Genomic DNA, 70,745 nt, shown 5'->3' with positions numbered 1-70,745 from the left:
GTCTCTTCCTAACAAAGGCAAAGGGCAGTCAGGCATATACAGAAATTGATGAGTCACTTTATGTCCTCCTACCGAGCAGGTCCACGGTAGGCAGAAAGCCTGCTTGGTGGAGACTCTTGTTGCTCTAATTATATCAATGGTCTTTTTAGATAAGGGGGCCACTGGAGTGGTTGCTACCAAGTGTTCAGCTCTGGTATCAACCAAAAACTTGATGTCCTTGCCCCCTATTGTTATCCTGACCATGGGCTCTTTGGGGGCATTTGAACCCGGTCCTCTTCAGTCTAGCAGCCTTTCAGCTAGATTGAACAAAGTTCCTTCATCTTTCTTTGAGGTCTTTTGTTCTGCATCACTCTGTTTTTCTCTTAGTTGGGGACATTTGCCTTTCTAATGATGTCCTGTTTCTTTACAATAGGCACATTGGTCACGTTGCAGACGTGAGTGATTGGACTGAGCATTCTTTCCGGAACCCCCTTTTCCCTTCCCTTTCTGGGGGATTCTTTTAATTGCCGCAGCCAGCAAATCAGCGTTTCGCCTGGCCTGGCATTCGCCCTCCTTATGGCTTTCTCGGCAGCTTGTTGCATCTTTATTTACAAATACTTGATTAGCTATTTCCAGTAACTGCGAGGTATTCATTCCTGCAAACCTAGCCTGTTTTTGCAGTTTTCTCCGGATATCTTCTGCGCTCTGACTAACTAAAGCCATATTAATCATACTCTGATTTTCAGGACTATCCAGATCAAAAGGAGTGTACATACGATAAGCTTCACACAGTCTTTCATAGAACTGGGCTGGGCTTTCTTCCTTTCCTTGGATGACTTCGGAAACATTATTTACATTGGTAACCTTTTGAGCCTCTTTTTTAAACTTTTCAATTAATGCCTCTCAGTACCATCTTAGCCTCTCCATATCTGGTCGTTCATTTGGGTCCTATTGAGGGTCCGTTTGTGGCAGCTGAATTTTTATATATTCCCGGGGATTTTGATAATCGGTTGGGATGTGCTCCTCTAGCCTTTAGCTGCCGCCTGCAGCACCCATCGCCTTTCATCTGTGTTAAAGAGGTGCATGAGTAGCTGGTGGCAATCAGCCTAAGTGGCATTATGAGTCTGGATAATTGTTTGGAGCAAGTCAATTAGAGCTTGAGGCTATTCAGTGCAAGATAGAGTGTTATTTTTCCAATTGAGGAGGTCAGCAGAGGTGAAAGGGTGATACACAAAGGCACGCCTTTCCACCATTTGTCCGTCCTTATCTACCCTAGTATATCGCTGCTCTCTTAGGGGCATTTGGATTCCAGTCTTGGGCCGTAAGCAGGCTGCCAAGGGAGGAGTTTTTCCTGCAGCTTCACTTTCTTTCTTGTCTACTCTGGGTGGTCTAGGGGCTTCAGGCTCAGGAGAAGGGGGCCTCCCTGCTTGATAAGGGGCGGGGGGTACTGTTGGTGCCATCTCCTGTCATGAGTCCTTGGGCTCTGGGTCAGATAGAACTTTAGGTGCCGGCTTCCCTTGTCTGATGGAGCGAGAACTTTCCTTAACTGTCCTTTTGCTAGTAGTACTTCTGCTGCCTGTCCCCTTCACCGCTGCGGGGGATCTAAAACTAGCTGTAACCAGGAATCTGTATATGGAAATTGATCTGGGTGTCTGGGCTTGCCTGTTACTTTGTGCCATACCTTTGAAACTACAGACCTGTGTAAGCTTCCTTCTGATGGCCAACCTACATCTAATGCTGGCCAGTCTATTTCACATAAAGTTCTAAGTTTTCCTGGAGTCATAGTGACTCCATAGTCTCTATTAAGTCTTTTCTTGAAATTTTTTAGCATAGTTCCTAAGGGGGTGGGCTTACTTTGCGCCTGACCTATGTTTTCCTAAGACAAAATACCACGCTTTCACCACACACACTCACTACAAAAACAAAGAACGGGTAAAGAAGGCACACACACTCTTTTATCGTTTATACTAAACTAAAATCAGAATACCATGAAATCCAAAATCCAAATACCAAGAAATTTAAGCCAAGTCAAAACCAAAACCAAAGTATCCAACAATTCAAGTCAAGTCAAAACCGGAACAAAAGTGCCAATACAGGCACACCATGGGTGATCAGGCCACACTTCCACTCAGATGGAGTGGGCAAGTTCTAAAGACTAGTCTTACCAAGTCAAGTCAAAACCAGAACAAAAGTGCCAATACAGGCACACCGTGCATGATCAGGCCACGCTTCCCCTCAAATGGAGTGGGGCAAGTTCCAAAGACTAGTCTTACTAAGTCAAGTCAAAACCAGAACAAAAGTGCCAATACAGGCACACCATGGGTGAGCAGACCACGCTTCCACTCAGATGGAGAGGGGCAAGTTCTAAAGACTAGTCTTACCAAGTTTCACATTTCCAGACTTCAAGTGCCAGTTCCTTCCCTGTGTTCAGCCACTGGGTTAATCCTCCGCCGGGGCCTGCTACGCGCTGCTCTGGTGAGGCGTTCCACCGGGGCAATTGCCTACCCGGGAGCGCTCTTTGGATCGCATCACTCAGGCTGGCCGGAGTCACCCCGCAGGGGGACTTAAGCTGCCTAAGCGGCTGCCTTGGCCATCCGTCAATTACCTCGCTTCCCGGTCAGGGAACCAAGAAATGTAGCAGGACAGGCCGCAGACAAAACCTCTCAGACACTGAGTTGTAGAAGGAAGGGCTTTATTCAGCTGGGAGCATCGGCAAGCTACCGTCTCAAAATCCGAGCTTCCCGAGTGCACAATTTCTGTCCCTTTTAAGGGCTCACAACACTAAAGATTTCACATGAAAGGGTCGTGATTGATTTGAGCAAGCAAGGGGTACATGACAGGGGCTGCATGCACCGGTGGTCAGAGAGAAACAGAACAGGGCCAGGAGTTTCACAATGTTCTTCTATACAATGTCAGGAACATTGGTTTCTAAGTCATGAGTTGATTTTTAACCACTGGGTTTAGGCCAGGCAGATCTGGGCCTGGTTCCGGGCCTGGCACTGGGCTGCCTATCTTTGGTTTTACTTCATTGTTCTTCTTCTTCTTTTTTTTTTTTTTCCTAAGAACAGGTACTGAGGATAAAACAATATAAAACAATGTGAGAGGGTCTTTCTCTTTCCTCAAAGTGATGCACCTGCCTTGGCCTCTCAAAGTGCTGGTAAGAAAGGAGACCACCTCTCATATTGTCTTATGCCCAATTTCTGCCTCCAAAAAAAGAAGAAGTAAAAACTAAAAGGCAGAAACGAAATCCACATGCAGACAGCCAGGTGCCACACCCTGGGCCTGGTAGTTAAACATAGACCCCTGACCTAATCGGTTATTTGCACATGAAAAGCACTGTGAAGATCCCTGTTCTATTGTTCTAATCACCGTTGTATGCAACCCTAAGTGAGGTACCGCTGCTTGCTCAATCGATCACGACCCTCTCACGTGGACCCCCTTAGAGTTGTGAGCCCTTAAAAGGGACAGGAATTGCTCACTTGGGAGCTCGGCTCTTGAGACAGGAGTCTTGCTGATGCTCCCGGCCGAATAAAGCCCTTCCTTCTTTAACTCGGTGTCTGAGGGGTTTTGTCTGCGGCTCTTCCTGCTACACTGGGATTACAGGCGTGAACCACCATGCTTGGCCAATCCTCCCTTTTTCTTTTTTTTTTTTTTTGAGACAGAGTCTCGCTCTGTCACCCAGGCTGGAGTGCAGTGGTCAGATCTCAGCTCACTGTAAGCTCCGCCTCCCGGGTTTATGCCATTCTCCTGCCTCAGCCTCCCAAGTAGCTGGGACTACAGGCGCCCGCCACCTCGCCTGGCTAGTTTTTTTGTATTTTTTAGTAGAGATGGGGTTTCACCATGTTAGCCAGGATGGTCTCGATCTCCTGACCTCGCGATCCGCCCGTCTCAGCCTCCCAAAGTGCTGGGATTACAGGCTTGAACCACCGCGCCCGGCCTAATCCTCCCTTTTTCTTAAGGAGGTGCAGCTATGGGTAAGTCTATAGCTGTCTTGAGATGACAGTTGCCTTGAGAGAGGTATTGTCCTGTCTTTCCCTGACAACACCCTGCAGTTTAATTTAATTAAATTAAGCAGCTGACTGCTCAAGAGTTTTCAACAAGGCCAGGCGCGGTGACTCATGCCTGTAATCCCAGCACTTTGGGAGGCCAAGGCAGGCGGATCATGAGGTCAAGAGATGGAGACCAGCCTGGCCCAACATGGCAAAACCCTCTCTCTACTAAAAATACAAAAATTAGCCAGGCGTGGTTGCGGGCACCTGTAGTCCCAGCTACTCGGGAGGCTGAGGCAGGAGAATCACTTGAACCCAGGAGGCGGAGGTTGCGGTGAGCAACCTGCATTCCATGCATTCCAGCCTGGTGACAGAGCAAGACTCTGTCTCAAAAAAAAAAAAAGAGTTTTCAACAATGCTGGGGGCGGGGTGGGGGGGGGTGCATAAATTGCTCTTCAAAGTAATCCAATCAAATGTGCTCCTTTGAAGGAATAGTTTCTGATCTCAGTGTTTTGCATTTGTGCTAACCCTAGGAGGCCTCTTCTCACCTGTCTTAGTCACCATTCCCTCTTATAAACTAGCGGTCTTCCAGTTCTGCCTTTCACTTTAATTTTCATTGTTTGCTCTCCATTGAGAGCACCCATGATCTTGCAAATGGGAGGAAGTTAGAAGCTACCTATTTTACTGCCTGCTTCTCTTCCCAGGCAAAATCTCGGAGAACAGGGTAAAGACAATGGCAAGTTCTTGCTGAGTGACACCTGGACTCTAAGACCTAATCTCTCAGTGGGTGGGGAAGTATGGGAGGAGCCAAATATCTCTCCACTGGCCTCTCTTGAAATGCAAAGTGCTGGGACAAGGGTGACCAGGGCTCCAGTCTCCTCAGTGCACTATGCCTAAGGTAGCACCTTCATCCTGCAAGTTGGGACTGAATAGCAGAAGAGAAACTCCTACTCTCAGCTGTGCTTGCCTACTATCTTAGATTAAACAACAGGTAGCTGGGGGCAGGATGAGAAACGCTGACCTTTCCCTCATCCCAAAGATAGAGCCTTCTTTTTTATTTTTATTTTTTAATTTTGAGACGGAGTCTCACTCTGTCACCCAGGCTGGAGTGCAGTGGCAACCTCCACCTTCCGGGTTCAAGTGATTCTTCTGCCTCAGCCTCCCGAGTAGCTGGGACTACAGGTGCGCACAACCATGCCCGGCTAATTTTTGTATTTTTAGAGACGGGGTTTCACCATATTGGCCAGGCTGGTCTCAAGCTCCTGACCTCGTGATCTGCCCGCCTTGGCCTCCCAAAGTGCTGGGATTACAGGCGTGAGCCACCACACCTGGCCAGATAAAGCTTTCTGACTAGGAGCTGCAGGGAGAGGGAGCCCTGTCTGGCAGCAGAAATCTGAGGCAGATTCTCTGCCTTGTTGATCTGATAGGGAGGAGAGTGGTGGCAGTTTTGGTTCACATACCTGAGACGCTTGCTTTTCCTGCAGAATATTCATAGATTTTGTTGAATATGTTTCTGCATTTTCCTGATGCCCTTATGACCATTTCTAGAGTTTTTGTTTGTTTTTGAGACAGGCTCTGCAGCCTTGACCTCCCAGGCTCAGGCAATCCTCTTGCCTCAGCCTCCTGAGTAGCTGGGACCACAGGTGCATGCTACCATGCCCAGTTATTTTTTAAATTATCTGTAGAGACAGGGTCTCCCTATATTGTCCTGGCTGGTCTCAAACTCCTCAGCTCAAGCAATTCTTCCACCTAAGCCTCCCAAAGTGGTGGGATTACAGGTATGAGCCACTGTGACCAGCCCATTTCTACAGGTTTTAAATAGTTGGGTCTTTAGAGTTTTCACAAATCTCACTGGAGAATGGGTCATGGAGCTCCTCATGCTTTCATGCTGGAATTTGGTATTCTATTTGTCTGCTTTTTTTTTTTTTTTTTTTTTTTGAGATGGAGTCTCACTCTGTTGCCCAGACTAGAGTGTAGTGGTACAATCTCAGCTCACTACACTCTCCGCCTCCCAGGTTCAAGCGATTCTCCTGCCTCAGTCTCCCAAGTAGCTGGAATTACAGGCATGTGCCACCATGCCCGGCTAATTTTTTGTATTTGTAGTAGAAATGGGGTTTCACCATGTTGCCCAGTCTGGTCTTCAATTCCTGACCTCAGGTGATCTACCTGCCTTGGCCTCCCAAAGTGCTGGGATTACAGGTGTGAGCCAATGCCTAGCACGTCAGTCTTTTTCTTAAAGTTCTGAAAACATGCATTTTTACCCTTTCTGCCAGTATTCTTAATGGCAGCATTACATCCAGCATTAATGGATGTAAACCAAAAATAAAATTCTAAGCCCCCCAGCCACCTGGATGGATTCCTCCTCTTGACCAAGGGCATTCAAAAATAAACCTGAAACATTATTTCAGACCATCATGGGAATGGGTGGTGGGACAGGCAGCATTATACCTTCCTCCTGTTGAAATTCAGGCACAGCTGACCAGCATTAACATTAAAACAGAGACTTTGAGACAGAGAGAGCAGACTCTGTAGCAATAAGATACCAACATGACAGATTGCAGTTGCAAAATAAATACAAATATTTTATCCCAAAATATATTGCTTTGACATATTTTGAAATGGGCCTGCAAAACTATCTCTTTAAGTCTGATAAAACTGTCTCTTTAAGTCTGATAAAAACATTTATAATCTATTCTCTTTGAAGCCTGCATAATAGAACCTCAATTTCATCTGCATAATAAGAACCCCTTATTTTAACCCCAGACACTCCCTTCTGTTGATTCCAAGGCTTTAGATAAACTCTCAACCAATAACCAATCAGAAAATCTTTGAATCCACCGATAACCTGGAAGCGCCCCCTCGTGCTTTGAGTCGTCCCAGCTTTCCAGATGGAACCAATGTACATCTTTTTTTTTTTTTTTGAGACGGAGTCTCGCCCTGTTGCCCAGGCTGGAGTACAATGGTGCGCTCTTGGCTCACTGCAACCTCTGCCTCCTGGGTTCAAATGATTCTCCTGCCTCAGCCTCCCAAGTAGCGGGGATTACAAGTGCCCACCATGATGCTCAGCTAATTTTTGTATTCTTAGTAGAGACAGGGTTTCACCGTGTTGGCCAGGCTGGTCTCGAACTCCTGACCTCGTGATCCACCCACTGCAACCTCCCAAAGTGTTGGGATTACAGGTGTGAGCCACCACGCCTGGCGGAACCAATGTACATCTTACATATATTGACTGATGTCTAAAATGTGTAAAACTGAGCTGTAGCCCTACCACCTTGGGCACAGGATCTCCTGTGACTGTGTCACAGGCCATGGCCAATCACATTTGACTCATATTTCAAATATTTTACAAAGTTTCGCACTTTTTGTTGACTTGGAGGAAATGATTTTTTAGAGGTCCTTACTTTCCCATTCCTACTGATATTGTCTTACCCACATAATATTTACAGAAATCTTTACCTTTCTTTTCATCTAGGATGTTTTCACTTTTTGGTATTATAGGCAACGCTTCTGCGAATATTTTTGTCTATGTAGCTGGGGGTACATGTGCTCACATTTCTCTAGGGTATATGTTTAGGAATGACATTGGTAGGCCATTGGGTTTGCATATCTTTAGCAGACTATTCCAAACTGTTCCTGAGTGATGATACCTATTTATTTCAGGGAATGAGAGTCCCTTTGATCCGCACCCTCAGCAACAGTTGGTATTATGAAACTAAAATTTTTGCCCATTGTGCAGAGATATTAACTTGTAAAAGGTTTGGCCAGGTGCGGTGGCTCACGCCTCTAATCCTGAAATTTTGGGAAGCTGGGGCAGATAGATCACCCGAGGTCAGGAGTTTGAGACCAGCCTGGCCAACATGGAGAAACCCCGTCTCTACTAAAAATACAAAAATTAGCCATGTGTGGTGGCAGGGGCCTGTATTCCCAGCTACTTGGGAGGCTGAGGCAGAAGAATTGCTTGAACTCAGGAGGTGGAGGCTGCTGTGAGCCGAGATCACACCACTGCACTCCAGGCTGGAAGATAGAGCGAGACTCTGCCTCCAAAAGAAAAGAAAAAGAAAAAGAAAAAGTTTTGCTAGCTGATGAGCATATACTGGTATCTTATTATGGTTTTAATATGCATTTCCCTAATTATTATTATTATTACTTTTGAGATAGTCTTGCCTTGTCACCCAGGTTGGAGTGCAGTGGCACCATCTCAGCTTACCACAACCTCCGCCTCCTGGGTTCAAGCAATTCTTGTGCCTCAGCCTCCCGAGTAGCTGGGATTACAGGCGCATGCCACCACACCTGGCTAATTTTTTTTTTTTTTTTTTTTTTTTTTTTTTGAGACGGAGTCTGGCTCTGTCGCCCTGGCTGGAGTGCAGTGGCCGGATCTCAGCTCACTGCAAGCTCCGCCTCCCGGGTTTACGCCATTCTCCTGCCTCAGCCTCCCGAGTAGCTGGGACTACAGGCGCCGCCACCACACCTGGCTAGTTTTTTGTATTTTTTAGTAGAGATGGGGTTTCACCGTGTTAGCCAGGATGGTCTCGATCTCCTGACCTCGTGATCCGCCCGTCTCGGCCTCCCAAAGTGCTGGGATTACAGGCTTGAGCCACCGTGCCCGGCCCACCTGGCTAATTTTTGTATTTTTTGTAGAGACAGGTTTTAACCATGTTGACCAGGCTGGTCTCAAACTCGTGACCTCGGGTGATCTACCTGCCTCAGCCTCTCAAGGTGTTGGAATTACAGACATGAGCCATCGCGCCTGGCCTGCATTTCCCTAATTACTAATGACATTATATGTACTGTAACCCCGCTGGCCATTTGTATACACTTCTTTTTTTTTTTTTTTTAATTTTTTGAGACGGAGTCTCACTCTGTCACCCAGGCTGGGGTGCAGTGGCGCAATCTTGGCTCACTGCAACATTGGCCACCCGGGTTCAAGCAATTCTCTGCCTCAGCATCCCAAGTAGCTGGGATTACAGGTGCCTGCTACTATGCCCAGCTAATTTTTTTTGTATTTTGGCTGGGCTGATCTTGAACTCCTGACCTTGTGATCCACCCGCCTTGGCCTCCTGGAGTGCTGGGATTACAGGCATGAGCCACCGCACCCCGCTGTATATTCTTCTTTTGGAAGTACAGCATCAATTCTTCTGCTCATTTTTCTATTATGTTATCTTTTTCTTAATAAGTTGTCTTTTTGTGTATATTTTGGGTATGAGTCTTCTGTCTGTTAGATGTATTTCAATTATCTTCTCCCATTCTGAAGCTTTATTTCTACTCTGTTAATGGTATCTTTTTCTCTAATTTTGAATTTCTGATATATAGGAGTTGAAAAAATAATAGAATTCTTGTCTGATCTAGGAGTGTCTGTGCAGCTGCCAATTTGTATCTGGCATCCTTCACACAGCATTCCGTTATGTGAACATCTTACAAAATAATAAAGAATTGGGTGGGCATCCATTTTTTTTTTTTTTTTTGAGATGGAGTTGCCACCTCTTCCTATCGGGTTCAAGCGATTCCCCTGCCTCAGCCTCCCGAGTAGCTGGAATTACAGGCATGCGCCACCACCCCCGGCTAATTTTGTATTTTTAGTAGAGACAAGCTTTCTCCATGTTGGTCAGGCTGGTCTGTAACTCCCGACCTCAGGTGATCTGCCTGCCTCGGGCCTCCCAAAATGTTGGCATTAGAGGGATTAGAGGCATAAGCGACAGCGACTGGCCCCCTTTGTTTTTTTTTTTTTTTTTTAAGATGGAATCTTGCTCTTGTCGCCTAGGCTGAAATACAATGGCACGATCTCGGCTCACTGCAACTAATGCCTCATGTTATCAGTGTCTGTGAAGGAGAAAGCAGGGAGAAGCAACAGGGAACTGATGGGCTTGAGAATAGCAGAACCCCAAAACACACAACCAGGATTCCCTAGAGAGCACGGCCAATGTGAGGAGTGGCTGAAACTCGGAGCACTCGTGCCCTGCCTAATGGTGAGTGAAATGGGCCTGTAGGAGGTCATGAGTCTGCAGCAGTCTGGCCCCTGAGAGCAGAACTCCCCTTCTGCCCTACAATGACAAGAAACTGCTCAACACAATCAAAATTGAGCATGATAGGGACAATGGAGCTCAAAAACCGAGCAGGGGGAAGTTCAGAAAGCAAGCCACATGTTTTCGCAGTATACTACCTGAAAACAGCAGAAATCTGGGAAGGTACAAAGGCCATCCTAAACCATCCCTCCTTCCGAAAGATCACATTAAAAATGATCAACAGAAAGTGGTTCATGCCTGTAATCTCAGCACTTTGGGAGGCAGAGGCGGGCAGATCACCTGAGCTCAGGAGTTCAAGACCAGCTTGACCAACATGGTGAAACCCCGTCTCTACAATAGTACAAACATTAGCTGGGCATGGTGGCATATGGCTGTAATCCCAGCTACTTGGGAGGCTGAGGTAGGAGAATCGCTGGAACCCGGGAAGCAGAGGTTGCAGTGAGCCAAGATCATGCCATTGCACTCCAGCCTGGGCAACCAGAGCGAAGCTCCGTCTCAAAAAAAAAAAAGGATCAACAGAAAAGAGTAAGGGTGTCCCTCACTGTTAGAATAAGTTATATAAGAAAAATGGGATGAAAACGAGAACATCTCTATAAGAAAATGAAAACATGCCAGCAAGATGCCCATAAAAACGAACCAGGAGACTGTTCCTGCTATTCCAAAACAAGCTAAAGTATTAAGAAAATGACACAAGTCATGCAAGAACAACATAAACAATAATTAGAAAAATTCAGAAAAAAGATAGAAATCAGGAAGAAATTTAGAAATAAAAGAAGCATTTTAGGAATTAAGGCTAAGCTAGATGGATTAGAGTGAATAACAACAAACAATAATGCTTTAAGATAAATAGAAGGTAAAACGAAGAAAAGCAACTTTAATTATTTTTCAGAGACTGGGTCTTGGTTTGTCACCCAGGCTAGAGGGCAGTAGCAAAATCAGGTCTCTGCAGCCAGGAACCCAACTTCCTGGGCTCCTGTTACTCCTGCTTCAGCCTCCTGAGTAGCTGAGACTACAGGTGTGAGTCAGATCATTTTTCACTTAAAAAATTTTTTTTGTAGAGACTTGTTTTCACCATATTGCCCAGGCTGGTCTCAAACTCCTGAGCTCAAGCAATCCTCCTGATTCAGCCTCCTAGAAATTTTTTTTTTTTTTTTTTTATCCTTTTGAGATGGAGTCTCGCTGTGTCGCCAGGCTGGAGTGCAGTGGCGCGATCTCGGCAAACTGCAACCTCTGCCTCCCGGGTTCAAGCGATTCTCCTGCCACAGCCTCTGGAGTAACTGGGATTACAGGCATGTGGCACCACGTCCAGCTAATTTTTGTACTTTTAGTAGAGACGGGGTTTCACCATGTTGGCCAGGATGGTCTCGATCTCCTGACCTCGTGATCTGCTTGCCTCGGCCTCCTAAAGTGCTGGGATTACAGGCATGAGCCACCACGCCCAGCCCAGAAAAGTTTTAAATGAAAAAATGGGACTGGCACAGTGGCTTACACCTATAATCCCAGCACTTTGAGCGGCTAAGGTGAGTGGATCACTTGAGGTCAGGAATTCAAAACCAGCCTGACCAATGTAGTAAAACCCCATCTCTACTAAAAATACAAAAATTAGCCAGGCATGTTGGTGGGTGCCTTTAGTCTTAGCTACTCAGGAGGCTGAGGCAGGAGAATCGCTTGAACCTGGGAGGCAAATGTTGCAGTGAGCCGAGATCATACCAGTGTACTCTAGCCTGGGCAATAAAGCAAGACTCTGTCTTACTAAAAAAATGAAAATAAATAAAAAAGAGGGCAGGCTCAGTGGCTCGCGCCTGTAATTCCAGCATTTTGGGAGGCTGCAGCGGGTGGATCACCTGAGATCAGGAGTTCAAGACCAGCCTAGCCAATATGGTGAAACCCTGTCTCTACTAAAAATACAGAAATAGCCGGGCATGGTGGTGGGCACCTGTAATCCCAGGTACTTGGCAGGCTGAGGCAGGAGAATCCCTTGAACCCGGGAGGCAGAGGTTGCAGTGAGTAGGGATCACGCCACTGCACTCCCGCCTGGCGACAGAGCGAGACTCCATTTCAAAAAAATAAAAAAATAAATAAAGAAAGAAAAGAGAAGGGGCTGGGTGCTGTGGCTCATCCCTGTAATTCCAGCACTTTGGGAGGCCGAGGCAGGTGGATCACGAGGTCAGGAGTTCGAGACCAGCCTGGCCAACATAGTAAAACCCCGTCTCTACTAAAAATACAAAAATTAGCTGGGTGTGGTGGCATGTGCCTGTAATCTCAGTTACTCAGGATGCTGAGGCAGGGGAATCGCTTCAACCTGGGAGGTGGAGGTTGCAGTGAACCGAGATCTCGCCACTGCACTCCAGCCTAGGCGACAGAGTGAGACATGGTGTCAAAAAAAAAAGATTCAAGACAAAGTCCAAAATATTGAAGATGGGCAAAACTCAACAGTAAAATAAGAGGAATCCCCAAAAAAGACGATTTTCAAAAAGGTTTGAAACTACAAGCTGAAAGAACATAATGCATGCCCAGAACTATCACTGCTAAGATATATTCTAATAAAACGTTAAGACTTTAGGCCGGGTGAGGTGGCTCACACCTTTAATCCCAGCACTTTGGGAGGCTGAGGCCAGCGGATCACCTGAGGTCAGGAGTTCGAGACCAGCTTGGCCAACATGGTGAAACTCCATCTCTACTAAAAATACAAAAATTAGCTGGGCGTGGTGGCGCATGCCTATAATCCCAGCTGCTCAGGAGGCTGAGGCACAACTGCTTGAACCCAGGAGGTGGATGTTGCAGTGAGCCAAGATTGCAACTCTGCACTCTAGCCTGGGCAACAGAGCGAGATGCCATCTCAAAAAAAACAAAAAACAAAAAAACACACAAAAAAAGTTATTTACAGAAATTTGTGACTTGCCTGCAGGTGGTAATTTGCAGACTCCTGCTCTGTAGGGAAGGAACATGCCCTCCTGCTTCCCTGCTTCTCTTTTCATTAGATGGTGCTCTGGTTTGCATGTTTTTGTACCCTCCAAAAATTCATATTGGAATTTATTCCCTAATGCCACAGAATTGGAAGGAGTGACCTTTGGGAGATGATTGAGTAATGAGGGCTTTGCTTTTGTGAATTGTGTTAAGTTCCCTTATAAAATGGCTTGATGGGAGGGAGTTCACTGCTTTTTTGCCCTTCTGCCATATGAACACCCAGCATTCCTTTCCCTGGAAGATGCAGCATCAAGCCACCCCCTTTTTTTTTTTTTTTTTTTTTGAGACAGAGTCTTGCTCTGTCACCCAGGCTGGAGTGCAGTGGTGCAAGCTCAGCTCACTGCAACCTCCGCCTCCCGAGTTCCAGCGATTTCCTGCCTCAGCCTGCCGAGTACCGGGATTACAGGCACCTACCACCACACCCTGCTAATTTTTTGTTTTTTTGTTTTTTTTTTTTTTTTGAGACGGAGTCTCGGTCTGTTGCCCAGGCTGGAGTGCAGTGGCCGGATCTCAGCTCACTGCAAGCTCTGCCTCCCGGGTTTACGCCATTCTCCTGCCTCAGCCTCCCGAGTAGCTGGGACTACAGGCGCCCGCCACCTCGCCCGGGTAGTTTTTTGTATTTTTTAGTAGAGACAGGGTTTCACCGTGTTAGCCAGGATGGTCTCGATCTCCTGACCTCGTGATCCGCCCGTCTCGGCCTCCCAAAGTGCTGGGATTACAGGCTTGAGCCACCGCGCCCGGCAATTTTTTGTATTTTTAGTAGAGACAGGGTTTCACTATGTTGGCCAGGCTGGTCTCGAACTCCTGACCTCAAGTAATCCACCAGTCTTGGCCTCCCAAAGTGCTGGGATTACAGGCGTGAGCCCAAGCCACCCTCTTAAAAGCAGAGAGCAGCCCTCACCAGACAGCCAGTCCTGCTGGTGTCTTTTTTTTTTTTTTTTTTTTTTTTTGAGACAGAGTTTCGCTCTGTCACCCAGGCTGGAGTGCAGTGGCACAATCTCGGCTCACTGCAACCTCTGCCTCCAGGGTTCAGGCGTTTCTCTTGCCTCAGCCTCCTGAGTAGCTGGGATTAGAGATGTACACCACTATGCCCAGCTAATTTTTTGTATTTTTAGTAGAGACTGGGTTTCACCATATTATTCAGGATGGTCTCGATCTCTTGACCTTGTGATCCACCTGCCTCAGCCTCCCAAGGTGCTGGGATTACAGGCGTGAGCCACTGTACCTGGCCGAGTTTTGACTAATACAGATAATAACAGAAATTTGGAGTGTGAAGGAACTGTTCTGAACATTCTTCCATGTGCATTTGGTGGGCTCAGTGTTTTTGTTTCCTGTGATATCTGGTTAGTTCTATCTTTCCAAAATTAGAGAATAAGGAGGTTTCGCTAATCTGCTGATGTGCAGTGTGGTACTTCTCATGTTTACTTGACTATGTGGAAACACTTTTCTACAACTTTTTATTGAGACTTGCAACACCCCAGTCACTCTGGAAGTCATCAATGGGGAAGAAATGGATGGAGCCTTGGTGTTCTCCTTTCCCACAAAGAAAATCAGGTGCACATACAACCTATGAGGAGACATGGAGATAAGAAGGATTAATACTTGAAGAATCAGTTATTTTGTAGAATTTTCTTCATTTTTGGTTTGTCTGATTTTATCTATTTTTTTTTTAAATTATTACTATTTTTTGAGATGGAGTCTTGCTCTGTCACCCAGGCTAGAGTGCAGTGGCATGATCTTGGCTCACTGCAACCTTGCCACCACACCTGGCTAATTTTTTGTATTTTTAGTAGACACAGGGTTTCACCATGTTGGCCGGGCTGGTCTCGAACTCCTGACCTCAGGTGATCTGCCTGCCACAGGCTCCCAAAGTTTTGGGATTACAGGTGTGAGCCACTGCACCCGACCTTCTTCTTCTTCTTTTTTTTTTTTGAGACAAAGTCTCACTTTGTCATCCAGGGTGGAGTGCAGTGTCATGATCACAGCTCACTGCAGCTACGACCTCCCAGGCCCAAGTGATCCTCCCACTTCAGCCTCTTGAGTAGCTGGGACTACAGGTGCATACCACCACACTAGGCTAATTTAAAATATTTTTTGTAAAGATGGAATGTCGCTATGTTGTCTAGACTGGTCTCAAACTCCTGGGGTCAAGCAATCCTCTTGCCTCGGCCTTCCAAAGTGCTATGGTTACAAGCGTGAGCCACCATGCCCAGCCTTGTTGGTTTTGTTTTTTTTGGTTTTTGAGACAGGGTCTTGCTCTGTCACCCAGGCTGGAGTGACATGAACATGGCTTACTGAAGCCAAGATCTGTTGCGCTCAAGTGATCCTGCTGCTTCAGCCTCTCAAGTAGCTGAGACTACAGGTGTTGGAGGCATGTGAACCACAACAACTCCATCCTGAATAGGAGCTGGGTAAAATGAGGCTGAAACCTATGAGCTGCATTCCCATACAGTTAAGGCATACTAAGTCACAGCATAAGATAGGAGGTTGGCACAAAATACTGGTCATAAAGACCTTGCTGATAAAACAGGTTGTAGTAAAGGAATCGGCCAAAACTCACCAAAACCAAAATGGCAATGTGTCCTCACTACTACACTCCCACCAGCGCTATGACAGTTTACAAATGCCATGGCAACGTCATGAAGTTACGCTATCTGGTCTAAAAAGGGGAGGCGTGAGTAATCCACCCCTTGTTCAGCATATCATCAAGAAATAACCATAAAGATAGGCAACCAGCAGTCCTTGGGCTGCTCTGTCTATGGAGTAGCCATTCTTTTATTCTTTTACTTTCTTAATAAACTTGCTGGCTGGGGGCGTTGGCTCATGCCTGTAATCCCAGCACTTTGGGAGGCTGAGGCAGGTGGATCACGAGGTCAGGAGTTCAAGACCAGCCTGGCCAAGATGTTTAAGCCCCATCTCTACTAAAAATACAAAAATTAGCCAGGTGTGGTGGTGGGCGCCAGTAATCCCAGCTACTGGGGAGGCTAAGGCAGAGAATTGCTTGAACCAGGGAGGCACAGGTTGCCATGAGCCAAGATTGCGCCACTGCACTCCACCCTGGGCAACAGAGTGAGACTCCATCTCAAAATAAAATAAATAAATAAATAAATAAATAAATAAAATAAAAAATAGTAAACTTGCTTTCACTTTGCATTACAGACTCACCCTGAATTCTTTCTTGTGTGAGATCCAGGAACCCTCTCTTGGGGTCAGGATCCAGACCTGGGATTGGTGGTATGAGCCACTGTGCCTGGCCTTGTCTATATTTATGACTAGATTGAGGTGATGGATTTTCTGTAATTTTGTGGCAATACCACAGAAGTGATGTGCCTTTCTCAAAGGATCCTATCAGTAGATACCTAATGTTACTATATTTTACACGTGGTGATGTTAACTTTGATCACGTGTTTAAAGTGGTGCCTGCCAGGATTCTCCACTGTAGACTATTTTTTCCTTTGTAATTACTAAACATTTTATTTTTATTTTATTTCTTTTTGAGAGGGAGTCTCGCTTAGTCGCCTAGGCTGGAGCGCAGTGGTATGATCTTGGCTCACTGCAACTTCCGCCTCCCGGGTTCAAACGATTCTCGTGCCTCAGCCTCCAGAGTAGCTGGGATTACAGGCGTGCGCCACCACGCCCGTCTAATTTTTTTTTTTTTTTTTTTTTTTTTTTTTTTTTTGAGACGGAGTCTTACCCTGTCACCTAGGCTGGAGTGCAATGGCGCTATCTTGGCTCACTGCAACCTACGCCTCCGGGGTTCAAGCGATTCTCCTGCCTCAGTCTCCCGAGTAGCTGGAATTACAGGTGCCCGCCATTACGCCCAGCTAATTTTTTGTATCTTCAGTATAGATGGGGTTTCACCATGTTGGCTAGGCTGGTCTTCAACTCATGACCTCAGGTGATCCGCCCGCCTTGGCCTCCTAAAGTACAGGAATTACAGGCGTGAGCCATAGTGCCCGGCCTAATTACTAAACATTTTAGTAGAGATGTTTTGAAACTTTGCATATATCCTGTTTCGGCTTCAAGTTCTGCCTACTAATGTTAGCATCCATCGGTGGATGAAGAAGGCCGACTTTTACTTTCTCAGTCTGAGCAAAATTTCACTGCTTTAAGGAGCAAAACGAGCAGAATTATTGGACAGGAAGAATGGTAGGAGAGAGTAGAGACCTAGGCAAGTGCCGCTCCTGTAAAAATTAGGTAAGTGAAATCTAATAATAATAAGTGCACTCGCACTACAAACAGAAGGATAGCCCGGGCAGCTCTGAGAGGGGTTTGCAATCAGGCGCCGGGTCGACTTCCCGGTTGCCCTGGAGACAGGGTCCTTCCTTGTTGGGCGCCTCCATCTTGTGTCAGCAGCCCTTGCCCAATGAGCGGCTGCTCAGTGGCGGGAGGGCGGGCTACCGCGGCGGGGCTCTGCCCGCCTTGGCCCTCTGCTTTTCTCGGTCATGGAGGCGCCAGTCGCCCGCTTGTTTCTGCTCCTGTTGCTCGGGTCCTGGACCCCGGCGTCAGGCAGTGCCTCCTCCGAGGCACCGCCGCTGATCAACGAGGACGTGAAGCGCACAGTGGACCTAAGCAGCCACCTGGCTAAGGTGACGGCCGAGGTGGTCCTGGCGCACCTGGGCGGCAGCTCCACGTCCCGAGCTACCTCTTTCCTTCTGGCTTTGGAGCCTGAGCTCGAGGCTCGGCTGGCGCACCTGGGCGTGCAGGTGAGTGCGGGCCACCCCTCGCCGCCGCTCCCGGGGCCCTTCCTGCCGGTCCCCCGACTCCGCCCGCGCCTCTCTAGGCCTCAGGAAATGCGGAGACCTAGGCGGCGGGCGGGGCGCAGGGGTCGGTGGGATTGCCTCGGGGCCCCGGCGCCTCCGCGGCCGATGCACGCCCACCCTCATGCCTGGGCCACGTCAGCACTGGCCTTCCCCCGCGCGGGTCGCTGCTCGCGTGGGCAGCTGCTGGGATTCGTGGCGGACCCGCCTCGGAGCTTGCCCTTGCTGGGGCCGTTCTCGGCACCGCTCGGGCGACCTCTGGCCAATAGAACGCATCTCCCTTTCGTAAGGCGAGCGCGGCAGCCGCTCGGCCCGGTGCCAGCGGGCGCCGGACTTCATTTCTCACGGCCTGACGCGGTGGCCCAAGTGGAGGACAAATAAATGAATTAAAATGAATTTCATTCTCTTAATTCAGTATCTGGTCCGCTGTAGGTGCTTCTTTCTAGACATAGAGAACCATCAGAAATGTAACAGGTTTGGCATCTTTAAGTCGGTAATCACTTGAAATCCCTATTAATGTGACGCATTTCTTAAGGTTGCTAATGAACACTTTCTAAATGTTAAAACTCTTCTTAAAGTTAATTTTGAAATTCCTGCACGTAATATAAGTTTTCTTATGCCGTACAGAAAAGGAAAGTCCAGTTTTCACCCGTCCCCCTACTGCTTCTCATTCTTAACCTCGGCAACAAATGGCTGTGTTTGGCTTAAGTGTTTCCAGGTATTTCAGTGATCACCAAAGAAAATGTTGGGTTTGGGAGTAGAGAGAATATACGTACACAGAGGTTTGTTTTTTATTACTATTGTTGTTAAACAATTTCATTAAATGATTACCTAATTATTTGTTGAGAGAATAGTCATTACAGTGTCACATTTCCCTCTAAGCAAGCTTCGTTCTCTGACTGAATATGGAGCTATAAAGCTGGGTTTATAGAGATTACGTTTTTGAAATGACTCCTATTTTCTTTCATGCCTTGTCCGTGATGAAATACAGTTTTACTCAAAGGCTTGTGGAAAGATAGATCAAAACTTCATGTAAATTTGCCTTGCCACCTTTGCATGTCTTGAATGTTAAATCCTATTCTTTATAGAAGCCAGTTGTGATCTAATGAGCTTGTTACAGTATAAGTGGACCACAGCAGAAGCTCGGCTATCCTGCCATCATGCCTGCGAGCTAGGTTAATGTGCTTATTTTGTCTTGTTTTTATTTTTCCTCCCAACTTTATTGAGGTATAATTGGTATACAAAAAACTGCCTATTGTTAATATATTCAAAATACATATACACTGGTGTTACCATTACCACCATCCGGGTAATAAACATATCTGTCACCTCCAGAAGTTTCCTTTTGTTCTTTGTTTTTGTGGTAAGGTACTTTCTTACTGGGACTTTACTTTGTGTCAGATATTACGGTGGGTATTTTAAATATATTTTAATTTAGCCCTCATAGCAACCATTTAAGGTATAAGTCCTCATATAGCAGGCAAGGAGGCTGTAGTCTGGCAGATTAAGTTATTTAGCCCCCTACATGTGGTCTTACAGTGCAGAGTAAGTCAGGGCTCCAGATTATTCCATAATTGTGTATTCTCACACTGTATAATGTTGCCTCTTCTGGCTTTGATGGCTGTGAGGTAGGGTTGTATTGGGTATAAGACCTGCAGTCACATCAACAGATTTATTTAAAATCATTTTAAATTTTGTAGTCCAAGACACTAGTTAAATGGATATATGTGCTATTTTGTACTCTTATCCCAGTGGGAAACAACTGGATGATGAACTTAACAAGGAGGTGCATATTTTCCAACAGTTGTGTTGGAAACTGATGAGGTTGTTGAAATGTTTTTCAGTGGGTTCTTTTCTTTCTTTCTTCTGTTTTTTTGTTTTGAGACGGAGTTTCACTCTTGTTGCCCAGGCTGGAGTGCAATGGCCCTATCTTGGCTCACTGCAACCTCTGCCTCCTGGGTTCAAGCGATTCTCCTGTCTCAGCCTCTGGAGTAACTGGCCCATGCCACCATGCCCGGCTAATTTTTTTTTTTTTTTTTTTTTTTTGAGATGGAGTCTCACTCTGTCGCCAGGCTGGAGTGCAGTGGCACGGTCTCAGCTCAGTGCAACCTCTGCCTCCCGGGTTCAAGTGATTCTCCTGCCTCAGCCTCCTGAGTAGCTGGGACTAAAGACGCGTGCCACTATGGCCAGATAATTTTTGTGTTTTTTTCATAGAGACAAGGTTTCACCATGTTGGCCAGGATGGTTTCGATCTCTTGACTTCGTGATCCGCCCGACTTGGCCTCCCAAAGTGCTGGGATTACAGGTGTGAGCCACTGCACTTGGCCTGGCTGGTTCCCATTGTGATAAGATTCTAGTCAAAGTCATGAAACTTGTTGTTTGTGTTAGACTGTACAGCTTTATTGAGGATGATTGTATGATTGTTTTAGACTTTTTGATACAATATTTTAAAAGTTCACCATTACAGCTTTTTGTATCCTACTGGGAATCACTACTTAAGTCCTAAAAGATAGCCTAATTTTTGTTTTTTTCAGTTGAGGGTGGGTTGGCAGAGAGATCAGTGGGGTATGTATACACTTTTCCCTTGCAGCCTGCTCCAGAGTCTTATGATTGGAGATAACTACTTTTTCTCAGAAAACCCCTGCAGCCTGCTGGAGTGAACGTCCTTTTCCTGGTTACATAGCTTGTTGCTGTGAGGTACCCCAAACAGTGGTCACTGGCTCCTCCCCAAGGGATTTTTGCCACTGTTAACTGTTTTTTGTTTTTTGTTTTTTTTGAGAGGGAGTCTCACTCTGTCGCCCAGGCTGGAGTGAGTGCAGTGGCACGATCTCGGCTCACTGCAACCTCTGCCTTCCAGATTCAAGTGATTCTCCTGCTTCAGCCTCCCAAGTAGCTGGGCTTACAGGTGCCCGCCACCACGCCTGGCTAATTTTTGTATTTTTAGTAGAGATGAGGTTTCACCATGTTGGCAAGGATGGTCTCGATCTCCTGACCTCACGTGATCTGCCTGCCTCGGCCTCTCAAAATGTGAATCACCGCGCCCGACCAACTTTTTTTTTCTTTTTTGAGATGGAGTTTCACTCTTGTCGCCCAGGCTGGAGTGCAGTGGCATGGTCACAGCTCACTGCAACCTCCGCCTCCTGGGTTCAAGCAATTCTCCTGCCTCAGCCTTCCAAGTAACTGGGATTACAGGCGCCCACCACCACGTCCAGCTAATTTGTATTTTTAGTAGAGACGAAGTTTCACCATGTTGGCCAGGTTGGTCTCGAACTCCTGACCTCAGGTGATCCACCCCCCCCACTCTGCCTCCCAAAGTGCTGGGATTACAGGCGTGAGCCACTGTGCCTGGCCAGTTTTAACTTTTATATTAGTGAAAAAACAGTTTTAAGCTGGGCGTTGTATCTCATGCCTGTAATCTGTGGGAGGATTGCTTGAGCCCAAGAATTCAAAACCAGTCTGGGCAATATAGGGAGACCCTGTCTGTACAAAAATAAAAAATAAAAACCCCTGAGACTTTTTTTTTTGAGACGGAGTCTTGCACTGTTGCCTGGGCTGGAGTGCAATGGCATGATTTCAGCTCACTGCAGCCTCTGCCTCCCAGGTTCACGAAATTCTCCTGCCTCAGCCTCCCGAGTAGCTGGGATTATAGGCACACACCACCATACCCAGCTAATTTTTTGTATTTTTAGTAGAGACGGGGTTTCACTATATTGGCCAGACTGGTCCTGAACTCCTGACCTGGTGATCCACCTACCTTGGCCTCCCAAAGTGCTGGGATTACAGGCGTGAGCCACCACGCCCGGCCCCGAGACTTTTCTGTTACATCACTAAATACATTTCTTTGAGTATGCTTATCTGAATATAAATGAGGAAGAAAAGCATCAAGAAAGAAGCCTTTGAGAAGTATATTTGGAAGTGTAATCTTTCTGTGTATATGTGTATTTCATCATTCAGGAAAATGTTATGCATTTATAGAAGTTTTATGCCACTTTTATTTATTTATTTATTTATTTTGAGGCGAAGTTTTGCTCTTGTTGCCCAGGCTGGAGTGTGATGGTGCCATCTCAGCTCACTGCAATCTCCACCTCCCGGGTTCAAGCGATTCTCCTGCCTCAGCCTCCTGAGCAGCTGGGATTACAGGCATGTGCCACCATGCCTCGCTAATTTTGTATTTTTAGTAGAGATGGAGTTTCTCCATGTTGGTCAGGCTGGTCTCGAACTCCTGACCTCAGGTGATCCGCCTGCCTCAGCCTCCCAAAGTGCTGGGATTACAGGTGTGAGCCACTGCGTCTGGCCATATGCCACTTTGTAAAAGTAAGTCTTTGACAATATTCTTGTGTTTCAGAGAAAAAAAAAATGTTACTGAAAAGAAAATTCAATCTCTAAAAAGTTCTGGTAGTTTGACTACTTTAATGGGGATGTACTGAAGCACTTGGTTAATTATTGACTCAAAATTTAGAAGCCAAAAGACGTGAAGAATAAACTATCTTTTTCTGTTCTAGGTGAAGGGAGAAGATGAGGAAGACAACAATTTGGAAGTACGTGAAACCAAAATTAAGGGTAAAAGGTAAGCTGACAAACAATATACCTTGTCTCTTGTTAAAGGTTATGTCAGGGTTGGGCTCATATGGGATCATAAACTAGGCAAGTTGCTCAGGAAGTGCCTGCTGTATTACACATTTTTTTCTTTTCTTTTTTTCTTTTCTTTTTTTTTTAGAGAGGAGGTCTAGCTATGTTGCCTAGGCTGATCTTGACCTCCTGAGCTCAAGCCATCCTCCTGCCTTGGCCTCTCAAAGTGCTGGCATTACAGGTGTGAACCACTGCATCTGTCCTAGAGGAATTTTTTCTTTTTTTTCTTGAGACAGGGTCTGGCTCTGTTGCCCAGGCTGCATTACTGTGGTGCCATGTTGACCACTGCAACCTCCACCTCCATCCTTCCACCTCAGGGAGCTCAAACCATCCTTCCACCTCAGCCTCCTGAGTAGCTGGGACTAGAGGTGTGTACCACCACACACAGCTAGTGTGTGTGTGTGTGTGTGTGTGTGTGTGTGTGTGTGTGTGTGTGTGTATGCATTTTTAGTAGACACAGGGTTTTGCCATGTTACCTAGGCTGGTCTTGAACTCCTGGCCTCAGGTGATCTGCCTGACTCGGCCTCCCAAAGCACTGGGATTACAGGCATGAGCCCCCACACCTGGCCAAGAGATCACCTTTAATGTAATAATTTAAGTCTTTTATTAACCGGACATGGTGGCGGGTGCCTGTAGTCCCAGCCACTCGGGAGGCTGAGGCAAGAGAATCACTTGAACCTGGGAGGTGGAAGTTGCAGTGAGCTGAGATCGCATAACTGCACTCCAGCCTGGGTGACAGAACAAGACTCCATCTCAGAAAAAGAAAAAAAATAATTTAAGTCTTTTAAGACAAATATCTAGCTGTTTCTTTCAGGGCTGTTTGTAAATAGCAAGAGTGTAAAACAACATAAATGTTCAACAATGGAACAAAAGTTAAAAACATTCTAATAGGTAATCCCCAGCTACTTGGGAGGTTGAGGCAGTAGAATCTTTTGAACCCAGTAGGTAGAGGTTGCAGTGAGCCAAGATCGCACCATTGCACTGCAACCTGAGTGATAGAGCGAGACTCCATCTCAAAAAGAAAAAGGTGATCTCTTAAAGATAGAGAAATTGCTTTTGTTTTGGGTTCAAAATTTTATTCTGAGTTTGAACTGCTACTAGTGTTTTCAGTATCCTCAGTCTCTCTTATTTCTCTTGCCTTGTTCTTCCTTTAGTGGGAGATTCTTCATAGTCAAGCTCCCAGTTGCCCTTGATCCTGGGGCCAAGATTTCAGTCATTGTGGAAACAGTCTACACCCATGTGCTTCAGCCGTATCCAACCCAGATCACCCAGTCAGAGAAACAGTTTGTGGTGTTTGAGGGGAACCATTATTTCTACTCTCCCTATCCAACGAAGACACAAACCATGCGTGTGAAGCTTGCCTCTCGAAATGTGGAGAGCTACACCAAACTGGGGAACCCCACGCGCTCTGAGGACCTACTGGATTATGGGCCTTTCAGAGATGTCCCTGCCTATAGTCAGGTAGGCTCAGGTGGAGTCCAGCCCATCCCTGTCTGCTTCAGAGAATGTCTTGCAGAGTGACTATTGGTTGATAGTCTTGGGTGGTGTGGGATGGATGGAATCTGCAGTCATTTCTAAGGTCATTCCAAAAGTGTTTAACCTGCAGTGAAATGATTCCATGGGGTCTTGTTTCTCATTTGGGGATCACAGGTAGAGGCTGGGGGTAGCATTCGGAGAGGTGGAATGGGTGTTGGGGGAGATGGAAGCAAGACATTCCATGCAGAGGCAGTAAGGACTTGAGATAGTGTGGCTGGGCAGATACTGGGGTAGCAAAGCTGTCTGAGTGGTTGAAGGCCTTCCTTGAATGTTGGGCCTCGGTTGGAACTTGAAGGGAGAGGGCGAAATTAAGGCTTACAAAGATTTTGTTACTATGGCAAATTGCAAACATGCCAAAGTACAAAGACTAGTATAAATAAACTCCTACACACATCACTTAGATTCAGTGGTTATCAGGTTACCATAATTAGCCCACCTCTTTTTTTCTTTGGTGGAGTACTTTAAAAAATTTTTTTTTTTTTTTAAGAGACAGGATCCAGCTTTGTTGCCCAGCCTGGAGTACAGTGGCATAATCATAACTCACTGTAACCTCAAACTCCTGGGCTCAGTCCATCTTCCCAGCTCAGCCTCCCATGTAGCTGGAATGACAGGCGTGTGTCACCATGCCCATTTAATTTTTTATTTTTGTTGTAGAGACATGATTTTGCTTTGTTGCTCAGGCTAGTCTCAAACTCCTGGGCCCAAGTGATTTTCCTGCCTTGACCTCCCAAAGTGCTGGGATTATAGGCATGAGCCGTGGTCCCTGGCCTCTTTGCTAGAGGATTTTTTTTTTTTTTTTTTTGAGGCAGAGTCTCACTCTGTCGCCCAGGCTGGAGTGCAGTGGCGCAATCTTGGCTCACTGCAAGCCCTGCATCCTGGATTCATGCTATTCTCCTGCCTCAGCCTCCTGAATAGCTGGGACTACAGGCACCCGCCACCACACCAGGCTAATTTTTTGTATTTTTAGTAGAGACGGGGTTTCACCGTGTTAGCCAGGATGGTCTCGATCTCCTGACCTGGTGATCTGCCCGCCTTGGCCTCCCAATGTACTGGGATTACAGGTGTGAGCCACTGCGCCCGGCTCCTAGAGGATTTTAAAGGAAATCTCAGGAGTCATGTCTTTTTACTCTACCTACTTCCTTACCATTTCTAAAAAATGTGGATATTTTAGACGTTTAAGATTTCTTTGCACTGGGTGCAGTGGCTCATGCCTGTAATCCTAGCACTTTGGGAGGCCGATACGGGAGGATCATTTGTGACCAGGAATTCAAGACCAGTCTGGGCAACATAGTGAGACCTCATTTTTACAAAAAACATTAAGCTGGGCGAGGTGACACACTCCTGTAGTCCCATCTACTTGGGAGGCAGTGGGAGGATTACTTGAGCCCAGGAGGTTAAGGCTACAGGTATCTATGATTGCACCTCCCCACTCTAAAAGAAAAAGATTGCTTTGCATCTCTCCGTGTGTTTAGAACATGTGTCATTAAGGATGTGCAACCAAAATACTTTGTTCTAATGCTACGTGAAATAATTGTTTGGTTTTTTTGTCTTTTTTTGTTCTTTTTTTTTTTTTTTTTGAGGAGTCTTGATCTGTCACTCAGGCTGGAGTGCAGTGGGGCGATCTTGGCTCACTGCAACCTCTGCCTCCTGGGTTCAAGCAGTTCTCTTGCCTCAGCCTCCCGAGTAGCTGGGATTACAGGTGCCCGCTACCACGCCTGGCTAATTTTTGTATTTTTAGTAGAGACGGGGTTTCTCCACGTTGGCCAGGCTGGTCTCGAACTCTTGACCTCAGGTAATCCGCCTGCCTCGGCCTCCCAGAGTGCTGGGATTACAGTTGTGAGTCACTGCGCCTGGTCTGTTTTTTTATGTTTCAAATGTCAGTTTGATACATAGTTAGGGCTGTTCATTTTGGGTTGTTTTAAACTTTTAAGAACTTTTTATTAACTTAATTTTGTGAATGTGAAAACAACATGATTTCATAGTCAAAATTATATAAAACAAGTTATATATAACAAAATTATATATAACAAGTTATATATAACAAGTTAAAAGGCCAGGTGCATATATATATGGCCTTATATATATAAGCGCACTTACATAAGGTACATATATATACACACACACATATATACATACATACATACATAAGGCCAAATGTACCATTTTAAGTTTTATATATATATATCTCACAAGTTATAAGGCCAGGTGCACTGGCTCATGCCTGTAATCCCAGCACTTTGGGAGACTGAGGTGGGGCAGATCACTTGAAGCTAGGAGTTCAAGACCAGCCTGGCCAACATGGTGAAACCCCATCTCTACTAAAAATACAAAAATTAGCTGGGTGTAGTTGCACTCAACTGTAGTCCCACCTACTAGGGAGGTTGAGGCACGAGAACTGCTTGAACCCAGGAGGTAGGGGTTGCAGTAGCCAAGATCATGTCACTGCACTCTAGCCTGGGCAACAGAGCAAGAGTCTGTCTCCAAAAAAAACAGGCAAGTTATAGTCAGAGAATTCTTGCTTCCAATTTTCCCGTTCATTTGTTCTCCTTGGTAACCATTTATGTTAGCTTTTGGTTTATTCTTCTAGTGTTTCTTTCTAAATGTATGCAGATTTGTAGTAAACATACTCATATTCCTCCATGTCTCAAAACATAGCTCACTATGTATATTGTTGCTCTGTGGGGTTGTTTTTGGGGAGCGGGGGGGTCTCTGTGCCTCCTGTTGTGGTTGTAGAGTGCCCAGGGCCCATGTGCCCTCTGTGAAGATGACAGCCTTGCCACTCTGAGCTGTGCTTTCTCTAACTGCATGATTTCTTTTACTTACTTAAAACTGAGTGAGAGTTCATATTGGGACACTGATTTGATTTTCCTCTATGCAGGCTTTTAAAAATCTAAATGTTTTGGGTTTTCAAACTTGCCTCCATTTTAAGTTAATAGAACGTACTTGAGAGGCTGGGCGCGGTGGCTCACGCCTGTAATCCTGGTACTTTGGGAGACCGAGGTTGGCAGATCACGATGTCAGGAGTTTGAGACCAGCCTGGCCAGCATGGTGAAACCCCGTCTCTACTAAAGATACAAAAAATTAGCCAGGCATGGTGGCATGCGCCTGTAATTCCAACTACTCGAGAGGCTGAGGCAGGAGAATCACTTGAACCCGGGAGGTGGAGGTTGCAGTGAACTGAGATCACGCCATTGCATTCCAGTCTGGGCAACAGGGTGAGACTTTGTCTCAAAAAAAAAAATTAAAAAAACGTTCATGAGAGACCATTTGGCAAATATAAAGGAAGATTTGAAGTCAGTTCACCACCACTATCGACACTATTGACATTTTAGTACCTGAGTCATTTCTAAGCATAGGGCTTTTTAATATATATATTATGTTTAATGTCATATTATGTAAAAGTATTGTGTAATACCTTTGACACTTAGAATATTCTCTAAACATTTTACATATTACTACATTACCTTTGTCAACCTTTTTTTTGTTTTTTGAGACAGGGTCTTACTCTTGTCGCCCAGGCTAGAGTGCAGTGGTGCAATCTCAGTTCACTGCAACCTCTGCCTCTTGAGTTTAAGTGATTCTCCCACCTCAACCTTCCCAGTAGCTGGGACTTACAGGCATGTGCCACCACGCCTGGCTAAGTTTTGTATTTTTCGGTAGAGACAGGGTTTCACTGTGTTGGCCAGGCTAGTCTCAAACTCCTGACCTCAAATGATCTACCCACTCTGGCCTCCCAAAGTGCTGGGATTACAAGTGTGAGCCACTGTGCCCGGACCCGTGTTTTTTGTTTTTGTTTTTGTTTTTTTTTTTCGAGATAGAGTCTTACTCCGTCACCCAAGCTGGAGTGCAGTGGCTCAATCTCAGCTCACTGCAACCTCCACCTCCTGGGTTCAAGCAATTCTCCTGCCTCAGCCTCCTGAGTATCTGGGACTACAGGCGCCTGCCACCACGCCCGGCTAATTTTTCTTTTCTTTTTTTTTTTAATGTTTTTATTTTAGTTTTTAATTTTTTTATTTTTGAGACAGAGTCTCGCTCTGTCGCCCAGGCTGTAGTGCAGTGGCGTGATCTTGGCTGACTGCAAGCTCCACCTCTCGGGTTCACGCCATTCTCCTGCCTCAGCCTCCCGAGTAGCTGGGACTATAGGTGCCCGCCACCAGGCCGGCTAATTTTTTTGTATTTTTAGTAGAGATGGGGTTTCACCGTGTTAGCCAGGATGGTCTCAATCTCCTGACCTCGTGGTCCGCCTCCCGGGTTCACGCCATTCTCCTGCCTCAGCCTCCCGAGTAGCTGGGACTACAGGCACCCGCCACCAGGCCGGCTAATTTTTTTGTATTTTTAGTAGAGACGGGGTTTCACTGTGTTAGCCAGGATGGTCTCAATCTCCTGACCTCGTGATCCATCTGTCTCGGCCTCCCAAAGTGCTGGGATTACAGGCATGAGCCACCGCGCCCGGCCACGCCTGGCTAATTTTTCTATTTTTAGTAGAGATGAGGTTTCACCATATTGGCCAGGCTGGTCTCAAACTTCTGACCTTGTGATCTGCCCGCCTTGGCCTCCCAAAGTTTACAGGCGTGAGCCACCGTGCCCAGCTGCTACACTGTTTTTAAGTGGCTAACTCACTGATTTGATGTCTAGAGCTCATTTGCCAAGTTTCTATAGTTAAACAGTCTTTTTTTTTCTATTTAATATTATAATATACATCTCTGCACATAACTTTGTATTCTCAGGATTTTCTGAAGTAATGTTTTTCAAATTGAAGGATATGAACATTTAAAAATCTCTTGCTGGTTGGGCACAGTGGCTCATGCTTGTAATCCCAGCACTTTGGGAGGACAAGGTGGGTAGATTGCTTGAGACCACCTTGGGCAACGTGGTGAAATTCTGTCTCTACAAAAAATACAAAAAATTAGCTGGGCATGGTGTCATGCACCTGGAATCCCAGCTACTCATAGGGCTTGAGGTGGGAGGATTGCTTGAGCCCAGGAAGTTGAGACTGCATTGAGCCAAGATTGTGCCACTGCACTCCAGCCTGGGTGACAGAATGAAACCCTGTTCATTACAAAAAAATAAAAAAAAAAAAAAAAAAGAAAAACCTCTTGCTGTAGTTTGCCAAGTAGTTTTTCAAAAGATTTAATCAATTTTTTAGGATTCCAGCTGTGTGAAACTGCTGGTTTCCCTATGCCCTTGCTTGTACTGGCATTAAATGCTATCAAATATGATTATGAGTGAATTGTACTTTTAAAAATCTAGTCATAGAATGAGTAAACTAGTGAATAAACTAGCTGTAAGAGCTAACAAAATAGATTGTCTTTTTCATGGACTTTTGGGAAGCAAGGTGTGTTGGGCCTTATTGAGAGGTGATGTTTAACATATAGAAGAGTGAAATCAGGCTGGGCATGATAGCTGGCTGGGCGGCGTGGTAGCTCACGCCTGTAATCCCAGCACTTTGGTAGGCCAAGGTGGGCGGATCACCTGAGGTCAGGAGTTCGAGACCAGCTTGGCCAACATGGTGAAACCCCATCTCTGCTAAAAATACAAAAATTAGCCAGATGTGGTGGTGCATGCCTGTAATCCCAGTTACTTGGGAGGCTGAGGCAAGAGAATCGCTTGAACCCAGGAGGCAGAGGTTGCAGTGAGCTGAGGTTGTACCACTGTACTGCAGCCTGGGTGACAGAGCAAGACTCTGTCTCGTCTCAAAAAGAAAAAAAAAAAAAAGCGAAGTCAGAACTTAGCAGACCTTGTATTGCTACTTAGATTTATGACCTTGAACAAGGTAATGGAAACTGCTAGGCCTTGAGATTTTTATTTGTCAAATGGGGATAAGTAGTTCTTACTTCATCATATTGTCTTGAGAATGAAATGAGATAATGCACTTATTTAGAACTCATAAAACTGCCTAATACATACAATCAGCTCCAAACACATTAGTTATTGTTTTGTGTCCTATTTTTTGAATAATATATCATGAACATTTTTTCCCATATGTTAGCAAGAAGTCCTAGTAAACATCATTTTAAAATGTTGCATACGTTGGATACATCATAATTTACCCATTCTGTTGCTGATACATAGGTTGTCTCCAATCAATTTGATTTAAACTAATGGTGATTGCTCTGTTGCCAAAATTTGGACTATTTGTTTCCTTCCTTCCAGGATACTTTTAAAGTACATTATGAGAACAACAGCCCTTTCCTGACCATCACCAGCATGACCCGAGTCATTGAAGTCTCTCACTGGGGTAATATTGCTGTGGAAGAAAATGTGGACTTGAAGCACACAGGAGCTGTGCTTAAGGGGCCTTTCTCACGTTATGATTACCAGAGACAGCCAGATAGTGGAATATCCTCCATCCGTTCTTTTAAGGTATGGAATGTTCAACTTGGACATTGTGAGAAATGAGGACTTCATCATAGCTACTTACTCTTTGCTTTTTGAAACTAGCTAAATATATAGGCAGTTGTTTAGGGTTGACTGATGTTCATGTTGTTGATTGGGAGTATTAGAAACCAACAGAATCTTTAAAAATACCTCCCCATGACCGGGTGCGGTGGCTCACGCCTGTAATCCCAGCACTTTGGGAGGCCGAGGCGGGTGGATCTTGATCAGATCGAGACCATCCTGGCTAACACGGTGAAACCCCGTCTCTACTAAAAGTACAAAAAATTAGTCAGGCGTGGTGGCAGGTGCCTGTAGTCCCAGCTACTCGGGAAGCTGAGGCAGGAGAAATGACCTGAACCCAGGAGGTGGTTTTTTATTTATTTATTTATTTATTTATTTATTTATTTATTTATTTATGAGACGGAGTCTTGCTCTGTCGCCCAGGCTAGAGTGCAGTGGCGTGATCTCGGCTCACTGCCAGCGCCGCCTCCCTGGTTCATGCCATTCTCCTGCCTCAGCCTCCCGAGTAGCTGGGACTACAGGCACCCGCCACCATGCCCGACTAATTTTTTGTACTTTTAGTAGAGACGGGGTTTCACCGTGTTAGCCAGGATGGTCTTGATCTCCTGACCTCGTGATCTGCCTGCCTCGGCCTCCCAAAGTGCTGGGATTACAGGCGTGAGCCACTGTGCCCAGACTAATTTTTGTATTTTTAGTAGAGACGGGGTTTCACCATGTTGGCCAGGCTAGTCTTGAACTCCTGGCCTCAAGTGACCTGCCTGCCTTGCCCTCCCAAAGTGCTGCGATTACAGGCGTGAGCCACTATGCCTGGCCTAAACCGTATTTTTTAAATGAAAATTTGAATAGAAAAAGGAAAAGCATACTCAGTACCACGCCACCCAAACACAGCTGACATTTTGACCTATTTCTTTGTTCTTTTTTTTTTGAGATGGAGTTTTCACTATTGTTGCCCAGGGCTAGAGTGCAGTGGCCCGATCTTGGCTCATTGCAACTTCTGCCTCCCGGGTTCAAGCAATTCTCCTGTCTCAGCCTCCTGAGTAACTGGGATTACAGGCGCATGCCACCATGCCCGGCTAATTTTTGTGTTTATAGTAGAGGCGAGGTTTCATCACATTGTTCAGGCTGGTCTCGAACTGCTGACCTCAGGTGATTCACCCGCCTCGGCCTCCCAAAGTGCTGGGATTACAGGCTGCTGGGATTACAGGCGTGAGCCACTGTGCCCGGCCCTTTTGTAATGTTTTTAAAAAACATTTTATCATATTGCATATAGTTTTTAAATCTTTTTTGTCTTATAAATGAAATCTGATAAACTTTTTTTTTTTAACTTATGTATGATAGAAGGGGTCAGTATGTGAAGAAAGGTGTTATCCCTTCCTCCCATGATCAAAATACACTGACAGATTTGGAAGATACAATGAAGAATATCAAGTAGAAAAACCCTTTCTGTAACCCTACCACCTAGTAATTTGATGAAATTTCTTCCATATTCCATCTTTATTTGCAAAATAACTTGAAAGATTATTTTTACCTTTGTATCAAGTCTTCAGTGTTCACAAAGGTATTTGCAATTCCCTTAATTATTTACTGTTTAGAAGAATTTGGGTAGTTAGCACCCTTGATTGAGAGGTTGACGCAATTTCTAGAAATTCTGAAACCTTTGTGGGAAAGTTAGACTTTTTTAGATTGTGTTTGGGGACTGTTTTAATTAAGTAGTACCATGTGAGGATCTTGGTGCAGAAAGTCTTCTGTGTTTAGGATCATTTCCTCTTTGAGCTGACTCCTGGAGTTATAGAAGGGCATATCTACTCTCTTGCAGACCATCCTCCCTGCTGCTGCCCAGGATGTTTATTACCGGGATGAGATTGGCAATGTTTCCACCAGCCACCTCCTTATTTTGGATGACTCCGTAGAGATGGAAATCCGGCCTCGCTTCCCTCTCTTTGGCGGGTGGAAGACTCATTACATCGTTGGCTACAACCTCCCAAGCTATGAGTACCTCTATAATTTGGGTCAGTCTTCAATAGCAAGGGAGAAACTAACCTTTTCTTTAATTTTGTGCATTTTTTTTCTTTCAATTACCAGTCTTTATAGATAGGGAGTGTTCATTTGTCATTCTTAGGAAGACTGGTTTATCAGGAACTTTTATTAAGTGGGTACAAGTTACTATTGTAAAAGTAATACATGCATTTGATAGTCAATTCGAACAGCATGTAAAAGTCCTCTCCTTGTAGTTCTGTCATTAGATGGAACCGCTTAAATTCCTTTAAATAGTTTTTGAGTTATTTAAAAAATAAAATTCAGAGAATAAAAAAACACACTTTTATATGAGCACCCGGAACTAATGATTGTAAACATTTTGTCGTATTTTCTTCAAGTCTTTCTTTTTTTTGAGACAGAGTCTCACTCTTGCCACCCATGCTGGAGTGGAATGGTGCAGTCTTGGCTCACTGCAACCTCAACCTCCCGGTCGAAGTGATTCTCCTGCTTCACTCTCCCGAGTAGATGGGATTATAGGCGCCCACCACCACGCTCAGCTAATTTTTTGTATTTTTAGTAGAGACACGGTTTCACCATGTTGGCTAGGCTGGTCTTGAACTCCTGACCTCAGGTGATCCACCCGCCTTGGCCTCCCAAAGTGCTGGGATTATAGGTGAGAGCCACCATGCCCAGCCAAGTCTTTTTTTTTAAACCTTTTTATTGAAAAATAAGATATAGAAAACTACACAAAAATATATATAGTTCAGTGAATTATTATAAGAGGAACACCTTGTGCCACTCTCCACCCCCTCCCGTCAATAAACCAAAATTTGCTAGCTACTCAAAAAGTGTTCCATGCACCTGTTCCTTCTCCATAAAGTAATCACTTCCCTGACTTTGAGTAATCACTTTCTTGAATTTCTTTGTAGTTTTAACACCCAAGTATATGTCTCTACATACTATACCTTAGTTTTGCCCTTTTCAATCTCTTCAATTTGTCTTATCAATCTTTTTTTTTTTTTTTTTTTTGTTTTGAGACGGAGTCTCGTTCTGTTGCTCAGGCTGGAGTGCAGTGGCGCCATCTCGGCTCACTACAAGCTCCGCCTCCCGGATTCACGCCATTCTCCTGCCTCAGCCTCCCGAGCAGCTGGGACTACAGGCGCCCACCACCACGCCCAGCTAATTTTTTTTGTATTTTTTAGTAGAGACAGGGTTTCACCATATTAGCCAGGATGGTCTCGATCTCCTGACCTTGTGGTCCACCTGCCTCAGCCTCCCAAAGTGCTGGGATTACAGGCGTGAGCCACTGCGCCTGGCCTGTCTTATCTATTAATCTGCAGTTAACTCCTACATCTGTTTTCCTTGGCGCCATCTCCGCTCACTGCAACCTCCGCTTCCTAGGTTCAAGCGACTCTCCTGCCTCAGCCTCCCGAGTAGCTGAGACTACAGGCACCTGCCATCATGCCTGGCTATTTTTTGTATTTTTAGTAGAGATGGGGTTTCACTACGTTGGTCAGGCAGGTTTTGAACTGACCTCAAGTGATCCATTTGTCTTGGCCTCCCAAAGTGCTGGGATTATAGGTTGAAGCCACTGTGCCAGGCCCGTTTTTTCATTTAAAACTTTTCTGGGAGGCTGAGGCAGAATTGCTTGAGCTCAGGAGTTTGAGACCAGCCAGGGCAACATTGTGAAAACGGGTCTCTACAAAAAAATTTTTTTAAGTGAAAAATTATCTGGCTCACACTTGTAGTTTTAGCTACTCGGGAGGCTGAGGCCGGAGTAACACTTGAGCCCAGGAAGTTGCCCTCTATCCTGGGTGACAGAGCAAGACTCTGTCTCTAAAAAATAATTAAAGTTGGTTTTCTTCGCATTTATCTTAAAGCATTATTGTTTGTTGTTATTCACTTTAATCCATCTATATTCACTCTAATCTATCTAGCTTAGCCTTAATTCCTAAAATGCTTTTTATTTCTAATTTATTTACTTATTTACTTATTTTTTTGAGATGGAGTCTCACTCTGTCACCCAGGCTGGAGTGCAGTGGTGCAGTCTCAGCTGACTGTAACCTCCCAGGCTGGAGTGCAGTGGCGCGATCTCAGCTCACTGCAACCTCCGCCTGCCAGGTTCAAGAGAGTCTCCTGCCTCAGTTTCCCGAGTAGCTGGGACTACAGGCGCATGCCACCACGCCCAGCTAATTTTTTATTCTTAGTAGAGATGGGATTTCACTGTGTTGGCCAGGCTGGTCTCGAACTCCGACCTCAGGTGATCCACCCGCCTCGGCCTCCTAAAGTGCTTGGGATTACAGACGTGAACCAGCACGCCCAGCCTGAATTTTTCTAATTGTTTACATTGTTCTTGCATCACTTGTGTCATTTTTAAATTACCTTTAGCTTGTTTAGGAATAGCAGGAGCAGTCTCCTGGTTCATTTTTATGGACGTCTTTCTGGCATGTTTTCATTTTCTTATAGGGATGTTCTCATTTTCATCCCATTTTTCTTATATAACTTATTCTTCTTCCTTTTTTTTTTTTTTTTTTTTTTTTTTTTTTTTTTTTGAGATGGAGTCTCGCACTGTCGCCCAGGCTGGAGTACAGTGGCACAATCTCAGCTTACTACAACCTCCACCTCCTGGGTTCAAGCAATTTTCTTACCTCAGCTTCCCAAGTTGCTGGAATTACAGGCATGTGCCACCACACCTGGCTAATTTTTGTAGTAGAGACAGGGTTTCACCATGTTGGCCAGGCTGGTCTTGAACTCCTGACCTCAGGTGATCTGCCCGCCTCTGCCTCCCAAAGTGCTGGGATTACAGGCATGAGCCACTGTCTGTTGATCATTTTTAATGTGACCTTTCCAAAGGAGGGATGGTGTAGGGTGGCTTTTGTACCTTCCCAGATCTCTGCTATTTTAGTGTAGTATACTGCAAAAACATGTGACTTGATTTCTGAGCTTTCACCTGTGCGGTTTTTGAGTTCCATTGTCCCTGTCATGCTCAATTTTGATTGTGTTGAGCAGTTTCTTCTCATTGTAGGGCACTGTTCCAGAAGGGGAGTTCTGCTCTCAGGGACTAGACTGCTGCAGACTCGTGACCTTCTGCAGGCCCGTTTCACTCACCATTAGGCAGGGCACGAGTGCTCCGAGTTTCAGCCACTCCTCACATTGGCCTTTTGTGCTCTCTAGGGAATCCCGGTTGTGTGTTTTGGGGTTCTGCTGTTCTCAAGCACACCAGTTGCCCTGTTGCTCCTCTCTGCTTTCTCCTTTACAGACACTGATAACGTGAAGGTCTTGTGGCTGTCGGTGTTTTGACCCCCATCCCTGTCTCTGTGTTGTGTGGTTCAGTAGAGATACTTTGTTGCCTGGTTTTGTTGTAAACATGGTCCGTGGGTTTTTGGTTTTGCTGTCTAGTTGCTTTGTCTTTATGTGAGCCCCTGTACTTCTTTCTCTCCTGCCCATTTGATCTGTTTTCCACATCATTGCTTATGCTTGCTTGATCCTTCAGGTGACCAGTATGCACTGAAGATGAGGTTTGTAGACCATGTGTTTGATGAACAAGTGATAGATTCTCTGACTGTGAAGATCATCCTGCCTGAAGGAGCCAAGTGAGTGTGACTGTTCCTTTCCTTTGCACCTGATTTTTCTGGTTGTACCCTTGTGGTACTCTAATGGGAGCATATGTTCTAGGGGCACAGTCTTTGTGTCACTTTGCTCTAGATTTACTTTATCAGGGAACATCTACTTGGCCTCTCTTGAGTGACATGTCCACTCTGACTGACAGAATGAGAGACCCCTTGATTTTCTTCCTGTGGAGAACATTCCATAGGGGAAGGATAGTTCCTCACGCAAATCCAGGCTGTGCTGTTTACCAGGAGAAGGGACAGTGGGCCTGGGCAGACAAAAGCAGGACATGTCCCCTGCCCCGTAAGAAGCTCTTATTCATGTGAAGAGAAAGAACATTCAGAACAGCCCATGAGGCATCTGTTCAAGCCCCCGAGGGACTCACTGGGTCGGATGTACAGGAGAGCTGTGTCAACTTTGTGACTCCAAGGAGTGGGGCCAGTATCTGTGAGAACTTGGGAGTGGAAGATTCAGAGGGACAGTTGTTGTCCCAGCAGACAAGGGCTTTAAAACAGAGGGCTCTGTGGCACTGGCTCCCCTGTCTCAAGAGAGTGGGTGTTCTCCATAGCTGGGAAGGGAGCAGAGTGGAGGAGTGTAAACTTAGTGACCTTGAAAGGCCCCTTAGCCTTGGAATTCTCTGATTCTAAACCTGGTTTATTGGAATAGTTAGTTGGAGGCTATGTTTTATTCCCATCGTCCAGGAACATTGAAATTGATAGTCCCTATGAAATCAGCCGTGCCCCAGATGAGCTGCACTACACCTATCTGGACACATTCGGCCGCCCTGTGATTGTTGCCTACAAGAAAAATCTGGTAGAACAGCACATTCAGGACATTGTGGTGAGTGGCTCCACTGTTTGTCTTCCATGTCATCTTCCCCAGACAGTGAGCTCTGGGGCCAAGAACTCATCCCCCGTCCTTCCTTGGGCTGGAGTCATTTGAGCTCACAGCGTCTTCTGGTCTTAGGGTGGGGCAGCAGGTCAAGTGGGCCAGCCTGGGTGAGTCTAGGCTCCCGTGTCCCTGCAACTCTGATGAAGCTGTCCTCTTGCTTCTCTCAGGTCCACTACACGTTCAACAAGGTGCTCATGCTGCAGGAGCCCCTGCTGGTGGTGGCGGCCTTCTACATCCTGTTCTTCACCGTCATCATCTATGTTCGGCTGGACTTCTCCATCACTAAGGTACCCTCTCAGCCTTCTTCCTACTTGTCATTTGTGTCCTTGGTAATATTTTGCCAGCTTGAGCACTGATCCTCACAGTGAGCCCAGGGCAGGACGCCATGGCCAAAAGACCTCTGCCTGTGCTCATCCTTGCCAGAAGGGTACTTTGTTTTTGTTGCTTGTGGTCACCAGCACAGGAGGTTAAGTCCCTGCTTCTGTCTTGTTTTGTCTCTGGAGACAGAGTAACTTGGATGCTCAGGTGAGGTAGGAAAAATGAAGATTGGTGCTTGTTATTTAGCTGTTTTGCTTCTTGTTATTCAGTGGAACTTGGGAGGTGGAACTCCCCTCTTAGTCCCCTCGCCAGTGTCCCCTCTCCCTTCCCCTGTGGTGATCCCTTGTTGGGAGCAGAAACCACTAACCTGGCCCCATCAGCACCCTTCTCCCCACCCCCACTCTCTGCTCCCTGACAGACAGGCTCCGTGACTCCTTGGTCCTCCCCAGGCTGCACTGCCGTTATCCTCAGGTCATCCTCTTGGTCTTTTCTTCCTTCTTTCCTCCATTTCTCATTCTCTCATTGTTCCTTAGGGCTCTTGGCACCATGCCCCAGGGTAGGTGCTAGTACCAGGCACTTATTGTAGTCAGGTGGGTGAGACCTGGGGGAGGAGATGAGCATAGCTGGTGCTTGAGGACTGTGGGAATGTGATGACAGGCACAGGGTGTGCTTTTTTCTATTTTTTTTTTTTTTTTTGAGATGGAGTCTCGCTCTGTCTCCAGGCTGGAGTGCAGTGGCGCTATCTCTGCTGACTGCAACCTCTGCCTCCTGGGTTTGAGCGATTCTTCTGCCTCAGCCTCCTGAGTAGCTGGGACTACAGGTGTGCACCAAGGGTGTGCTTTGAGTGGGGCAACCTGGCAGGCCCCAAAGCTACCCTGAAGAGGTGACAGGCAAAGAAGGTGGGGAAGGGCATTCAGCTGGAGGGGCTGATGTTTTTGAGACAGCAGGGAGGGGTTTTGGTGGGACCTGTGAGCAAAGATGTTGATCCAGCTGAACTGTGTGGGTCCACTTATATGTAGATGTTTTTATGTTTTTCTTTTCTTTTCTTTTTTTTTTTTTTTTTTTGAGACGGAGTCTTGCTCTGTTGCCCAGGCTGGAGTGCAGTGGTGTGCTCTCGGCTTGCTGCAACCTCCGCCTCTTGGGTTCAAGCAATTCTTCTGCCTCGGCCTCCTGAGTAGCTGGGACTACAGGTATGTGCCACCACACCCGGCTAATTTTTTGTATTTTTAGTAGAGACGGGGATTTCACAGTGTTAGCCAGGATGGTCTCAATCTCGTGACCTTGTGATCCTTCCGCCTCGGCCTCCCAAAGTGCTGGGATTACAGGTGTGAGCCACTGCGCCTGGCCAGATTTTTTTCAATCAAATGCAAATAGGAAATACAATACCCAATACAGTGTTTGAGGGATCTGAAACCAAATATGTGGAGGGCTGACTTTTTGTATGCTTGGGTTTTGCAGGGCTGACTACAGGACTTGAGTATGTGCAGATAGTCGGAGAGTGGGGGACCTGGAGGAATAACTCTGTGTGTGTGTGTGTGCGTGCGTGTGTGCGTGCGTGCATGCATGCGTGTGGGTGTGTGTTTAATTATTTTTGCTGAATCATTGGAGGTTAAGTTGTAGACATTGTGCCCCTTTACCCTTGAATAGTTGAGCATGTGTGTAGCCTGAGAGCAAGGGTATTCTCTTACATAATCACAATATAATGATCAAATTCAGTAAATGTAATGTTGCTAAAAATCTGGTAGAACAGCATGTTCAGAACTTTGTGGTGAGTGGCTCCACTGTTCTGCCTTCTGTGCCTTCTTCCTCAAAGAATGGATAGTGTAATTAATTAATTAGTTAATTAATACTATTAATTGGCCAGTTAATTGGTACTGTTGACCAACATGGAGTCCATAATTTTGCTGACTGTCCCCTGATCAATCACAGCTCACTGCAGCCTGGAACTCCTGGGTTCAAGCCATCCTCCCACCTCATCCTCCAAGGTAGTTTGGGAGCATGCCATCATGCCCAGCTAATTAAAAAAAAGTTGTTTTCTTTTTTTTTTTCGAGACAGAGTCTCACTCGGTTACCCAGGCTGGAGTGCAGTGGCACGATCAGGGCTCACTGCAGCCTTGACCTCCTGGGATACAGTGATCCTCCCATCTCAGCTCCCTGAGTAGCTGGGACTACAAGCATGCACCACCACGCCTGGCTAATTTTTTGTATTTTTATTAGAGACAGGGTTTCGCCATGTTGGCTAGGCTGGTCTCGAACTCCTGGACTCAAGCAGTCTGCCTGCCTTGGCCTCCCAAAATGTTGGGATTACAGGTGTGAGCCACTGCACCTGGCCAACATTTTTTTTTGTAGAGATGGAGTCTCCTTATGTTACCCAGGCTGGTCTTGAACCCCTGACCTCAAGTGATCCTCCTGCCTCAGCTGCCCAAAGTGTGGGATTATAGATGTGACCCACCATTCCTGGTCCTTTCTTTGTGTTTAATAACCTTGACATTTGTAGTATAGAGACCAGTTTTATAGAATGTCCCTTAATTTTGGTTTATCTAATGTTTCCTGCTGATTAAATGGGCAAGACTGCTGTAATATATATGCAGGGCACACTGACATTATCATCCTTGTTCACATCTATCTGTCTGCCTTACTGGACTGTGAAGTAAAAAGTCTGCTTCATCTTTTTTTTTTTTTCTGAGATAGAGTTCGCTCAGTCGCCCAGGCTGGAGTGCAGTGGCACAATCTTGGCTCACTATAACCTCCACCTCCCGGGTTCAGGTGATTCTCCTGCCTCAGCCCCCTGAGTAGCTGAGATTACAGGTGCCTGCCACCATGCCCGGCTAATTTTGTTTTTGTTTTTTTTTAGTAGAGATGGGGTTTCACCATATTGGTCAGGCTGGTCTTGAACTCCTGACTTTGTGATCCGCTTGCCTTGGCCTCCCAAAGTACTGGGATTACAGGCATGAGCCACCAGGCCCGGCCGGTTGGCTTCATGTTTATGGCCCTAGTTTTGCCCATTGCTGAACCTGGTCCAGATTAGGTGTCAGTAGGGGTTTGACTCTGACTTTCCAAGATGGTGGCATTTCTTTTTTGGATGACTGGTGGTGGCAGATGTTCTTTGGAGATAAGATTGGAGTGGACCCAAGCCTGGATGTTGTCACACATGGTACCTCTCCTTCCTTCAGGATCCGGCCGCAGAAGCCAGGATGAAGGTAGCCTGCATCACAGAGCAGGTCTTGACCTTGGTCAACAAGAGAATAGGCCTTTACCGTCACTTTGACGAGACTGTCAATAGGTACAAGCAATCCCGGGACATCTCCACCCTCAACAGTGGCAAGAAGAGCCTGGAGACCGAACACAAGGCCTTGACCAGTGAGATTGCACTGCTGCAGTCCAGGCTGAAGACAGAGGGCTCTGATCTATGTGACAGAGTAAGTGTCGGGCATCACTGAGTTGCTTGGCTTGGGGCTCTCCATGCCTCACTGCTCTGTCTAGGGCAGACACTAGGCAACTCTCTTGCTTACCTGCATGCTTGTGGGATGAGACTGCATCTGGCCATAGCTTTTCATGTGGTGCCAATCCTCGTGGAGGAACAAGGGATTTTGGGGTCCTGGTTGTGAGCTGGGTGTGGAGGAAGCTCTGCCAGCCTCCTCAGCACTGTGTGCCCATATGGTCAATATTGAGAGTAGCTGCATCCTCTCCTGGAGGCCAGACTGTTGTAGGTCCCAGGCTGCTTATGTCATGGTAAAATGAACCTAGACTTTAGAATCAATAGGTTCGAATCCAGGCTCTGATTCAGAGTTCGTAAACCTGGCCAAGTCACCTAACTTCTGTGCCTCAGTTTCCTCATCTGTAAAATGGGAATGCTGTTAGCCCCTCATAGGGGTTGTGAGTGTAAAATGAGTTAATGCATGCAAAATATTCAGAACCCTGCCTGATACAAACTATGTAAAGGAGTTATCTGTAAATGAGGATAGTAACCTTTTCGCAGAGGTGCCCCTCAGAGTCACTGACTCCCTGTCCACTTCCTGGCATTCCCTCTCCTCACTCTATGTGAATTTCCTCATAGCGCCTACCACTTTTTTCGCTCTATCACCCAGGCTGGAGTGCAGTGGTGCGATCTCGGCTCACTGCAAGCTCCGCTTCCTGGGTTCATGCCATTCTCCTGACTTAGCCTCCCCAGCAGCTGGGACTATAGGCGCCTGCCACCACGCCCGGCTAATTTTTTTGTATTTTTAGTAGAGACAGGGTTTCACTGTGTTAGCCAGGATGGTCTCGATCTCTTGACCTCGTGATCTGCCCGCCTTGGCCTCCCAAAGTGCTGGGATTACAGGCGTGAGCCACCACGCCCGGCCTCACTTTTTTTGTTGTTGTTTTTGAGACAAGGTTTCACTCTGTTGCCCATGCTGGAGTGTAGTGGCGCAATCTCAGCTCACTGCAAGCCCCACCTCCAGGCTCAAGCAATCCTTCTACCTCAGCCTACCAAGTAGCTGGGATCACAGGTGCACACCACCATGCCCAGCTAATTTTTTGTATTTTTTGTAGAGATGGGGTTTTGCTATGTTGCCTAGGCTGGTCTTGAACTCCTGAGCTCAAGTGTTCTGCCTGCCGTGGCCTTCAAAGTGCTGGAATTACAGATGTGAGCCACCATGCCTGGCCCACACCTACCACTTTCTGAAACAATTTATTCTTCTACTTAAGTGTGAATTATATGTCAGCATCTAAGGGCAAGATCCCTTATCTGTCCTTAGTGCTGTTTTCTGGAACCTAGAATTGTGCCTCGCGCCATGGCTCACTAATTTGTTGAATGTTGAATGAATGTGACTATACCAGTCCTCAATGTGACATACAGTAGGTGACAATGGCTGTCACCCCCCCTTCCCTTGCCATTGATCTTTTGCCTAATTGAATCCCTGGACCTAAGTTGGCAAGCTGCAGGGAGAGAAGTGACGTTCATAGAGGAGCTGCTATGTGCCAGGGCACGTGCCAGCTGCTGCCAAGTACTTTCACACTTAGTCCTCAGAGTCCTGGAACGTAGATGAGGCCCAGGGATGGTGCAGGGCTTGTTCACAAGGGCGTAAGAACAGGGCTTGTGGGTGGTGAAGTTGGCATTTGAAGCCAGGCCTATCTTCCTCCATAGCCAGCCCTGCTGCCCTGGGACACTGTGCTGTTGGCTGCATTTGTGGCTGATCCCTGTGGAGCTCTGGGGTCTATAAGCCTGGGAGATGGTGGGGCCTGCTGAGTGGGGTGGGAGGATCGCTCACAAGTCCTGCCCTGCTCTTACCTCGGCCAGGTGAGCGAAATGCAGAAGCTGGATGCACAGGTCAAGGAGCTGGTGCTGAAGTCGGCGGTGGAGGCTGAGCGCCTGGTGGCTGGCAAGCTCAAGAAAGACACGTACATTGAGAATGAGAAGCTCATCTCAGGAAAGCGCCAGGAGCTGGTCACCAAGATCGACCACATCCTGGATGCCCTGTAGCCCCTGCCTGCATCCTCAGGGGGGCCCAGGGTGCCTGCACTTTGCAGTGGCAGGCAGAATGGGTGGTAGTGGGAGGTTGTGCATGGAGGCCAGTGAAGGCTGATATCTGTAAAAGGCCTTCAAGGAAGAGAAACCAGGCCCTGCCTCAGGCAGTGTGAGAAGCTTGCTGTTTGTCCTTAAATCTTTCCTTTTTTTTAAAAAAAGAAAACTTAAAAAAACTCCAATTAAAAACAAAACATCTTTGTGTTTTGAACAAAGGAATTTTCAATATTTGATTGGTATTCTGTTCTGAAGCTAGGGTATTTTTTCAGCCTATAAAGCCCCCTGTTTTATGCCCTTCTAATTCCTGATGTTTGGGTATTTTGTGAGTGCATGTGTTTTTTTTTTTTTTTAAAGCGTGTGTGAACAAATGGAAATAAAGCAGGGACTGTGAACATTTGTTTTTGGTCTGTTGAAGATCTCTCATAATTCTTAATTTTGGGAATAGTGCTTTTATCAAGTGCTTTTTATTTATTAAATAATGGATTTGCTTCTCAGCAGGTTTGTAAGGCAAGTATTTACATTTTACTTATTAGAACACTGAGGTATTCTAGTACCAGAGTGTTGAAAGAGGTATCAGAGTGTTGAAAGAGGTGAAATGGCTTAGGTCACAGAATGGAGTAGTGGAGTAAGGCCTCTGTTTTTGTAGTTTTTGCATCCTTCCTGTGAGTCATGTTTTACTCAGCATCAAGGCAACAGTGATGAGCAAAGCAGAGATAGTTCCTCTCAAGGGGCAAGGGATTGAAAGGTCAGGTGGAGAATCAACAGTGCCAGTGAGTGCCAGGCTTTCTGCCCCTCTTTCCTCTCTGCAGGGGTTCACTCCCTGTCTCCACCTAATGAATTCCTGCTCAGCCTCAAGCAACATCTTAGGGTTACTGTGTCAGGAAGCCATCCACAGCCTGCCACACTCAGTCGACTCCTGTGGTACCCTCCTGTTTTCCTTTGTACCTCTTCTCCACCTCATATACCACAGCTGGAATGTGTGTGATTACTGAACTAGCTTCAATAGGGCAGGAGTTTTATCTGATGTGCTCATCTTTATGTTAACAGCTAGGTGTTCAGACCAATCTATGACACGTAGTTGGGTTACTGAATGTTTGCATGAGTGGCTTACAAACAGCCTAAATATTGACAGGTGGGTTGAGGGATTACTGGGGAAGTCTGTAGAAGACCAGTTGTGAGGAACTGATACTGAATTCTGTTTCAGACATGGCAAAATGGAGGTGCTTGGGACATCCAAGTGGGAATGTCCCTGGGCAGGTGGATACTCAGGCCTGGAACTCTAAGGTCTGGTGTGACAGTGGTAAATGTGGGGCTGCTGGGCCTAGATAAGGTTATGGAAAAGGTGAGAAAGAGGCTGTGGCAGGGGACAGTGCCTAGGAAGGGTGTAGAATAAGAAGAGATCCAGAACTGAACATTAGGATGACAAAGTAATAGTGGCCACTTGGGTTGACAAAGACCAGGACTGTCCTTACCTGGGACGAGAAAGACCAGGACTACGTAGTGTCATGAAGCCAAGTGGAAAAATGTTTCCAGGAGTGAACCATCAGCAAATGCTGAAGAGACTGAGCAGTGCCTTTTGGCTATAGGAGTGGATCACTGAAGCCTTTTACGCATTGGTGACTTGAGAACTGTGTTGGTGTGGGGATGGGAATTGGACCGATGTCAGGCTTTCTTTGAATCCTGACAATGCATTTCGCAAACAGGCTGGGAATGGGATGAGTGAGGGCCTACAGGAGGATGTGCAGCTTGAATGTTCTGTTCTAAGGTGGGAGACACCAAGTGTGTTGAATGCCACTGGGAAGGATCCAGTTGAAAATGAGAAGCTGAACATAGGGATTAAGAGATTGTGCAGGGGAAAATGGGGGATCCAAGGACAGTGGAAGAATGGGAGGAGCAAGAAGGAAGAACCTCCAGAATGGGGCTCTGCAGTAGGATCCCTGGATGGAAATCCCAGGCCTGCCGTTCCCTGTGACCTTAGGCAAGCCTTTCCGTGCAAAATGAAGCAGGGCTGTTACCTGCTTCCTAGGATGGCTGTATGGGTCACATGCAGTCATAATGCAAGGTGGCCTATAGCAAATGCTTGTTAAAACAGTGACGGTCTCACCGAGCTCTGGCCCAAAAGCCGGGGGCGGAGGGTTGGTTCTGTCCTGGGGGTTGGAAGCCGTGGAGGCCACGTTTAACCCGTGTTCACAATGGTGTGCCCATGGACCTGGCCGCACGCGCGCCCGGCCTCGGGAGCCCCTGCTGGAAGGTGCATACCCTGACCTGCCCGAGAGGCGTCCACCGCAGCCCCTGCTTCCCTAGGAAACCCCTGGGCGGCTGCGCCTCACGGAGGGGCCCTGCTTTACCGCGGCTGCATACCACCTCGGGCCATTTGGCCAGCTGCTTCACCAGCTCTCTTCATCCTCTCTGAAACTTTCTCTCCGTTTTTAGGAGCAGTCAGAAAGCTTGGCCGAAACCAAGAGAACTCGCTGGGCCCGCGTGCAGGTTGGTGGGCGCCCTCTGCTGAGCCGGCGGGCCTCTCGCAGGCCTGAGGAGCCAGCTGCGCCTGCGCCCTGGTGTCCCTTCGTAACACTGCAGCGCGTCACTAGGGGTCGCCAGGGAGTATGGGCGAGCACGCAGGCGCAGACGGCGGGCTCGGGCTGGAAAAGTCGCGCATGCGTGGGGCTGCTCCTAATTTAAAGGCAGCGCGGCTCCAACATAACCAAGGCCAATTCTCCGGCTGTGGCGCCACCTACGGGTGTGGACTCGTAAACGGCCGCCTCTGCCTGGACTAAGACTGGGTCTGGGGTCGGCGGGCTCAGGACCACTGGGCTGCTGAGGGGCTTAGCCATGGGGATCTGGGCTCTCAGCTGCCCTGGAAGGCCGCAGGGCTAGCTGGGTTGGCCAAGGCCGGTGGCTCCCCCAGCATCCTGTGCTGGGTGCATCCCTGGGCCCAGTGGGGCATCCAGCGCTGCCCTCCCCACCTATGGCCTCACATCCGTTGCTTGCTGGGACGGAGCGCCCTAGGCCACGCCTGCGCTTCCCTGATCCTTGGTTTCCCCAGTTGTAAACAGGGCCTCAGTTTCACAGGTTTCCCCAGTTGTAAACAGGGCCTCAGTTTCCCCCTTGTAAATCTCAGAGAGGAGGTCAAGTGGGGCCCTAGGTGTAAAGCCAGGTTCAGGCCGGGCATCCCTTGGCTCAAGGTGACATACCCCAGACACCTGACACCTCTCACTTAGTCTCAGACCCGGCGTACCTTCTCTGTGGCCCTCATGTGGCCGTATAGAAGTGACCCACCCACTGCCACTCCCATTCAGATCCCCAGGCCACAGTGCCTTTTGTCCAGCATTGGCCAAGATGCCTGACCCTAGTGGTCTGGTCCTGGCAGCCTCCATGGCTGCAGCTTTGGGATGTCCCTGTAGCCATAGGTGGCCGCATGGCAGGCCCCCAGCCTTGAGCCTGAACCCTGGCTCAGTGAGGGGAAAACACGGCTGAAGAAGGGCTGGGTGTCACTTTCTCTCTTCCATTTGTCTTGGAGGCTGTCATGGGAGAAAACCCCAAAGGACTCAGCGCGCCCTCACAGTTTCACCACAAGTATCCTGACCGGGCGTCTGGTGCCGAGCTGATAGTGCAGGCCCCGGCCGCAGCCCCGCCGGAAGCCCATGCTGCCAGCGGTTGGGGGCCGCAGGCTCAGACAGGAAATGCCCCCAAGTGTACCCCAGGGCCCTCTGCAAAGGCCTGATGCTTTGGATGAGGCCTGGCGCCATTTTGAAGCTGGGCCTGACTCTGGGACCCTGGCCTGGTTCTGGGGCTGGTGACCTGAGATCTGGGGACTGCTTTGTCACCTGCCTGGACAGGTATGGGAGATGACAGGGAGGGAAGAGAGAATCTTCAAACTTGGCTAGCCCTGAAGCAAAAGCTGAATGATGCAGCCTGTCGCCTACCATGGCCAAACCCTTCATGGTGCCGCCAGCCCAGCCCTTTATAGTCTCAGCTTCCGTCAGGCCCTTGGTTCCATATGTGGTGTGACAGGCCCAGGACTAAATGCAGGGGACACAAAAGGGAGCAGACAGCAGAAGTGCTGGGCATCAGGAAAGGCAGGCCGGAGGGGAGGGTCATCAGGAGGGGCCATCACCACATCTGAAGGGTTTGCCTGTGGGGGATGGTGGGGAGGGAGGAGCCCAGACTCCTTTTTTGACTTCCACTCAGGAGATAGAATCCAGAAAGACTTAAGACGAGTGTCTCAGTCTGTTAGGGCTGCTGTAACAAAATACCATATTCTGGGTAGCTATAAATAGAAATTTGCTTCTTACAATTCTGGAGGCTGGGAAGTCCAAGATCAAGGCACCGGCAGATTTGGTGTTGAGAGGTCCTGCTGCTTGTTTCAAAGATGGCACCTTCTTGTGTCCTCACATGGTGGCAGAGATGAGGGAACTCTTGAAGGTATCTTATAAGGGCGCTAATGTCCATTCATGAAGGCTCTACCCTCATGGCCTAATCACCTCTCAAAGGTGCCACCCTCTAATGCTTCACATTGGGGGTTAGGTTTCAACATAAGAATTTTGGGGGGATGCAGACATTCAGTCTGTAGCAGTGGGAAGGACAGGAGCCTGTTCAAATGCTGATGGGAAGGAGGGAGGTAACAGGGACATAAGGGCAGAAGATCCAGGATACAAGGGGCCAGTGAATAGGTCCCAGTAGAGCAGGATTGGGTGGGATTGAGGACTTCAGGAAGAGATCTCATGGGAGAGCCCTGAGAGATCGTGCCTTTGTTAGTACTGAGGAGGAGATCAGCAAAGACCTGTTCAAGCTTCGCCTCCTGGGTGGCCTTCCCTATTCCCCAGGTGGGCTGAGATGTCCCTACCTTACACTACTGGACACCGCTCTCTGAAGTGGAATGGACTGTTTGCCTCCCTAGACTGGGTGCTGTATTCCAGCAGAGTTTAAACAGAGGCAGTGCATCAATTCATTCAACAAATATCTTCAACTGAGTGCAGTGGACTTCATAAATGTCCTCCAAACACTTTGGGAGGCTGAGTTGGGAGGATCATTTGAACCCAGGAGGTTGAGGCTGCAGTGAGCTATGATTACACCACTGTACTCCAGCCTGGGTGACAGAGTGAGACCCTGTCTTGAAAACAAAAACAATTTTTGTATTTTTTGTAGAGACATGGTTTTGCCACGTTGCTCAGGCTTGTCTCGAACTCCTAGGCTCAAGTGATCCTCCTGCCTTTGCCTCCTAAGTGCTGAGATTACAGGCATGAGCCACCGTGCCTGGCCTATTTGCCATTTTAAAATAATGAATGAGGTTGGTCATTTTTCTTTGTGAATTTGCCCTCTTATGTGCGGTTTATGTATTGTTGAGGTTTTTGCCCTTTTCAAAGGTGAGTAGGAAAGCTAGTAACAGAAAAATGGGTGCTCTTTGTGATTTCTTTTTCTTTTCTTTTCTTTCTTTCTTTTTTTTTTTTTTTTCTGAGACAGAGTCTCGCTCAGCCACCCAGGCTGGAGTGCAGTGGCATGATCTCGGCTCACTGCAACCACCGTCTCCCAGATTCAAGGAATTCTCTCATCTCAGCCTCATGCCTGGCTAATTTTTGTATTTTTAGTAGAGACGGGGTATTACCATGTTGGCCAGGCTGGTCTTGAACTCCTGACCTCAGGTGATCCACCCACCTTGGCCTCCCAAAGTGCTGGGATTGCAGGCGTGAGCCACCGCACCCGGCCTCATTGTGATTTCTAAAAGTCGGCAACTCAGAGGGTAGACAGGAGTATTCTGGAAAGGGCCCTGCCCTGCAAGGGACAGGAACTGGAAGACCAGAGGGAGGGCTGCATCGTATTTTTACAAATAATGCAATTTGAATGGCTAAAAACAAACCAACCGACCATACAAACACCCACCAAAGAGAAATCCACTTTGTAGTGGGCACTGTTTTGGGCACCAGCAATATAATAGTGATCAATGCTATGAAGGAAATAAAATGAGTGATGTGATGAATGGATGTAGTCTGGAGGGTCAGGAGGCCATTCCTGGGAGGAGACTCCTGAGCTGAGATCCAGGACAGCTGAGAGCTGGGCAGGGTGGTATAGCAGGGTGTGGGCTGGCGGCCATAAATCCTGCAGCCTCTTCTCCTGGCCTCTTCCTCACCCCATCTGGGCCTCTGGTGGCTGCAGGACCTCTTGCCTCCAAATCAGGTCTCGTGCATGCCTGCCCTCTAGAGCGCTCCAGCTTCTCAGCTTCCAGCTTCCCAGCTTCCAGATTCCTCTCCCCTAGACCTGGGTCCTAGTGCCTGCAATGGCCCCAGCACTCACGCCCCCTAGACTTTGCATCAAGGAGCAGTCATACCCATGCCAGGCTCCTGATGGGTGTCTGACCCACTCAAGGCTCCCGGCTTTCTGTTTCTCTTCTCTGAGCCTCACATTGCTCACCTGGAGAGTGGGAACCATAACGATATCAGGACTGGAAGGAGCTCAGAGCTATGCTGCCCGGGAAAGTCCCTGGCGCAGCACCGGCTCCAGGAGCAGGAGTCTATTCCTTTGACAGATACCAGGATGACAAGTATAACACTTTAATTTGAACTGAGCGTAGCTGTTTACAAAGTGCTTTCTTTATAAATGTCCCTTTTTTCATTGGTTCAGACTGCAGATCGAGGTCTCAGCACACATTGGGTTGGAGCCCTAGGTGTGGAGGGGGAAGCCAGCCCTTGCTGAGACAGACAGACCTGGGACAGGTCCCTCTCTGCAGCCAGCACCTGTGTGAGCTTGGGCAAGTCCCTGACCTCTCTGGCCCTCAAGTCTTACTGCACAATGACAGATGTCCGAGGGCCTTCTAGCATTGATGAGTTGGGATTCTGGGGCCAGTTAGTGCAGGCGGAGTCCCAGAAGCAACCTCAGTGGAGCGGGGGAGGAGGCACAGGTTTTTGTTTTTATTTTATTTTTCCAAATTCCTGTTTCTCCACAGTGCTGGGACGAGGCAGGTGTGAGGTTCCCACGGCGGGTCTCCTGGTTGTCTTGTCAGCGAATGCTGGGGGTGCTGTGATGCAATGTGGATCCTGATCCCCATGACCTGTGCTAGCATGGTGGGCCTTTCTCTCTGTCTCCCTCTCATGTTTACCCTCATGGGGAGTGTGCAGAAGGCACATGGGCATGCACATGCAGCCCTTCCAATGCTTAGGTGTGCACATGCCACTCTCACACCTGTGACTGTCACCGAGGCTCACAGACATGCACACATGAGTGAACACACGCAGGTGCACACCCGGCGCTAGGCAGATTCACACATGCCAGATATGTGCACTCGCCATGTCCCTGGCCCTGGGGATACAGCAGGGAGTGGGCAGAGTCCCCGCCACAGGGACCTTGTGCAGCCCACGGACATGCCTGCAGAGTGGAAATGATAAGGAGCTCACTCACGCTCTGCCAGGTACTGCTCTGGCCACCACCCTTGTCACTGAAGGAACTTGCACAGCATGTGAGCATGGCGTGCCGGTCTCAGAGCCTGTGTTCTCACCCTCTGTCCTTTCCCACAGACTCTCCCCTTCATGCACACGTGCACAGACTCCCAGAGGCACGCAGAGGCACACAGGCTGCTCTGGGGCACATGTGTGTGCAGAAACACTTCGCATGGTGTGCTCACACGGTCAGTGCACCCTGCCGTTGTGTGCTACCACACGCCTGTCTCTGGAGAGCACCTGTCTCTTTTCTTTAAAAAAATTTTAAATATAGGCTAGGCGCGGTGGCTCATGCCTGTAATCCCAGCACTTTGGGAGGCCAGGGCGGGCGGATCACGAGGTCAGGGGATCGAAACCATCCTGGCTAACATGGTGAAACACCCTCTCTACTAAAAATACAAAAATTAGCTGGGTGTGGTGGCATGCGTCCATAGTCCCAGCTACTTGGGAGGCTGAGACAGGAGAATTGCTTGAACCTGGGAGGCAGAGGTTGCAGTGAACTGAGATTGTGCCACTGCACTCCAGCCTGGGTGACAGAGCAAGACTCTGTCTCGAAAAAAAAGAGAAAAAAAAATTATATACATATTTTTAAAATTGTAGAAATGGGGTCTTGCTATGTTGTCCAGGCTGGTCTTGAACTCCTGGGCTCAAGCGATCCACCCACCTCAGCCTCTCAAAGTGCTGGAATTACAGCCATGAGCCATCATGCTGGCCACCTGTCACATTCCTAAGTCTCAGCCCCAGGTCCTGTCCCTCTCCCCTCTGCCCCTTGAAGCCCTGAGGCCTGCCCACTTTCCTGACCACTTCTCTCCATCAGGATGGGGCTCTGGGCCTGGAGCTTGTGCATGTCACAAAGGCCTGGAGGAGAGGGGGTGGGGTCCAGGCACACAGGGAGTATGTGTTGGATGGACATGGATGAAGGCACAGCCTCCCATCACCAACACCCACAACTCTACCCGAGAGCCCAGGGTTTCCCTCTCCACCAGCAGAGAGGTGTGGTCTGTAGCCGGGCCACTGGGCCAGGTACTGGGAATCCTGAGGGAGCAGGACCAGAGGATGGGGTGGGGGAGATTTGTCAGAGATGGAGGCTGACCTGAGGAGGAGACACTTCTAAACCTGACAGTACTAGAGAGGGGTGATTTGGGGAGGGAGGCTTGGGCTGGGGAAATCCATACACACTCGGGGTGAGGGGGAAGGAGAGGCGTTAGCTCCAGGAAGGTGTTATTTTGGGCTATGGCCCGTGTGTGTGTGTCCGTACGTCTCTGTGTGTGCATGTGTGTGTCTGTGTATATGTATGTGTGTGTCCTTGTGCATGTTCATGTGGCTGTGCATGTGCACGTGTGTGTGCATATGTGTGTGGGTTATGTGTGGTGGGAGATAGCCTGGGGCTGTCAGAAGAGGGCAGGAGGTGGGATCAGGCCTAGCTGGACCTGGACCCTGCTTGTGCCAGCTGGGTGGCTTTGAGGCAAGTCACTTAAGTTCTTTCTGCCTGTTTTCCCATTCAAAAAATGGACCAAATATTACCTGTGTTGTGAGGATGACAAATATGTGTGTAAAATCCAGGCACACACGATGTGCTTAGGACACAGCAGTTGTGATTGATTTGTGTGTTGTGTTTGTGGGGTGGGGGGAGGATTTGGAGCCTTTTAAGGACTTGGGAATTTCAGGTCTTGACAGAGCCAGTCTGGAAGGCCCATCTGGTGTGGCTGCTCTGAGGGACTGGGGACACTGTCCCCGTGTTTACAGAGACCCATAGTCAGACATCCATGGGCCAGGCACAGAGGCAACACAGCAGTCCTGCCCGCAGGGCCCCCAGCTGACCGACAGAGGCACAGATAACACAGTGACTGTCCTAGGGTCCACAGCTAGGTGTGGGGGGCCTGAGGGTTAGAACTGGCCAGGCCCTGTGTGGGGCATTTGATTTTAGTCCATTCTATTTTTATCTTTTTCATCAGATCAGGGCACTCTGCCCTCTAGGCTCACTGCTTCTTCCTGCTTCCCAGTCCCAACTTCCCTCCCCTTTCCCACCGCCAGCGCATCTTGTGTGAGATGCATGGGGACAGGTATGTGTACACCCTCAGGAACATGTGTGGGTTTTCATGTACTTGTGTCCATGTGGATCAAGAGCACACACTTATGCTGGTGTCTTAGTCTGTTCAGGTTGTGATAACAAATAACAACAATCGGGGTACTTAGAACAACACACATTCCTTTCTCACAGTTCAGGAGGGTGGCAACTCCAAGATGAGGGTGGCAGCAGAGGCGAGCTCTGCAGAGGGCTGTCTTCCGGGATGCAGCCTGCTGGTGTCCTCACTGTGTCCTCGCAGGCAGAAGTTGGCACGCCAAGCGAGGGCTCTGCTCTCAGGGTCTGGAGCCCAATTATGAGCACTCCTTCTTTATGGCCTAGTCGCCCCCAAAAGGCCCCACATCCTGATACCATCACTATGGAATTAGGACATCAACAGGTACATTTTGGGGGGATAACAGCATTCAGACCATGGCACCAGTTTCAGCTGTCATCTAAGTCACCACTCATATATCAAGGCTAACCCATGACCCTAGTTCTACGTGGGGTCTGCCCTCTACCTCACAGCAGAGATGGACACCCACACCACCATCTTCCCCGTGTCTCACCACCTGCACCCCAATGATGGACACCCATGCCTCTGTCTTCCCTGCGTCTCTCAGCACTCTCCAGTGAGTGACACACACACCTTCGTCTTTCTTCCTTGCTTCGTGTTGCAGTGGAGAGGCTGGGGGTTGGGAGGAGGTGCTGCTGGGGTGTGGGGAGTGAGATCTGTGCCGCAGTGGGGTGGGATTCAGGAGAAAACCAGGTAGTGCCTCACCAGTTCACTTGCTTGTAACACAGAAACCTCTTCAATGGAAATGGAGCCCTGTCTAGGATGCCAGGCTGTCTGCTGACCGTTCTCTATCTAGCCAAAACTGGATCACTTTATTTGATGTACATTGTATTTGATTGATTTTTTTTTTTTTTTTTTTTTTGAGACGGAGTCTCGCTCTGTCGCCCAGGCTGGAGTGCGGTGGCGCGATCTCCACTCACTGCAAGCTCCGTCTCCCGGGTTCACGCCATTCTCCTGCCTCAGCCTCCCGTGTGGCTGGGACTACAGGCGCCCGCAACTACGCCTGGCTAATTTTTGTATTTTTAGTAGAGACGGCGTTTCACCCTGTTAGTCAGGATGGTCTCGATCTCCTGACCTCGTGATCCGCCCGTCTCGGCCTCCTAAAGTGCTGGGATTACAGGCATGAGCCACCGCGCCTGGCTGATTTTTTTTCTTTTTTTAAGAGATGAAGTCTCACTATGTTGCCCAGGCTGGTCTCAAACTCCTGGGCTCGAGTGGTCCTCCTGCCTCAGCCTCCCAAAGTGCTGGGATTACAGGTGTGAGCCACCGCACTGGCCATAAATTGTATTTGATTTTTACAACTACCTGTATTTAGCCATGTGAAAGTGATTTTCCACTTACTTCAGAGATACAAAGTTTCATTTAAGGATAAATTGTAAAAAAGAATATAGGCCTGGGTGGTGGCTCATGCTTTTAATTCCTGTACTCTGCTTGAGTACGGAACCAAGACTAGTCCAGGCAACATACTGAACCCCATTTCTTTAAAAAAAAAAAAAAAAAGAAAGAAAAAAGAATGGCTTGAGCAGAGTAGAGCTGGGTTAGCTGGAAGCTCCACCTCACAGATACCGGGAGCTGGTGGCCTGAGTTGGGTTGCTGGATTTGATGCTGCCTGGCTGTGTGACTGTGGAAAGGTGCTCAGCTGCTCTGAGCCTCCATTTTCCATTCATAAAACGGGGTCATATTAATTTCTAACAAGAGTGTGGTTGTTGGTGTGATCCTCAGATGAGCTGACAGCGGTCAGGTGGTGCCCATGGTCAGCACTGCGTAGGCCTGGCATTAGGATGTGAATAGGAACATGGGTGATAGGTGCGTCCTGCACACACTGCAAGGTGGACTTGAACGCTGGCAAAACACTGATCTAGTTCAGCTCAGGTTTCAGAGGGGAAATGGTCCCTTTTGCCTCATGCCACACTCTGCTGGCTCCAGTGGAACCCAGTGGCTGTTAAGGGGCTGTCTGGGGTCAGTTGAAATGGGTGGCTTTAGAGTCAGATGGGTCTGTGAGCCTCAGGGTCTCATTATAGAATGAGATAACCCCTTTGGGAGGCTGAGGCAGGTGGATCATGAGGTTAGGAGTTGGAGACCAGCCTGACCAACACGGTGGAACCCCGTCTCTACTAAAAATACAAAAATTAGCCGGGCATGGTGGTGCGTGCCTGTAATTCCAGCTACTCAAGAGGCTGAGGCAGGAGAATCGCTTGAACCTGGGAGGCGGGGAGTTGCAGTTAGCCGAGATCGCACTACTGCACTCCAGCCTGGGCGACAAAGCAAGACTCCATCTCAAAAAAAAAAAAAAAAAAAAAAAAAAAAAAAAAAAAAAAGAGATAACCCTATGCTGGCGGTAGGAAGGGTCGTGGGCCCATACCTGCAGAGCACACAGCAGGCGCTCCATAAATGCTGGAGTCACACCCTATGTCCGAGGTGCCAGCTACCTAGCAGCAAGTCTGGTCTCCTCCTCCAGTTCTCCCGTGGACGTGTTCCATGGCCCTGAACAGAGTCACCGCCCCAGGGACAGCCTTGGTTTCTCCTTGGCAAAGTGGGGCTCTGGGCCCTGGCTAGAGCGCGGCTGTCCTGCCCCATGCCTGCGAGGCCGGCCGGGATCGGAGCCCGTGGCCGCCAGAGGGCGCCCCCGCCTAGGCCACGCGCGCATCCCGGCGGGCAGAGGGGCCGGTCCCCAGCGCAGTGGCAGCCTGGGCGCCCGCCCGCCACTCCCAGACTGTGGCACCCTGCCTGCCTCAGTTTCCTCAGCTGTGGCGTGGGATTCTCCCCGGGATCGCCTCGCAGGGCTGCTGAGAGGCTCGATGAACGCCAGCGGTTGTTGCGGCGTTGCTGTTCCAAGCCGGGGGTGACGGGAACCCACGTCCTCACGCCCTGGCTCCTCCCGGCTGCCCCGCGCGCCGGCAACTTCCCGTTCAGGAAACCGAACCTCGGGAAGGGCAGCGAAAGGTCCCGCGGCTGCGAGGAGCCCAGCGGGGCCTGGCGCCTGATGACCGGCTCCGGAACGGGCTGTCACACTCCATATCTCGGCCTCTGCAGCGGCCAAAGCCGCCCGCTGACCTGGAGCACCTGCAGGCCCTGGGCAGAGGAGCCGGGGCTGTTCCCGCAGCTCTGGCCTGGGAGCTCCGGGCTTCTAGTGGTGGCTCTGGGTCAGGTCCTGTGGGGTCCCAGGGACATTTCCAGGCCGAGGTTCCTGCTCAGAGGTTCCTGCTCAGAGGCCACCTTTTGGTGGCCATCCAGAAGGCCATCCAGAAGGCCATCCGCGCTGGATGGCCAACCAGAACCATCCAGCGCGGCCTGCGATTCAGGGCCAGACGAGACAGCAGATACTGAGTGGCTGTCTGGCCCCAGCTTTGCAGAGCCTTTGCTTAGCGGGGAGAATGGATGCCCGTTGGAGAGCCATGGCTTTTCCCAGCCTGTGTGGCAGCGGTGACTGGGGCGGCCCCTCTCCTGGGCTGACTCTGTGCCAGGCAGTGAGGATCGGTGCCAACTCCTCACAGCCTGTGGGCAGTTCATTAGCTGTGGTTCTCAGGTGCTTCTCATACACTCTCTCAGTAGGGCACAAGTTCCATGCTCCCATTTATTTATTTAGAGATGTGGTTTGGCTATGTTGCTCAGGGCGGCCTCAAACTCCTGGGCTCAAGCCTTCCTCCTGCCTCAGCCTCCTGAGTAGCTGGGACTACAGGCACGCGCCATTACGCCCTACTACACATCCCCGATTTAACAGGTGAGCGAACGGGGCATGGATAGGGCAAATTCAAGGCTTCATGCCAAGTAAGTGGCAGAACCTGGACTTGAACCCTGGTCCTCACCCCTCCCTGCCATCAGAGAGATAGCCTTCCTGGAGCCACAACCAGAACCCACTGTCCCTGGCATTGTTCTGTGTCCATACCTGTGCTACACTCCCCACCCTAACCCCCGTCTCACTCCGATTCTCCCCTCCTTCAAGGCTTAACACCTCCACAAATGCCACAAAACATTCCCCGGTGATCCCCACAGCTACTGATGTCCTGGGTCTTCGAAGTGTTCCTTCTTGTCTGCCTGGAAAAACTCCTATTCATTCTCTAAAGCCCACCCCCAGTGTTACCCCTGGGAAAGCTTAAGTGCTACTTTCCTTCTCCCTCTCATAGACATGGTTACTGCCTTGCTGGGCTCTCTATGCACTGGGGTTACAATATTGTGATGGTATCACCACATCTGTTTATATCCAGATTCATTAAAAAATGTTTCTGTGTTTTAAAAATTGTAAAAGTGGTGTGGGCCTATAGTCCCAGCTACTTGGGAGGCTGAGGAGGGAGGATCGCTCTAGCTCAGGAGTCTGAGGCAAGTCTGGGTAACATAGCAAGACCCTGTTTGTAACAATAAAAAGAGATTTTAAACATTATAAAAGGCCAGACATGCTGGTTCATGCCTGTAATCCCAGCACTTTGGGAAGCTGAAGTGGGCAGATAGCTCAAGCTCAGGAGTTCGAGACCAGCCTGCACAACATGATGAAACCCCATCTCTACTAAAAACGCAAAATTTAGCCGGGCATGGAGTTGAGTACTTGTAGTCCCAGCTACTCAGGGGGCTGAAGTGGGAGGATTACTTGAGCCTAGGAGGTTGAGGTTGCAGTGAGCTGAGATCACACTACTGCACTCCAGCCTGGGTGACAGAGTGAGATCTTATCTCAGAAAACAAAACAAAACAAAACAAAAAACAAAAAAAACTCAACCAAATTGTAAGAGTTAACACATGCTCATAGTAAGGATCCAGACAGATCAGAAGGGTATACAGAGGCAAGCAGAATCTCCGGCTTCCTACCAGCTTCCCTTCCAGAGAAACACGGTGTTAGCAATTTCTTGTGAATTCCTCTGGAAAGTCTCCATTCATGTACGGGATGTCATACTATCTCTTTGCTTTAATTATCCTTCTCTGTCCACTGCTCCATGCCTAGTTCCCTGAGGACTGGCTAGGATCTGACTTAGGTAGGTGCTCGGAAGCAGTCCTGGGCTGGGCTGGAAAAGATGATCAGAAAACTTTGCATGGGATAGTTTTATTCCCTCCTGACACCAACTGACTAATAGCATGGGATCTGGTGAACTTCCTTGCTCCTGATTGGAGGCTGCATCTCCTAGCTGGCAGATGTGTTTTCTTTTCCTTATAGAATATTATTATTATTATCATTCCTAAAAGGTGAATTCATTTTCAACGTTTAAAACCCGAGAGATATTACTTAAAAAAATATAATTTTCCCATCTGGCACAGTGGTTCATGCCTATAATCCCAGAACTTTCAGAGGCCGAGGTGGGAGGATCGCTTGAGCCCAGGAGTTCAAGACTAGCCTGGCCAACAGACTAGCTTGAGCCCAGGAGTTCAAGACAAGCCTGGCCAACAGAGGGAGACCTCATCTCTACAAAAAATGTTAATAATCAGCCAGGTGTGTGGTGTGTGCCTGTAGTTCCAGCTATTCGTGAGGCCAAGGCCAAGGTGCGATCGCTTGAGCCCAGGAGGTCGAGGTTACAGTGAGCTGATTGTACCACTGCACTGTAGCCTGGGCAACAGAGCAAAACCACTTAAAAAAAAAAAAAAAAAAAGCACAATAGAATTTTCCATATCTCTTGAAAAGGTTCAGAGGGTTCACCTGAGCACTCAGGTCTGTGCAGCCTCACGTGCGTCCACCCTCACTCCTGGTCCCCAAGCCCCGGGGCCCCTAAGCCTCTGTCCCCTGTCCTTGGCAACCTAATGAGGAAGATGGACTTGCATGAAAATAGTCCATGAGATTTGTGACTGCAGCAGCTGAGTGCCCCAGCAGAGGTGGGAGAATGATTGAGACGGACCCCAGGCCGGGGACCCTGCAGAAGTGTGAACCCCAGTGCTGTCCTGCGTGACACATACTCCTCCCAATCTGTGGGGTTCACACTGTGGATCCTGACTGTTCTGTTCACTACAGAGAGGAGCAGGGGCGGGAAGTGGGTGGGCCTGTTTCAGGGTGGCCTCTGCTCAGCTCCAGGCATGGGGCTGTGAAGCAATGTTGGCTCAGAGTGGCCAGAGCTTCCAAAGCAAAGCAGAAAATACAACCTGAAAGAATGGACTTAAAGAAGATAAAAACCTGGTAACCCATGCAGCAAGCTCAGTATGCTAGTGGCTCTCAGTTTGTGTCTCTGATTTGCTGGTACCTTCATTGCTTTAGAGAAAAGTTTCCCCCACCTAAGAAATAGGAAGTTCCTAATGGCAGAGCCCAGGACAGCCCTTTCAATGGCTGCATTTTGCTTTATAGAAAACCCAGCTTCTGGTTGTCCCATGAGGAGAGGGAGCTTCATCGGCTTGAGCCTGTCGACCATGTGTGGTCCTGCATGTGATGACCCCAGAGCAACCCCCAGCCTCCTCCTGCAGTCCTACTGTGCTCTGCCAAGTCCAGTCCTGGAGTCCCTGCCTGGCTGCAGAAACACAGGGACACTCCGCAGCACTGAGAGAGGTGCCTGCCAAGGAGAAACACATGTCTCCCTCCAGGGCAGCTACCCTGGGGGCTGGCAGGACCAGGGACTGGAGTGCAGGGTCCTGGGCTGGGAGGTTTGGAGTCAGCCCCGGCTTTGGGGAGCTTCCAGGCTGTGGGGGCTCAGCAGGCAGCAGCTCCCTCCCACCCTCCTGCACAGCCAGGGCCTTCTTGGGCATCAGACTGGCCCATGATACCAGCCTGGCCTCACACCTTGGCCTCTTCCCGCCCCAGGTGCCCAGAGCCTGGCCGGTGCAGGTGGGGCAGCCAGGCTGAGGCTGCAGGGCAGGGCTGTGCTGTCCTCTTGCCTGTCTCCGGGTGAGGCCTCCTCTGTCCTTCCTTTCCCAGTGCCCACCCCGCCCTGCTCCTCTGTGGGGGTGCAGCATGGGGAGGTTGTTGACAATTTGTGCATTAATCTCTCTGCCGGGGGCCTCCTGGTCAGGTGGTGCTTATCAGGGCCCTGCTCCTGTCAGATGGGCCTTCCGGAGCCCGTGGGCGAGGGGGGGTGGCAGAAGCCCCTGCTGCAGGGCCTGGAGGCTGCCTCACCATCCCTGGGCCTTCACATCCCCTTGCGCCCCCGCGGGCAGCCTGCTTTACCACATCAGGATACAGAACATTGCATGAATTCCGGTCTCAATGGAATTATTTCAGAATTCTGGTCAACCGCAAGCTCAGGGTATTTCACAAACTATCTATCACTGCTGTGCGGTGGGCAGAGTCTGGGTGGGGGGCAAGTAACGGATGCAGGGAGGCCCCGTCCACTGCCTGTGGGGGTGGCGTGTCCCCCCCAGTGGCACCCCTGCCTCTGCAGACAGATGGCGTGTCCTGCCCCCCATCAGCAGGGGAGCTCAGGCCCGGGGTGGGGGCTCAGGAGAGGCAGCGGGAGGCCAGGCTCTGGCTTTGAGGGTGCCTTCGAGAGAGCACCTAGGTTTGGGGCCCACTCCTACCAGCGTGGGGCCTTGGCAGGTGCTTGGAGTCTCAGTTGCCTCAGCTGTAAAATGGGATAATGATGCCCAGCCCCCATTTAGTAAATGTTCAGAGATCAGCAAGATCTGTGTGCCCTTGCTGATTCTCTCAGCACTTCAGGATTGCTACAGGGCAGCATCTATGAAGTGCCTGGCTAAAAGTGGGTGCTCCATGACTAGGAGCTGTACCATAATGAATCATTCTCCTGATAACACCTCCCCACCCCTCTCTACTTGGGATCATGCATAGAACTTGGGGGAAAGAAAGGCCCTACCTCCAGGGTGGCAGACATCTGCACACTGCCCGTCCTCCACTGTGGCGAATGTGGCAACATCTCCGAGGAGCTCCTTCCTTCAAGCGTGGATGGTGCCTCAGAATCCTCCTTATCACATTACCGACCCCTCAGAGTAGGCGCCAGAGGAAGCCGCTTAGTTATTCTGGCCCCGACTCGTGAGAGTGGTCTGAATTGGCAGGGCAAGGGGTCCCCCTCTGCTTCCTAAACTTTCCTGGAAGCTCCAGGTCCTTCCTCCAGAACCTGGCACCAGCCAGCTTTCCCAGAGGCAGGGATTGGAGGGCCAATCTCGTCTCTCCCTCTGCAGGCCTCCTGCTGACCACGAGTGATTAGGCCCCGCACTGGGAGGAAGGAGATTGGGGCACACAAGCTGGCACAGGCTCCACTTCCCACAAGGGTCTAGGCCTCCAGGCCATCTGTTCAGCAAGACGCTCTCAGGCAGCATGGCCAAAGTGGGGCCGGAGCACCCGGGGGGTCTGCTGGCCCAAGCCAAGCTCAGACTGCCCAGCCAGTGGTGATGGGCTCTAGGGCCTGAGTCTGGGATAGCAGCCCTGTCCTTCTTGGGCAGAGGGTAGGGGAGGACAAGGCCCTCACCCAAACATTTTTCAACCCCACTTTGGGATCCCCAGCTGGCTGAGGGTATCAACAAGAGTAGGGGAGGGAACTTTTGAAATCAGGAGTCCTGAGAAACCCAGGGCTCCTGTCCTTGTGGTAAGACTGTGAGGGATACAGAGCTTGTGGGGGTTCCCCAGGGCCACTTAAATCGTTCTCCACCCCAATGATGCCTTTTTCTTGTCCCTTTAATGAGTTGCTCCCCCTGCCCCCATGGCCATTTTGCAAGCTTTCCTGGGGTCTTCCGCACCTGTGGGCTGAGAGCCGCGGCTGTGTGAATTCTTCCATAGATAGGACCAGAGCGCACAGCCATTCAGCCTGCGGTACCTGGGCTTCATCTGTTGTTTTGGAGATTGCGTATATTGGTTATGTTTTTCTGCCTCATTCTTTTTTTCACTTTTAAACTTTTGGCCAGGCAGGGTAGCTCACATCCACAGTCCCAGCACTTGGGGAGGCTGAGGCATGGGCAGATCACTTGAGCTCAGGAGTTTGAGACCGGCCTGGGAAGCATGGTGAAACCCTGTCTATACAAAAATCAACCAGGCATGGTGACTTGTGCCTGCAATCCCAGCTACTTGGGAGGCTGAGGCAGGAGAATCGCTTGAACCTGGGAATTGGAAGTTGTAGCGAGCCAAGATTGCGCCATTGCACTCCAGCCTGGGTAACAAGAGTGAAACTCCATCTTAAAAAAAAAAAAAAAAGCACTTTGGGAGGCTGAGGTGGGCAGACCACGAGGTCAGGAGATCAAGACCATCCTGGCTAACATGGGGAAACTCCGTCTCTACTAAAAATATAAAAAGTTAGCCGGGTGTGGTGGCGGGCGCCTGTAGTCCAAGCTACTTGGAAGGCTGAGGCAGGAGAATGGCGTGAACCAGGGAGGTGGAGCTTGCAGTGAGCAGGGATCGCACCACTGGACTCCAGCCTGGGCGATAGAGCGAGACTCCGTCTCAAAAAAAAAAGAAAAAACAAAAAAAAACCAGGCTGAGTGCAGTGGCTCACGCCTGTAATCTCAGCACTTTGGGAGGCTGAGGCAGGTGGATCATCCGAGGTCAGAAGTTTAAGACCAGCCTGGCCAACATGGTGAAACCCTGTCTCTACTGAAAATACAAAAATTAGCCGGGTGGCAGTGGCACGTGTCTGTAATCCCAGCTATCGAGGAGGCTGAGGCAGGAGAATTGCTTGAGCCTGGGAGGCAGAGGTTGTGGTGAGCCGAGATCATGCCACTGGGCTCGCTGTAGTCTGGGTGACAGAATGAGACACAGTCTCAAAAAAAAAAAAAAAAAAATTACAATTTTTAAATGTTGCCTGTCAATTTGCCTGTGAACCAGCTATTAGACAGAATTGATGAATTATTTTGTCAGCAATGATAATGTGTTTTGACTATATAGAAAAAGTATTTTTTTAAACTTGTGCACTGGAGTATATAAAGGTGCATGAAGACATGATGGCTGTTACCTACTGAGAAATATGTCAACATTAAACATAAAATGAATTAAGATTTTCTTCTGCATAAAATGAATTAAGTTTAACTTCAGATCGGAGCTTCACATCAGCGTTCCAGAGATAAAGGTCATAAAGTTGAGGACTGGCTGAGAAAGAGGGTGGCTCTAGGGCAGGCCTGGGGAAGCTGAGGAGGTGAGGAGCTCAGGGAGGGAGGGGCCCAGGCGCTGGCAGGGGCAGCAGGTGGAGGAGGGTGACTGGGGCTTCAGAAGGACTTGTGAGCTGGGTGCTGTTCTAGGCACTTCTGCATGAACTAACTCATTTGATCCAAGCAATGGCCCGGCGTGGTTGGAACTGTTATTATGCCCATTTTAAAAATAAGGAAACCGGCCAGGTGTGGTGGCTCACGCCTGTGATCCCAGCACTTTAGGAGGCTGAGGTGGTCAGATCGTCTGAGGTCGGGAGTTCGAGACCAGCCTGGCCAACATAGTGAAACCCCATCTCTACTAAGAAGACAAAAACATTCAGCTGAATGTGGTGGTGGGCACTTGTAATTCCAGCTACTCGGGAGGCTGAGGCAGGAGAATCACTTGAACCCTGGAGGCAGAGGTTGCAGTGAGCTGAGATTGCACCACTGCACTCCAGCCTGGGTGATAGAGTGAGACTTTGTCTCAAAAAAAAAAAAAAAAAAAAAAGGAAACTGAGCCAAAAAGAGGGGATAGGACCCTGCCACAGACACTGGCAGGGGACTGCAGGAGCTGGGACAGGAGCCCAGGAAGCCCATCTTTGCTGTTAACCACCACCTTCACCTGGAGTGACCACAGGTGGTCTGGAAGTTTTTAAGTTGCATTTATTTATTTATTTTCAAAGAGTTTTGCTCTCGTTGCCCAGACTGGTGGCATGATCTCGGCTCACTGCAACCTCTGCCTCAAAATGATTCTCCTGCCTCAGCCTCCTTAGTAACTGGGATTACAGCTGCCTACCACCACGCCCACCAAATTTTTTTTTTTTTTTTTTTGTATTTTTAGTAGAGATGAGGTTTCACTATGTTGGTCAGGCTGGTCTCAAACTCCTGACCTCAGGTGATCTACCCGCCTTGGCCTCCCAAAGTGCTGGGATTACAGACATGAACCACCACGCTCAGCTTGCATTTATTTATTATTTTATTTTCTGAGTTAAAATCTCGCTCTGTTGCCCAAGTTGGAGTGCAGTGGCATGATAACAACTCACTGCAGCCTCAACCTCCTGGGCTCAAGCAATCCTCCCATCTCAGCCCCCACCCCTCTTCCCCAGTAGCTGGGACTACAGGTGTGTGCCACCATGCCCAGCTAAGTTTTTTTTAAGAGATGGGTTCTCACTATATTGCCCAGGCTGGTCTTGAACTCCTGGACTCAAGTGATCCTCCTGCCTTGACTTCCCAAAGTGTCGGGATTATAGGCATGAGTCATTGCTCCCGGACTGTATCTATTTATTCTGAGAAGTGATATATCATTGCAGAAGTTTTAAAAATAACAAAACCAAAGTGAACAAACAAAACATTTCCTCACAAAACCGCATTCCCACCATGATCATTTGGGTGTGTCCTTGCCCGCTGGACATTTTCACGAACATAACTTTTTCTTTTTTCTTCCCCTCCCTTTATCTTTTTTTTTTTTTTTTTTTTTTTTTGCGACTTTCTAAGACAAGATTTCCAGAAATAAATGAACAGGGCAAGGGGGATAGGTTAAAAACTATATTTTAATGGTTCCTGGCAGCGATTATGTGAGGCCCAAACTGAAACTAGGGGACTTACATTCGTGGACGTTCACAGATCAGAAGATGCATCTCAGATCACTTTTCGGGAAGCTTCTGGGCAGTGCCGTTTGTCAGCGTCATCATTGTCCTTATCGCTGACGGCCATCTTCGCTGCATTATCTGCAGCCCTCTCGGGAAATGCCAGGGGCTTGGTAGAGAGGACCCAGCCCCAGGCTCTGTCTGCCTTGGGGCAGATGCACACCACAAGCGTGGAGCCCACGGAAGGGCACCCTCAAACCCAGGCAGCCCTGTGTGCATGGCATGGGGAGCAGGGCTGAGGGCCTTGAGATCTGAGATCACAGACGCCAAGCCTTCTGGGGCCCCTGCTGTGTGGGGAGTGGACGGCGGAGGTGCCATTCTCAAAGACCTGGCTGAACATTGCCCCCTGGGGAGGAGCAGTATGCAGCCCTTACCACGTTGAGAGGGGCCTCTGGCCCAGCGGCGCCGGGCATAGTGAACAGAACAGGTGTCTGCAGATGGACTGCACCTGAACATTCTGCATGTCCACAGAGGAAAAGTTGAGGCCCTTCCATTTATTTTCTATTTTCCAATTTTTGATGGAGACATGGGTACCAAGAACTATGCCTCCACCATGAGCAGACCAACAGCATAAGGGCCCTTGAAAATGAAAACAGTAGGGTTGGTGTGGTGACTCACACCTGTAATCCTAGTGCCTTGGGAGGCCTGAGCTCGGAAGTTCGAGACCAGCCTGGGCAACATGGTGAAACCCCATCTCTTCTAAAATACAAAAAATTAGCTGGGCGTGGTGGCACGTACCTGTAATCCCAGCTACTTGGGAGGCTGAGGCAGAAGAGTCGCTTGAACCCGGGAGGCGGAGGTTGCAGTGAGCTGAGATCGCACTGCTGCACTGCAGCCTGGGTGATAGAGCAAGACTCTGCCTCCAAAAAAGAAAGAAAACAGTAGTTCGGCTTCAGGTGGTGGGGACTGAGGCAAACTGATGCTCACATGTTTCACGCGAAGAAGTAGCTGCTGCTCAGCACCAGCTGACTGGGGCTCTGTGAGGGTATAGGCCTAGGGCTGGTCGATCTACTTTTTTTCCTAGAGAAATTTGAAATTTGGATTTAAAAAGTGCAATCCTTTGATATTTACATGTTGACTCAGATGTGTTTGAATTACCACATAGGCCTGACAAAACTCGCTGGAGGGCTGCACCAGGCGTGGAGAAGCAGCTGGGATAGCAACATCTGTCACCTGTTGGTAGGGCAAGGGCTGGGCACTCACAGGGGCCTGAGAAACAGCAGTGTCCACCCTGCCCACTTTGGTTGTGGGGGCTGGAAGAAGCAGCAGAGCCCTGCCCTCACCCATGAGTCTCAGACATGGCCCTTGTTTTGGAGCGGGGGACCTAGTGAACTGCTGGCTTTCTAGAATGTCTGCCCAGGGCCAAGGCTGCCACCCCCTGCTGGGCATCAGGCACCAGTGCCCAGGGCATGGAGGGGGCTGAGAGGACAGCACCAGCAGGGTGATGTTGTCTTCTCTCTCCAGGGCTTAGGCCCTGCAGCCAGGCAGACGGGCTCTTGCCTTAGCCTTGCACTCAATCCTGTGCGTGGGTCTCTGTAAACACTAGTCTCCCCCTTGTCACTCCTCAGTCCCAATTCGGTGAGCAGAGCTCTCCCTGGCCAACCTCCTGGCTCAATGATTTTTGGCAGGTGACTTACCCTCTGTGTGCCTCAGCTTTTCCATCTGTGGAGTGGGAGGACTCATAGCAACTACCTTGTCAGGAGTAATGGGACAGTAGACCTAAGACCCTGCAAGCAGGACCACTGCCTCTGCTCCTCAGTGCTTCTTTTGATTTGCCATCTCAGTGAAGCCACTTATATGTAGGGATTAGGTGTTAGACTTCAGCTTTCTCTTTCTTTTCTCCTTTCCTTTCCTTTCCTTTCCTTTCCTTTCCTTTCCTTTCCTTTCCTTTCCTTTCCTTTCCCTTCCTTTCCTTTCTCTCTCTCTCTCTCTCTTTCTTTCTCTCTTTCCCTCTCTCTCTTTCTCCATCTCTCTCTTTCTTTCTCTTTGTCTCTCTCTCTCTCTCTTTCTTGATGGAGTTTCACTCTGTCACCCAGGCTGGAGTGCAGTGGTGCGATCTTGGCTCACTGCAATCTCTGCCTCCTGGACTCAAGCGTTTCTCCTGCCTCAGCCTCCTGAGTAGCTGGGGTTACAGGCACCTGCCACCATGGCTGGCTGATTTTTGTATTTTTAGTAGAGATGGGGTTTCACCTTGTTGGCCAGGCTGGTCTCGAACTCCCGATCTCAGATGATCTGCCCACCTCGGGATTCCAGACATGAGCTACTGTGCCTGGCCTTATTTTTTTTTTTTTTAATAAGATATCTGTCGCCCAGGCTGGAGTGCAGTGGCACAATCTTGGCTCACTGCAACCTCCGCCTCCCAGGCTCAAGCAATCCTCCCACCTCAGCTTCCCAAGTAGCTGGGACCACAGGTACACACCAGCACACTGGCTAATTTTTGTATTTTTTGTAGAGACAGTGTTTTGCTATGCTGGCCAGGCTGTTCTCGAACTCCTGGGCTCAAGGTATCTGCCCACCTCGGCCTCCCAAAATTTTGGGATTACAGGCATGAGCCACTGTGCCCCGCCCAGCTTTTCTTTTCTGTTTTTCTTTTCGTCTTCTGTGACTTGGGGACCAAAGAGTTCAGCTTTTCTGATTTGATTTTTTTGTTTAGACAGAGTCTCACTCTGTGGCCCAGGTTGGAGTGCAGTGGCGCAATCTTGGCTCACTGCAACCTCCGCCTCCCGGGTTCAAGCGATTCTCCTGCCTCAGCCTCCCAAGTAGCTGGGGTTTCAGGGACAGGTCACCATGCCTGGCTAATTTTTATATTTTTTAGTAAAGATGAGGTGTCTCCATGTTGACCAGGCTGGTCTCGAACTCCTGACCTCAAGTGATCCTCCCGCCTCGGCCTCCTAAAGTACTGGAGTTACAGGTGTGAGCCACAGCACATGGGCAGCTTTTCTGATTTTTGAAAGAGGAGAGGGCACTCCTGGGCACAGATAAATAACTCTTAAAAAACAGGAATTGAGGTGAGTGTGCACGGTCAGAGGGCTGTCCTCCACCACATCATGTTGACACTGGCCTCCGCCTTCCCAGTGGTCCTGCTAAGGCCCCAGAAGTGCAAACCTGGCACCAGATCAAGTTGCCACACTGCATAACTCAGGAATGCCAGGCCTGTTTGAGTCTTCATGAAAAGTGCCGCCCTGGCCTGTGTGTTCACATTAATCTCCTTAAACCAGACAGTGTGAATTTGGAACAAGAAACGGTGCCTCCACCACATGAAGAGCAACAGCGTAAGGGCCTTTAAGAAGGAAAACAGTATCTCAGCTTCCATGTCAGGTGGCAATAGGAAGTGGTGGGGACTTTGGCGAACTGGTGCACATATGTTCCACGCAGGAAGGTGGCTGCTGCTTGTGCCTGCTGACTGGGGCTATGTGGAAAGGTTTTTTTTTTTTTTTTTTTTTTGAGATGGAGTCTTACTCTGACCCAGGCTGGAGTGCAGTGGCACGATCTTGGCTCACTGCAACCTCTGCCTCCCGGGTTCAAGCAATTCTCCTGCCTCAGCTTCCTGAGAAGCTGGGACTACAGGTGCTCGTGACCACGCCCAGCTAATTTTTGGTAGAGATGGAGTTTCACCATATTGGCTGGTCTGGTTTCGAACTCCTGACCTTGTTATCCACCCACCTCGCCCTCCCAAAGTGCTGGGATTACAGGCATGAGCCACCACGCCCGGCTGGGAAGTTTAAACCATGTCAGTGACTTGATCTCTCTGTGCTTCATTTTCCTCACCTGAAAGTGGAGATCACCCCAGTAACCGCACAGTTGTTGTGAGAATCAGTTAAGCCCAGCACTTGAAGCTGTGCCCTGCTATGTAAGTGTTACTATGACCATTTAATCTTCCCTCCACTGGAATATCGGCCTGTGCCCACAGGCGACAGTGGAGGGGAGATGTGTCCTGTAACCAAATGGATCGATAATAATACTATAATAGCAAGTAACTTGCTGTGTGCAAGGCCCTTTCATCTATATTATCTCATTTAATCTTCACGCTCATCCTGGGAGTTCTTGACCCTAGGTTACAAAGAGGAAACAGGCACAGGGGGGTTGCAGAGGCCTGCCTGGAGGTGGCAGAGGCTGAGTCAGAGACTTGGAGCCAAGGCCCCTTGCCCAAAGGCATGCTGGGCTTTGAGCCAGGCCTGCCTCACAAATGGGAGACCCTGATATTTCTGCCGCACTTCAAGGGGGTGGACAGAGACCTCCTTGGCCAGTGCGCTTCTCCTGTGTGCTCCTGTTCCATGGGACTTGCCTCCCCGGATGAAGTCTTCCTTCTCAGGCCCAACTCCCCGTGTGCTGTAGGGAGGGCCCTGTGATAGTTCCCTTTGGGGGACCCAGGAAGCAGCACCCAAGGACACATGTGGATCCTGAGTCTCCCTCACCCTCTTGCAGGAGCTCATCTCCTTTCCCCCATCTCTGCTGTGGCCTCAACTCTTGAAACGCCTCATCTGATCGTGGCAAAGTTCATGAGGCTGCAAGTTGCTTCTATGTTTTTAAAAACTGAAATCTTGATTGAGATGGTTGTGGATTCACATGCAGTTGTAAGAAATAATACTGAGAAATCCCATGTACCCTTCACCCAGTTTCCCCTGACAGTAACATCTCATAAAACTGCAGTGCAACACACAGCCAGGATATTGACATTAATGCAATCCTCCTATCTTCTGCAGGTTTCGCTAGCTGTGTCTGCACACCCATAGTGCACCCGTGTGTGTGTGTGTATGTGCTGTGTATTTAGTTCTCTGCAATTCTATCGTCTGTGCCGCTGTGCATATCCCACTGCAGTGAGATTACGAGCACTTCCCACACCACAGCCTCCCTCCTATTACCCTTGCCCATGAGACCTCAGTGCTGGGCTCCATGCTGGAGCTGCTCACACCAACCTCTTTATATGAGATTTATGGCAGCCCTGGAGGTTGGCACAGCTGCCCCATTGAGGGTTAGTTTGCCCACCATTGTCCTGTCTATCAGGGATGGCTGGGGCAGCAAAAGCCAGTATCATCTCAGGACCATGTGACAGTCACCAGGTCTTTCCTTTTAACTTCACCATTTCTGTATTACTATTATTAGAACAGTTAATACATGCTTCTTAAAAAAAAATGAAATATGACAGAAGAGGTTAAAAAAGTGAAAGATCTGTATTTTTCCATCTTCCCCAGCAGGGTCCTCTGTTTCTTAGTGTAATCTTCAAGTATTTTTCTATATATTTACAAGTATATATGTGAATATCCTATTATCTCTTTCTGTGTTTTTTTAAACACATCGAAGTGCACTAGACACACTGTTATTCAACTCACTTTTCGTTGAATCACAAATCCTGTACATCTTTCCATGTCTCTACGTAGAGATCTTTTTCATCCCTTTCCTTTTAAAATTTAAATCTATGTTGAAAGATTTATGTTAAATTCACGGGATTTAATATTCACAAGGCACAAAAGAGCATGTAATGCAAGCCGCCTCATCCCACGGCCTGACCCCGCCCCCAGTTATGTTCTGTAGAGAAAAGCATAGTCAGTTCCTCGTGGATTCTTACAGAGAGAGGTTTTGTATACACAAGCAGATACATAGATACATCCTCCCCTTCCTTCTCATGCCCAGGGTTCTGCACCTTGATTTATTTTCATGGAACAGTGTTTCTTGGAGACCCATTGGTAAGAGTTTCTTCCCTCTTTTTAATTTAATTTTTTTTGAGACGGAGTCTCGCTCTGTCGCCTAGGATGGAGTGCAGTGGGGAAATCTCGGCTTATTGAAACCTCCTCCCAGGTTCAAGCGATTCTCCTGCCTCAGCCTCCTGAGTAGCTGGGACTATGGCGTGCGCCACCGCACTGGTTAATTTTTGTATTTTTAGTAGAGATGGGGTTTCACCGTGGCCGCCAGGCTGGTCTTGAACTCCTGACCTCAAGTAATCCACCTGTCTCAGCCTCCCAAAGTGCTGGGATTACAGGCATGAGCCACCATGCCCAGCTTCCTCCGTCTTTTTCTTTTTTTTTTTCTTTTTTTTTTGAGACGGAGTCTCGCTCTGCCGCCCGGGCTGGAGTGCAGTGGCCGGATCTCAGCTCACTGCAAGCTCCGCCTCCCGGGTTTTCGCCATTCTCCTGCCTCAGCCTCCCGTGTAGCTGGGACTACAGGCGCCCGCCACCTCGCCCGGCTAGTTTTTTGTATTTTTTAGTAGAGACGGGGTTTCACTGTGTTAGCCAGGATGGTCTCGATCTCCTGACCTCGTGATCCGCCCGTCTCGGCCTCCCAAAGTGCTGGGATTACAGGCTTGAGCCACCGCGCCCGGCCTCTTTTTTTTTTTCACAGCTGTGTATGTTCCATTGTAAGTGTGTATCGTAGATTATTTAAGCAGTCCCTCATTTATGCACATTTGGGCTGATTCCAGTTTTTTTATTTTTTATTTTTTTATTTTTTATTGTGTGTGCTCCAGGAGACAGAATCTTTCATGGTGGAATTTCAGACACGGAGGAAGTATTTGGGATCAGGGGCTTCTGGGTGCTCTTAGGAGCACCTGTGTCCACCTCGAGGTCAGGAGTCCTTAAGACAGAAGGAGCCCTTGCCGGGTTGTCACGGGGCAGACCCCGTGCATGTGTGTGTCAGCGTGCTTCCTTCCCGTGGCGCCGCAGGCCTCCTTGTGACATTTGCAGGTTGGTGACTCAGAATGCTGTTCAACATTGATCTCTGCCCTCAGTTTTTCCTCTTCTCTTCCCCCTACACCCCTCCACCTGACCAATGGTGCCCAGTTGGACCTCCAGTGAGAATCTCTTGGCTTTAATGAGCTAAAAAGGTGGTCTTGAGCCAGGACAGTTAAAGCTTAGGTTCCTTATTTGGTTTATTTGTAGATAGATGGGGAGCTGAGAAGTCTGGCTAAGGTTTTCACTTTGCGATCTTACAGTCAGGGCACAGTGACAGCTCCTGTTCTTCCAGAACTGCAGTTCTGCTTTGACAGTTG

General features: G+C 48.6%; 1 protein-coding gene across 1 annotated transcript; it reads left to right on the top strand.

The window, feature by feature from the left end:
- Positions 1-17,332: 17,332 nt before the first annotated feature.
- Positions 17,333-42,977, top strand: RPN1 (ribophorin I). Its single transcript, XM_007985442.3, has 10 exons — positions 17,333-17,661; positions 22,218-22,282; positions 23,499-23,805; positions 30,034-30,243; positions 32,096-32,288; positions 35,750-35,849; positions 36,567-36,705; positions 36,924-37,043; positions 40,248-40,493; positions 42,356-42,977. The coding sequence occupies exons 1-10, from the start codon at positions 17,401-17,403 to the stop codon at positions 42,536-42,538; spliced, it is 1,824 nt and encodes a 607-aa protein (XP_007983633.1). The 5' UTR covers positions 17,333-17,400; the 3' UTR covers positions 42,539-42,977.
- The last annotated feature ends 27,768 nt before the right edge of the window (positions 42,978-70,745 follow it).

Source organism: Chlorocebus sabaeus, chromosome 22 (assembly GCF_047675955.1).
Source record: "Chlorocebus sabaeus isolate Y175 chromosome 22, mChlSab1.0.hap1, whole genome shotgun sequence".
NCBI classification, from domain to species: domain Eukaryota; kingdom Metazoa; phylum Chordata; class Mammalia; order Primates; family Cercopithecidae; genus Chlorocebus; species Chlorocebus sabaeus.
Note: the sequence above shows the minus strand (reverse complement) of the source record. Positions and strands in the feature narration are given on the sequence as shown.

Bases quoted from the DNA above. Each gene is read 5' to 3' on its own strand.
- RPN1 (XM_007985442.3), top strand. From the start codon at position 17,401: ATGGAGGCGCCAGTCGCCCGCTTGTTTCTGCTCCTGTTGCTCGGGTCC. The intron at 32,289-35,749 runs GTCAGTCTTCAA...TTGATCCTTCAG, and splicing joins TGAGTACCTCTATAATTTGG to GTGACCAGTATGCACTGAAG. The intron at 36,706-36,923 runs GTGAGTGGCTCC...TGCTTCTCTCAG, and splicing joins AGCACATTCAGGACATTGTG to GTCCACTACACGTTCAACAA.